We start from the raw sequence: 65917 nt of genomic DNA, 5'->3' as shown, positions 1-65917 counted from the left end.
ATTCGTCCCTTCCACATTTTTCTCGTCTTTAGTCGCGGGTCGAGTCACGCCTGCTGCGCGGTCCTGTCTGCGCAGTTTAGCACGCCTGTTCTGAAACCAGACCTGAAAAGAAAACCCATACGATGACTGAGAAACCTGGATGATGCCCTTAATTAACCAAAGTGTGGAATATTGAACACTTCATGCACGCGACACCTGCAGCTTTGTTTACGTAGAAGAAGAGGGGGGCGGGGCTACCAGGTGCTGATGCTGGATGATGGAAGACGACAGTCTGGTGAACAAAACTCCTGCAATTCTTACGATCTTACAAATGTCTTTTAACTGAGCCCACCTTGTGTGATTTATTTATCAACAGGCGGCATTGAATTAGGTGTGTTTGGCGTCATTTTCTGTTGACTGGTTAATGGCTACTTTATTTATTTATTTATTTATTTATTTATTTATTTATTACTTATTCATTCATTCATTCATTCATTTATTTATTTATTCATTCATTCATTCATTCATTTATTTATTTTCATTACATATAAGTACAAGACAAAAAGTACAGGGCAGATATAAAACAATGTCATACAGCTTAAATTAAGACAACAAAACATAAATATATAAATATGAAACAAAATCAAATAATAAATAAATAAATAAATAAATAAATAAATAAATAAATAAATAAATAAATAAATAAATAAATAAATAAATAAATAAATACCAGGACACAAAAACGTGCCATATAAGGGCAGTTATGGTTAATGGTTTATACTTCAAGTAAGTAAAAAAAAAAACCATTATTGAGAAAAACCTATTTGAGACCCTTGTAACCTTCATACACCGGACACTAAAGGGTATGTAGGGTGCAGTAAGTCATTTGGGACGCAGCTCTTGATATCATCTTCCTTCATACCACCACAAATGTAAGGGAGTTTGCTAAACAGAGCAGTTTTTTTTTATTAGGGGTCAATTTCATAATGGTCTGTACAGCATGTACAGAAATTCCAGTATCATATTAAATCAACCTGATGTAGAATCACGTCTCAAGTCACAACACCACACCAGAGATTACTGATATCTGAAATAAAGTCTAGTGTTACCTGGACCCGAGCCTCTGTCAGGTTGATCCTGTGAGCGAGTTCCTCACGTGTGCAGATATCAGGGTACTGAGTCTGAGCAAACACGTGTTCCAGTTCCAGAAGCTGCGTGTGCGTGAAGGTGGTGCGCGTGCGCCTGCACTTCGACTTCCTGCCAACGCCTGCAGCATCGAGGAGGAAGGACGAGAAGACGGGATAACATCACTTATAGAGACACGTCTGCTATGCAACCTCATGATACAGTCTATACACCGATCAGTGCTGACTGTAATCAGTTGTTATGAAAGGCAATATTTTAAAATAATGGAATAATTTCTGTATTTTATATGTGCAAATGAAAGAAAACATATTCTTCCAAAAAATAGAAGGTGCAAAAAAGTAACAGGGACGTAAAGTTTTTCTAAATTAAAACCTGCCATGTCAGCGTATATTTTTGGTGTCTTCATGAGCAGGTGGAAAAAGTACAAAGTAGAGGAGTGTGAGACAATGAAAGGCTGTTTAGATGTTTCACAAAATACACATCATACACATACACATCATACACATATTATATGGCTATATCAAAACTCGCTGCGATGCCCAGGCCTCTCCTAAAATGACCCTTAAATGTGGCAATAAGAGGGGCATTTCTGTGTGGAGTTTGCATGTTCTCTCTGTGCCTGCACAGGGGTACTCCAGGTACGCTGGTTTCCTCCCACAGTCCAAAAACATGTTTGATTGGTAATTCTAAATTGCCCATAGGAGTGAGTATGAGAGTGTGTGGTTGTCTGTCTATATATGTGTCCCTGTGATGGACTGGTGACCTGTCCAGGGTGTACCCCTGCCTTTCACCCAGTGTGTGCTGGGATAGGCTCCAGAAGATCCCTGTGACCCTGATTAGGAGTAAAGACAATAGATAGATGGATGTGGCGAATGGTGCGAAAAACAAAAAACATCCAGTGCGTGGCAGATCTGAGGTCAGAGGAAAATGACCAGATTGGTTCAAACTGTCAGAAAGTCTAGAGTGATCACTGTGTGAACGGAAAATCGTCTCAGAGTGTACAAACCTTGGACTTGGAGCTGAGTTAAACAAAATACAAACAAATCTCCAACACTGAGTAAATGCATAGAGTACTGAATGAACTCTAATAGCTATAATTTTTTGGTTATAGTTCTTATCATTCCAGATGTTCATTCAGCACTGGAAGTGTTTATTAACATATGTTTTTTTAAGTGTTCAGTGATTTTACCTATCACGCAGAGGGAGTTGGGTTGATCTGTCAGATTGTCCAGGATGCATGGTCGTGGAAGAATAGGAAAAGTTCTGCTCTGGATAAAATTCACAGGAACTCCGAAGGGATGACTGGATGAAGCAAAGTCCGAAGCGAAGCTGGCCATTCCCATCAGGTACTGCTGCTCGCAGGCCGCCGAGTCCAAGCAGGAGAAATCCATCAGGCAGTAGAAGGAAAGTCGCACACTTTCTGCTCCTGTGGTTCAGAGCTGAGCTTTTAAGTGTCACCTGCTTTGTGACCCCCCTCTTCCCTTTCAGCTGTGTTTGCATGACAAAAAAGCTCACAGCAGCAACCAGCGTTCTCCATCTCAGGCCTGCACTGAGGGGAAGCAGGCAAAAAAAAGAGCTCAGTCACAGGATCCCTTTTGTTACATCATATTACATTTTCCCACTTGATTCAAGATTCATAGCTCTGTCCATCTCCAGCTTTACGATAATATAACTATATTAATATTTATATGTATTGTGATGCCTTGAAAGGTTGATCAGATCGGCAGCTACAGAGACGGAGATGTTTAGGAGCAGCTGCATCATGTTCTTAGTATTTTTCTTCTTCTTCTTCTTCTTCTTCTTCTTCTTTTATTAATCTAATAACCAGCTTAACTACAGTTGGAATTTTCGTAGTCATCTTGAGTTTATTTATTACTTGCACAGTCTTAGGCAGATGCACTAAAATGCCATCCAACAATGATGCTTTTAATATAATACAATGATAATAAATACTACGAAAAAACGTAAATGTAAACGTAAACGTAGACAGCATTTGTCTTTGTACCTTGTTTAATCAGTCTTAGGTACAATTTGTTTTCATTTCGCAGGAACCTAGCTGGTAAGTTTTACTGAGTATGATGAACAATCTTTCTCTTATTCACCCCTTCCTTTAAAATTGTCAGTTAGATGCTGTATTTATTTGCTTCTTATATATCTTATAGTTTTTGTTCTTAGCATTGTACTAAATTCTGGTCAGTTATCACATTACCCTGGGTATACTGACTATTTGTAAGATATACAGTGTGCAATTTCCAACTATCTATCTATCTATCTATCTATCTATCTATCTATCTATCTATCTATCTATCTATCTATCTATCTATCTATCTATCCATCTATCTATCTATCCATCTATCTATCTATCTATCTATCTATCTATCTATCTATCTATCTATCTATCTATCTATCTGCCTCACAAGACTTTTATTTTGCATACAAAACCCAGACCCTTCATTGTGTTTCTACTGTGTCTGTAATGTGTTGCTTTCTTCACTGACATCCATTATTTTGTGTAACTTTTCAGGATTTTCTCTGTAGGATCTTATTTGATTTCTAGAATACTGTTAGAACTCAGCTTGTATTTTACTGGAAATAAAGTCTCATGGGAATGTTATTGGACATTAGACATACTGTCCGGTTGCACCGGTCATCCATGCTTAAATAATGACATTAAAAAAACAAACAACTTTTTTCTTTTTTTCTTCTTAATTGAATCATGTCCAGTTGTACTGTAAGGTTTGACATTTTTTATTTAAATTCTTATTTTATTAAAAATGCTATTTCTATGACTAATGAATTAAAAAATGTATTAATTTAATTAAATCATTTTATTTGTTTGTTTGTTTGTTTGTCTGTCTGTTTATTTATTTATTGTGAAATGCTTATGGTAAGCCACCTCAGGTAAATTGCTTAAGTGTAAAAGAATATACAATACAAACCAAACACACACACACACACGACATATTATATGTACCCAATATTTCAGGACTTCTCGTTTATTCCTTGTCATTTTGCATGTTATTATTATTATTATTATTATTATTATTATTATTTCTTCAGCTGTATGTGAGATGAATGACGCTAAACAGCGCATTAAGATGATTGATGACCGACCACGTGCGCTCCAGTGCAAAGAGGGGCGGGGTCACGTGACACCGCCCACAGCTCAAAGCGCCTGCATCCGGCCATGTCATCCATCATAACGCGCATATGAGAGGCTCGAGCGGCGTGTTATAAAGCTCACAATAACTACCATTGTGAGGTGTAACACCGGCGGCTGGTGTCTGGTTTAAAAGAAAAAGGACATCTGCCTAAATGTAAATTCTGCCCACGGACAAGCAGAGGTCATCAAACTACATGAATGAATAAAGGGATAATTTTGTGCCTTTGTATTCAGGTTAGGATTCGTGAACACAGTCTGCAGCCTGGTGATTAATGATGTCTGTTTGTCTCATTACAAACAATGAATGATACATAAATTTGATCCTATGCACACACAAAAACCTCTACATTGACAATAAGCACCTGTAGAAATATATATATATATATATATATATATATATATATATATATATATATATATATATATATATATATATATATATATTGTTTGCAGACGCTTCTTTATTTATTCATTCTGTGAATTAGTTCATATATTTAAATATTTAATGCGGCGAGTTTGCATTGACAACAAAAATATATTTTGTATAGGCCTATTTAATTCCTCCAACTTTTTCTGTCATGGATTAATCAAGATGGTGTTTAATCATACCATATTAGAAGGCTAAGTATTTAGCATTCTTTGTGCCAGATCAACCCTTTTTCTGATGTTTTCTGGTTTTCTTTTCAACCCTTTTCTGGTGATTTGGGACACTCGTGTCATTGGTTTAGGGAAGTCTGACGTATATCAGAGCTAGATTCAAACAATCTTGCAATTTTTTCATTATTTCTGCTGGCCAAAAAATATACAGGAAAATAAAAGATAATAAATTAAAATATATTTTAATAAGTGATATGTGGACATATGATTAACTTGAAAAAAAAACAATAAATAAAATAATAAAAAACAATAACAATAATAATAATAAGAAGAAGAACAATAATAATAACAACAATAATAACAGTAATACTACTACTATTAATAATAATGATTATTATTATAATATTAATATTAATAATAATAATAATAATAATAATAATAAACAGTTCAGCAGGTGCAGTGACGCAGAGATGTAATTCACATTCCCACCACATGTCACTGGTGGCGCTGTTTAACACACTTCGCAGCTCCAGCGTCTCTCAATCAATTAAATCATCTTATTAAAATTAAACACTCCTCTTGTTACATATCTAAGTGTGTAGCACGTCCATTATCACGTTTTAACAAATAGATATAAATCTATGGGCTCTTGGGTAATCCTTTTTATTATGAGGGATACTTTGACTACCAGATAGCGGACGCCGAGACTTCATCTATCGTCATTACTGTGCGCCATTGTTTTGCCCGCGCTGTCGTCACTAAATCGCGCAGGAGGCTGCTCATGCTTACAGGAGGAACGTGAGCCACTTGGTTTATAAACTATATCTAGATACGTTTGCCATATAAGAGCGGCAAATATGAGAGAAACACCTTTATCAAACTGCGAGAGAGACTTCCTGCTTAAAGGTATTCAGGAAAAGAAGGTAAAAATAAAGCGCACGGTGATAGAGAATGAACTGAATCGCCTCGCTAGCTCACCGGGTTTCCTTTCTATATAAATAATATAAACATTGTTTCAAATGACCTTCTGCTCCCTACATGAGCGCCCTACATAGGGCATGAAATAATAGCTTTAAACACTCAGTCTAGTGCACTAGGTCTTCAGATGGGTGCGAATTGAGATGCTGCTTGTAATAAACGCTACTCTTTCTGAAAGGGGTTTTTAATTCTTCGTCTTAAAAAGAAGTTGCATCTCAGGGTTTTCAAAGTTATTATTTTTATGAACATGTTCAAATGAACTCTATTTCAATTTGTTTAATTTTATTATAAAATGAAGAAATAACAAAACTTTGTAAATATTATTGTACGCCTTTATTGTTTATTTTGTTCATTAAAACTTTACTAGAGGGCCTGCTTGAAAATGTGTATTCATTAATTAATCAATCAATTAATCGACTTATGGAATTATTTAAATTACTAAAAAAAAATCAAACTAAATTATTACATTTAATAATTTATTAATTGCTTGATTCATTTACATTTAATTATTTTTTTTGTTGCAAAATTGACAAGAAATTGCAAGTGAATGAACGAGTCATTAAAATGTTTTTGTCTGGTTTTAGCGTTTGGATGGAAGACAAACCTACGACTACCGCAATATAAAAATCTCATTTGGTACAGATTATGGCTGCTGTACGGTCACCCTGGGGAAAACGAGGTAATGTGCAACGACAACATCTGTATACAACAGCCTACAGAATAGCTATACTCACAGTTCCTAACTGTGGATATGTACAAAGAGCACTGATGCATGATCCTGCATGTCTCTCCTCAGGGTGTTGGCTCAGGTGTCGTGCGAGTTGGTTCCTCCGAAAGATTCCCGTCCCACTGAAGGCATCATGTTTTTTAACCTGGAGCTTTCTCCCATGGCATCGCCTGGCTTTCAGTCCAACAGGTAGGTCACCACATGCTCACATACGTCTCCTAAACTGCGTTATTATTATAGACATATTCGCTCTTACCGAACGTGCCGTCTCTTGTAGACAGTCCGAGTTGTTAGTGACGCTGAACAGGCAGCTGGAGAGATGTCTGAGGAACTCCAGATGCATCGACACGGAGTCGTTGTGTGTGATCTCAGGAGAAAAGGTGACACCTTGTGTGATGCTGAATAATGTTATTTTAGTTGTGCCAGTTTGCATGTATTTCTTGTTTACAGTATGTTCTGTATTGTATTGAGTGATGCATATATCCAGTGATAAAGAAATCAGACTGTGAGCATGGAGACAGTTAAAACAAGTAGAATCCAGGCTTTTAATAATTTGAGTACAGGATTTTAGTTGAAAATAAAGTGTATACCGATCCTCCATGCAGAAAATCGAGATGGTCAGGGTTCAAGCCCCAGCAGCTCCTGTTGGGCTCTTGAGCAAGACACTTAACCCTCTTCGCACCAGGGTTGAAGTCATACTGACGCACATGAACACCACCCCAAAGTCGTAATTACGAGCGAGGAAACCTCAAATGTTCTTTGAGCTCCGAGTTTCTGAGTTGAGGTCGTGTCATTCAGAAAAATAGTGGAGTCGGTGGATGCAGCGTCTGTAGCTGACAGTAAATTAGTTGAAATTGAACGTTTATTCGACTCAGAAGCTGATTTCCGTTCATTTCGCTTTTAAAATACAAGCACAGTGGTTAACATTTAATCCCATCTCGCTTCAATTAAACACCTGAAGTTGTAATTATGACTTCCCGCCTCATGAATATGGGATTTGTGAAGTAAAGAATTTCACTGTGCTGTAATGAAGATGTGAGAAATTAAAGCTTTTTCTACTTCAGGTGTTAAAAGTGTGCTCCTTCATACCAGACGTTAGTTGGTCACGTTGTTTATTTTGATGGACAGGTCTGGCAGATCCGTGTGGACGTTCACGTTCTGAATCATGACGGGAATCTGATGGACGCAGCGAGCGTCGCAGCCATTTCGGCGCTCTGTCACTTCAAAAGGCCAGAGGTCGCCATCCAGGGCCGAGACGTCACTGTGGTGAGTGTGATCTTATTAACGCTTCATAAATACTCATTCCCGGTGTTTAAACACTATGTTCTCGACGCCCGTCTTGAGTCTAACTTGAAATCCAGATGTGAAGTCTTACTGCTGTTACACCGGATGGCTGAGATGTTGTTTTTCTGTGTTTGTTTGTTTAGTTCAGTCCAGAGGAAAGGGATCCGGTTCCGCTGAGTGTTTACCACATGCCGATTTGTGTCAGCTTCGCCTTCTTCCAGCAGGGGTAAAAATAAATAAATAAAGCTGCACTCAGGATGCGCTCACAGTTAGATTTTCTCAGTCTTGTTAAGTTGAAGCAGATCTGATGTTTCTGTATAGATTTTTCTGAACCATCAGCATTTTCGATTACTTTTTTTTTTTCATTATTAATTCTAGCTTTTATTTGTCTTTCATCACCCGTAAAAAGCCTGATCGATGTTCTGAATGTTTAGTAAACGTCTATATCGTGTAGCGTCTCTGATAAAAGATGTTCGTACGGTTAAGCGTCTCCTCGTGCTCACTCTCTCCTGCAGCTCGTATCTGCTGGTGGATCCGTGTGAGAAAGAGGAGCTGGTCATGGATGGACTCTTGGTCTTAGCCATGAACAAACACAGAGAGATCTGCTCCATCCAGTCCAGCGGAGGCATCATGTTACTCAAAGACCAGGTAGAGGGGTGTGTGTGTGTGTGTGTGTGTGTGTGCGTGCAAGAAAGAAAGAGGCAGAGAGAGAGAGAGAGATAAAGGAGCAGACAGATGTACAGCGAAAGATGGATGTATGGATAAATGAACAGATGTGGAGGGCTGAATAAACAGAGAAAGGAACTGATGAACAGAAAGACAGACTGAGGCAGAGGGAGAAGGAAAGGAAGTTGGACAGGCAGTGAAATAGATGGACAGAATGAGAGAAAATAGGATAAACAAGGTTAGATAGCTAGAGGGAGACAGAGATTGATGGAGAGAGATGAATAGAGGGACAGAGAGAGAGATTAGAAGGTTGTGAGTTCGAATCCCACGTCCATCAAGCTGACACCTCTGGGCCCCTGAGCAAGGCCCCTAACTCTCAATTGCTGAGTTGTATAAAATGAGATAAATTGTAAGTTGCTCTGGATAAGAGTGCATGCCAGAAATGTAAATGAATAAGAGAGAAAGATGGACCAAGAGAGAGAAAGAGAGAGAGAGAGATGTCTAGATAAGACCGAGAGGGAGATGGAGGAAGAAGAGAGAGAGAGAGACGTGTTTTTGTACTGATCTGTTCAGTGTGATGGAAATATTTGAGTGTCAGAAATCAAATTTTCATGCCTAGTTTTTTGCTTTGAAATAATTTGTGTGTGTGTGTGTGTAGGTTCTGAGGTGCAGCAAAATAGCCAGTGTGAAAGTGTCAGAAATCACAGAGCTCATCACTAAAGCCTTGGAAAATGACAGACGAGCCAGGTAAAGTAAAGACGTGTGTGTGTGTGTGTGTGTGTGTGTGTGTGTGTGAGAGAGGTTCACAGGCTGTTATATCCCGTGTTGTGAATACAGGAAACCAGCGCCTCATCTAATGAGTGTGTGGTTTTCACTTCGTGTTTTGTGTTCAGCTTGTTGTTCAGTGTTTTGCCACAAGCTGTGATTTTTATTATTAGCTTGAAGAGAGAGGAAAAAAGAAAAACTGTCAGTGTATTTCTGTTATTGATCAGAGGTGTCATTCTTTAATAAATAAAAAATATTCGAAATCTCTGGTATATGAGAAATAAAACACTTTGGGATTGTACTTCTGTGTGGCAACATCACCCCACCCTTTGTTGATGATGAACATCATGCCCCCAAAATGTTTTATATTTTACATCTTGCTTCAAATCAAATGAATTTTAATATTTACTTTACATCAAAAAACAACAGCAAAAATAATATTCATGATAATAATAACTCACGTGTATATATTCTGATATAATGGTGACGTTAATAACTTGCTGGTTAGCTCAGCTGGTTAGAACATATGCTTCTAAAAATCCCAAGGTTCTTGGTTCTATCCCTGTAGGGGTCATGCAACCATTTTATTTTTTATTTTAAGCAGCACTTTTCCCACATATTGCTCATTTTATAATGAACCATTCCGTCCCTTTGACATGAACCCAAAAGAATTTATATATTTATATATTTACATAACTTTATATATAAAATAAATGGTCAAAGGACATACTTTGAGCGTTCACCTGAACTTCACTGCTTGTTGTACTTGTGAAAGGTTAAAGCTTCGAACCGTTCGTCTTATTAACCCACAGGAAAGAAGGCGGCAAGTTCGGCTTCGCGGAGTCCATAGCCAAGGAGCGCATCACAGTCCTGACGAGAGAGGAAGCTCCACTGGACACCACAGATATCCAGGCGACGGCTGACGGCATCATCAGCAAAGCGGACGCTCCTCCTGAAGTGTATCTTTTTCAGAAAACGTTTCATTTGGTAATCAGAAAGACGAGCAGTTTATGGTGTTGATTAATTGACAGACTGAAATGTGGTCAAATGTGTCCTTGACCCTTTGATCAGTGTGCCCTCTCCTGTCATTGTTGCCACGGGAACCGGACAGGTAGGGGAGGGGCTAGAGAACACATGGGGTTTGGAAGAAGACGATGAGGAAGAGGAGATGGCGGACGTAACCGAGCGGAAGACGAAGGAAGGTAACGTGTCCGTTGTTCTGTCTGTACATCAACATCAAAACTCCAAAGCACAGTTATAGCATGGCTTTAGTGGTGCTAGAATGCTATGGCTAGTTGCCTAGCAACAGACACCCAATCAGAAACTGAACAGAGCTTCCGCTTCCCATCACAGGCTTTGTACAGTGACCGAAACCTGACATAGTGTGTGAACTTTTTCTTTTGTCTTTGTTTTCTTGCCTTTGTGAGTCTCAGGAGGCTTAACACAACCGAAGAGGATTGCATTTTTTGTCACTGATCTGAAAGCCATTATCTGTATTTATCCAGTCATGTCTGCTGGCCAAGAATATAAGAAGGTTAAGCCAGGGATTAGGAATGGACAGTGCAAAACGGCTAATTACGAAAAGCCAGGGTTAATTATCTCGTGCAAAGCTCTGTTCAGTACCATGTGATACTGTAAGGTTTAAGCTGAGTATGTACTGTATTACCTCTCTGATAGATAGATAGATAGATAGATAGATAGATAGATAGATAGATAGATAGATAGATAGATAGATAGATAGATAGATAGATAGATAGATAGATAGATAGATAGATAGATACTTACTTTATTCATCCCAAAGGGAAATTCACAGTTTCCAGCAGTATCCACAAACACAGGTAACATGAACAGATGATGGCAGCGAATCTCTTGATCTGCGATCAGAGCAAACAGTGTAGTGTGTAAATATCAAGATGAAGAACTACAGCGTTGTCCTACATTACAGCTCAAACCTCTCATGATGTTTAAACAGCATCTTTAATACATGGTTATTATTACTCACGAGCGTGTAGAGAAACCGGACCAGGTGAGAGCAGTGCAGTTCAACTCAGCAAGCACTGAGCATGAACTCACTACTACTTTTAAGATCAGTTTCACTTTGACATTATGGATGGAAGGATAGATGGATGGATGAATGGATGGATAGATGGATGGATAGATGGATGGATGGAAGGATGGGTGGATAGATGGATGGATGGATGGATGCATAGATAGATAGATAGATAGATAGATAGATAGATAGATAGATAGATAGACAGACTTTATTGATCCCATGAGGGAAGTTCTTGTTACAGCAGCTTAGTAACTTAATTAAGAGTATATTTACTGTATATACGTCTCCTGGAGTCTGATGTAATGTGTTGAATACTGATTTATTGTTTCAGTAAAACTAACAGTGATGCCTGAATGTCTGTACAGCTGAAAGATTTCCCAGACTGCAGTATGTGTGTGTGTTTCTACTGACCCACAGAAGACAGTCGTCCCTCAGCGTAGTGTTTTTGTTTAGTCTGTACACCTCAGTGTGTGTTTTGTCCTGCAGATGAAGTGATGGTTCTCTCAGACAGCGAGGAGGAAGAAGTTGTGATTTTGAATCAGGATGGCCGGTAAGTATGATCCAAAATCCTCCTCCGGTTTCTATTAAAAGAAACTGTGATGCACATTAAATGTTTTTCTTTGTGTTTATATTAAAAACATTTGTGATATGTTTTTAGTGATTCTGGTTAGACGCTGAGGAAAATATGAATTGCGCTCAGACGTGGAAGCTAGCCGGCTAACGAATAATTTCCTCAGAGCTGTGAACTGTTAAAGATTTAACCAACTAATGTGTTTATGTCCAATTGAGCTAAATGCTAGAAGTAAATATTGCTCTAAAGTCACGATGAAAATGTCTTTACTCTATGTGATGGTGTCGATCTCAGGTTTAAAGAAACCTTCCCATCTACACTATATTGTCAAAAGTATTGGGACACCCCTCCAATTCAGGGGTTGGGCTCGGCCCCTTATTTCCAGTGAAAGGAACTCTTCATGCTTCAGCTTCATACCAAGACATTTTGGACAATTTCATGCTCCCAACTTTGTGGGAACAGTTTGGGGATGACCGCTTCCTGTTCCAACATGACTGTACACCAGTGACCAAAGCAAGGTCCATAAAGACATGGATGAGTGAGTTTGGTGTGGAGGAACTGAACAGAGTCATGACCTCAACCTGATAGAACATCTTTGGGATGAATTAGAGTGGAGACTGTGAGACAGGTCTTCTTGTCCAACATCAGTGCCTGACCTCACTAGAGGAATGGTCAAAAATTCCCATAAACACACTCCTAAACCTTGTGGAAAGCCTTCCCAGAAGAATTGAAGCTGTTATAGCTGTAAAGGACAGGACAACTCCATATTACATTCATGTGCATGTAAAGGCAGACGTCCCAGTTTTGGCATTGCACGCAGTCTCCACTATAGTTGGAACAGGAAGCGGTCATCCCCAAACTGTTCCCACAAAGTTTGGAGCGTGAAATTGTCCAAAATGTCTTGGTATGAAGCTGAAGCATGAAGAGTTCCTTTCACTGGAGCTAAGGCGCCAAGCCCAACCCCTGAATCCAATGATTCGGAGGAGTGTCCCAAAACTTTCGACAATATAGTGTATCAGTTTGGAAATTCATTCTGCTTAAGTCTGAGCTAACAAATTTATTTTCTTTCACACGAAATCCAGAAGTAAACGCTCGCAACGCTGAAGAGGAAACCTGACTGAAAGTAGGAAGAGCTTTCCACTCAAAATAACAAGAAGAACATGTCCTGAAAGCTGCTTTTCTGCTCACTGCCTTTAGTTTGATCAAATTGATCGTTTCTGGGACATAAAAAGACGGCACAGAAGATAAATGTCTTCTCTTTTCTTACCATATATATTAAATAAATATAAAATGTTAAACAAATGTTTCTCTCTTTTGTTTTTTTTTTTACCTTATATATTAAAACAGATTGAGTCACAGTGGGACGATTTTCCTTCGGTGAAGACAAAACGTGGCTCAATACTGTCATAAATAATTACTAGGATGATAAAAATAATAATAAATATATCTGTGAGCGGCAGTTCAAGCACTTTAAGCCTGTGTGTAAAAGGATATCATGTATTATTTATCCGCTCTGTAAAACAAGATTCTATACCCATGCTCCTTCTTAACACAAAATGGCCGACGCAGTTAAACTCTGGTATCCTTCAACTCTGTGTGCTTGTACTGAACCTGAAGATGATTTTTAGGACAAGTTCTACAGAAGAAATTTTAGATATTATAACCAGGAAATGGTTGTTAGAAGTTTGGTGTAAATAAAGCAAAGCATCACAGAGATATAACCATGTTTAATGTGCTGGCTGTCATGGACGGTCCAGGAGAAATTCACAGTAGTAATTTTTCTGAAAATTCAAAATGGCGGATAATGTTTTAATGACTGAATTTGGAGAGATATACATTTTGTTCGGATTAAAAGGCAAAGATTCCTGTGATATAAGATACGCCTGTGACGAACGGGGCAAAAGTTACAGCCTTCTTTGTAGTTTGTTTTGTTTTGGTCCCTGTAGCGCCACCATGTGGCCGAATGGAGAGTGAGTGAGACCCGGAGATCTAACATATCACTCAAAGTCTTTTGGCCTTACGATTTGGTCTGCGTGATCAGTTCTAGGATAGAAAAATAATTTTTAAAAATAGCAATAATAATAAAACATCCAGACAAAAACAACAGGGTTTCAGTGCTTCATGCTTCAAAAAATTAATTAAGTAATCAATTAACTAATTAATTAATTAACCAATTTAATTATTATTATTATTATAATGGGATAGACTAGGGAAAAATACTGATAAAATATTATATTCGGCTTTTGAGTGAAATTTCAGGATGCACCTAAAATGCTAAGATGCACCTAAAATGCACTATACCCTTTACAGGTGAACTTAATTTGACCTTCTCTACACTTTTGAATGCACATGTCCAACTGTTCAGTGTTTCAGTACTTTTTGCAGAACTTGCTTAAACAGCAAAATTCACAACTGGTGTTTGATCCATGAATCGACCAATAAATTTTCTGGTTCAATTAGAATTGGTATTTAAACAGTCCTCTTCATCATGCTGTTCACATTTTGACATCATGAGACCAAGACCACACCTAACAACTGATCAACAGTACCTCGTCATTGCGAGGCTTCAAACAGGATGTTCTCAGAGGGAAGTGGACACTGAGCTTAGAGTGACTCAGACTGTCATCAGCAGGTTGCGACAGAGATACAGAGAGACTGGAAGAGTCACAGAAAGGCATAGAAGTGGACGTCCTTTGGCCACATCCCACGTTGATGACCGCTTCATTGTGAACAGTGCCCTGCGGAACCGGATGATGAATGCCACTCAACTCCAGGCACATTTAAGAAGAGATGAGAGGCACCCAAGTGTCCATTCGAAACTGTTTACATCAGCGTGGTCTGCGTGCTAGATGACCTGCAAGGGTACTTGACCACACCACCAGGCACAGGCGTCATCATCTTGCATGGGCCAGCTGGACGAGGGACCAGCGGGCCTCAGTGCTGTTCTCTGATGAAAGTCGATTCACGTTGAGCAGAAATGATGGCCGCCAACAATGTTGGAGACGTCAAGGAGAGCGCTATGCATCAGCCACTGTTGTGGTGGTGTTACAGTCTGGGTAGGTGTGTCTACTCAATACAGAACTGCCCTACATCTTGTGAATGGTACAGTGACAAGCCAAAACTACCTGAATAACATCATTAATCCAGTCATTGTGGCCCTGCATGAACATCACAGGCCATCAAGGTCGCATCGTTAGGAAACGGCTGCTGGAGGTTGGGGTACCTCAAATGGAGTGGCCTGCACTTTCTCCAGACCTGTATCCCATAGAAAACCTCTGGGATCAGCTGAGTCGGCGTGTAGAGGCTCGTAACCCTGCACCCCAGAACCTCAATGACCTGAGGGCCGCCCTTCAAGAAGAGTGTAATGCCATGCCTCAGCAGACAATAAGTCGACTCGTGAACAGCATGAGACGTCGTTGTCAAGCTGTAATTGATGGTCAAGGGCACATGGCAAATTATTGAGACATTGACATTTTTTGTTGTGGTATACCCACCACTGTTGTTGGCTTTTGTTTCAATAAATTGTTTGAGATGAGGAAATCACCATTGCATGCTTCTACTTAAATGCCCTACTTTCATGATATAATATCACTGTAGTGTGAACTTTTTACATTTTCCATAAATTTCACCCAAAAGCCAAATATCCTTAACTTTTTGTGAGTATTGTATATACACTACCAGTCAAAAGTTTGGACACATCTTCTAATTCCATGGTCTTTCCTGTTGTTTATTTCTTTCTACATTGTAAAACAATGCTGAAGGCGGCCGAAATACACAATAATGTCGTTTGAACAGTTGATATTGAGATATGTCTGCTACTGATGGTCTGTAAAGCCTTCATAACGGCTCTAATCTGAGGTGCTGTTAATTGGTGATTTCTGAGGCTGGTAACTCTAAATGAACTTCTCCTCTGCGGCAGAGGTAAGTTTTGGTCTTGCTTTCCTGGGATGGTCTTCATGTGAACCAGTTTCATCATGGTGCTTGATGGGTTTTGCAAATGCACTTGACAATACTGTTCCTGCAAGAACTATTCCAGAACACCTGACCTTCGTGTCTTAAAATAACAACTGACTGTTTTTTGTTGTTATTACATATGGATTACTTAAGTCCATGTGTGTTATTTCATAGTTTTGAAATCTCCAGTATTGTTCTAGAATGTAGAAAATAAATCCCTAAACAAAAAACAAAAAACATTGAATTAAAAGGTGTGGTAGTGTGTGTATGTATATATATATATATAAAAATTGAATTGAAATAATAATAATAATAATAATAATAATAATAATAATAATAATAATAATAATTGTTGTTATTATTATTATAAACAAAAACTGCTCATATTATATTAAAAAATATAAAAATCATTTCAAAATGTGTAAGAAAAAAAGAAGATAAAAAGCACAATAGAGTAACATGGTGTCCATAAACATAAAGCAAATATTCAAATCTACTTAAATAATAGTAAGTGAATTCTATACCATTCAGAAAATAGTAATGAAATTTTATAGAAAATTCTATAGAAATCAAACGACTAATGAGATCTCATTTTTTCGTATGTGTAAGTGTTCTCTCTGCTGTGTTTTGTGCAGGTTTTGTGAGCGATGCGTTAAAAGGTGATCGAGAACAAAAGGAACAAAAAAAATAATCATTACTGTTTAGTAGATAGTGTATTGTAAGTAGTATTTGTGACTAATGCAGAAAGTTACAGGATCCCCTGCACATTGCTTTCTTTTTTCATAGACAATTCTGGCATTTTTTATTAAATATTAAATCTCTGCAGAATTTTTATATCCACAGCCAAATGGCAGCCAAAAATAACCATTTTGTAGGACATCCTTAATTCAAGTGGTCTGAGAGCTCAGGAAGGAAGGGAGCTGGGTATGTGGAGTTATATCATCAATTTGCATCACCATCTGAAGCTGCATTTAACACGGAATTGGAGTTATTTAACGTTGACATGTGACACACCGTCATAATACTATAGCAAACATTTCCTTATGAGTCTTACGTTGATTTATTTAATCAACATTTTTACTGAAATATAAGACTGAGTGCTCAAATCAGATCCATGGATTAAAACATCTGCAGCATCGTCCATCTCTGATCCTGCCTTTCCTACTCAGCAGCTGAATCTCTTATTCATGCTTTCATTTCCAATCACATAGATTACTGCATCTCCCTCCTCATCTTGCATCAGCTCTTCATCTCTCCAGCAGCTCCAGACGGTTCACTGACACCCGGTCCAGACACCACATTACATTACACATTCTCCAGAACCAGAACCTCGTATCACCTCGCAATCCTTCTTCTCACTTACGAAGCTCCCAGTATCCTTTCTCTCACCTGCTTGTCTAAACTTCTTCCACCTTTCTCGTAGACTTACTTCCTGAACCTGATTCTGAACCTACCTGTCTCTAAATAACAGACAATCCCACTCACTGTCCAGGTTTAAAACCCACATGTTCTCCAAAGCTTTTAATATTACTTAATTCCCTTCTTTTTTTTTTGTTTAGATTTATTGTTTTTCCTTTCTTCTGTGTTTCTCGTCTACTGTTACAGATCTCCATGTCTCTCCTTAGCTTATGTTTACTCTTTGTGTTGCCTATCATGAGCATCTTTGGATGGGTCACTGAAAACGACGTGATTACGTAAAATCTCTCTTCATTATTGATTTTGAATTGGAACCATTCGTTTGTACAGCCTGAAGCATGTGTTTTGCTTTCAGGTTCCTTTTTGCAAACCATGAAATTCAGTTCCTTTTTAAGAAGCCACCTCTGAGTCTATATTAAAAAGGTACTGGGTGAGGTTAATGTAGAAACCTGGAAAAAGCTTTTTTTTAAAAAAAAAAAAAGGAAGTCACCGTGGCCCGTACGGGGATCGAACCCGCGACCTTGGCGTTATTAGCACCACGCTCTAACCAACTGAGCTAACCGGCCAGCTTGATGACGCGTGTCATTATATCACAATATAAATAGATACACCACAAAACTGTTCATTATTACCTTTGCCTTAAATCGTTTTGATTTTATTACTCTGAATTAAAAGTTAAAAAAAATGCCTCAACTAATAGTTACATTATAACAATAATTAGTTATATTATCTCCGACTCTAGATATAATATTTTATAAAGCTCCAGCGCAGAAACAGTGTTTAGTTCGGCTCGTCACTCATCAGTGTCTATTTCTAGTAATTTTCGTGCCCTTAAGGCGCGCTCCTTTTTTTTAAGTCTCGTGAATGAGCGGCGCGTTCATTCCACCGCACTCGAGGGCGGCGCGTTCACGACACTCGAGGGCGCGCCCGTAAACGTTGCTCAGGCTTCAAGATGGCGGAAGCCCTGACAACCCAAGAAGAGGTGGTAAGACACCTTCACGTTTTTTTTTTTTTTTTCTTCCTCCCCTTCATGCACGGTTTATCGCGTTCGTCGTGTTCCGCGGTTACGGTTTATCGGCGTGTTTAAGGCGTACTGTAACTCGTGAGAATGAAGACTGACTGCTTCCTTCGCAGGGTTTATAGTTTGCAGGGCCCAGCTGCTGTTTTCTAGCCGTTAGCGTGTAGCCTAGCTACCCGTGTTCGGCAGCTCGCGTGCTAAGAGGCTAACTACTCTCCCGGGAATAGTGCGCTTACATTTGATAGTTAAGCTGCTAATTAATGGCTGACACGCATGAATAACATCCCTCTAATTAAGACCTTATCAAAGGTGAAACAAATGAACGTATGTTTTAAACAATCCCGGACCACCAGCTAGTAAGCCTCGTTAGCGTGTCTGCTAAAAGGCTGGTTTAGGAAGGCTGAATGACCAAATGCCACTCTAGTCCCTGTCTAGGTTTACTAAACTGGGTGTACAGTAACGCTAGTCTAGTACACTAGACGGTGAACAGAAGCTTATTTAGGATTGAACCTGAGACAGGGATGGAGATGGAGACAGTCATGCACATTCCTGCTAAAGATTATAAATATTCTACTCAAATATTCCTCGTGTCTCGTCTGTACAGCGCATAAGCCAGCTATAACGCTTCATAACGAGTAGGATATCGCTTTAGAAATGCCTCATTGAACATGTTTATTTGATGGTGTGTTATTGCTCTGCTCAGTGGACCGGGATTTAATGTGACTCCCTGTAATAACGATACTCGGTTAAACGATACATCACGATATTCAAGGAAGAACTGTCCTCGTGTTCAAATTTGGAGTATTGGTACTAAATACAGAAAGCTGAATTAGAGATGGACGCAAATGATCCTGACCAGAACTCGGTATTAAATTGGATTGGGCGTATGAGATTGGAGTGGACAAATCGCAGAATTATTAGCGAGTCTTGTTGCTTGCCCTACTGATGATGATGATGATGATGATAACAGCATAGAGTAAGCTGGTTCAGCGTTTATGATCATTCGGTGTCTTGTAGACGTGGTGGTGTATGCTGTTCTCCCATTGCACTTCAAAGATTCGTCGTTGTTTTCTCTCGATCTTCCTTTCCTGATTCAGAAAGAATCGTGTATAGACCATTCTGGAGTAGTTCAGCATTGAGGAGACGGACACAAACCTATGCGCCGAACGAAAGCTTCTTTCATCAGAAAATCAGAAAGAGCTGCATCAGCTCTGGTAACAAGCAGCAAGCAGTCAGAAATCCATCCATCCATCCAGACTGTTATCGGAGTGATGAGACCGACTGGAGACTCGCTCCATAAATGTTAAATAAGCGTCTCCTCATATCAGTGATGAAGTATTTTCTGGTTGGCTGGTGATGTGTGGGAAATACTGTTTATAACAAAGATGCAAATGAAATCCAAGAGTCTCGCTCTTTTCCATCCATCCTTATTGTGGACAGATTTGAATGCGGCGTGGCGTGTAAACTTTCCCCAAAATTATCCCCAAATTCTCCTAACGAGACTTTGTGCAAGAAAACGCACTCGATGATTTTAATCTTCATACTCCTTTAAAGTATGGAAACTCTTTCCCGCTGGCCTCGGGACTTACGCGAGTTGTTTTCAAGAGTCACATTTCAGTTTCTGATCATTTGATGTGGGAATGTGAGAAACAGAAAGCGCAGTGTTCCTGTTCGAACATGCTTATTACCTGATGTGTTTTCATCTTCCTTGAATGATTTGGATGAAGATTCTCCGCTTTGTTTGTGTGACGAGTTGAAAACGATCATCTCTCCATGTCTCGATCGATTTATTGATGTTACACAAGGTCTTTCTCAGTGAATCTGGACACTCGTTAAGCGCTGGGACTCATGAGATTATGCAGGACTTTAGTGGCGCCTGTTTTGGAATAAACAATGCAAAACACAATAATGAAGGTTTCATTAAATTCAGCATCACCATAAGTTTAATATATCGTGTGTGGCAAATCTTCAAGGTTCAGATCGTGAAAAGAGTCGATTCACTGATTCAAGAAAACGGTTCACCTCATGCACATAAACACACACACACACAAATACAGCAAGCCAAATGAATCCTGTATTAATTTTGCCCTTGTTTAGAATTCCTCTGGTAGAGTTGAATGAATCAGGGGGCTTGAAATGCAGTTGCGCAGAACCAGCCGAAAAAGTACAGACTAGCGTCGCCTTGCGTTACGTCGGGCGTCTCGTTAGTTGATCTAAACCCTTGATAATGTTCTTGGAGTTTAGAAATGAAACATTCTGTAATAAGTGCTACTGGGAAAAATGCACCGGGATTTACAAGTGACACATTTCCCAAAACAAACTGTGCAGCTTCTTTACGCACTGATCCATTTTGCTTGGTGAACCGTTTTCTGTAGGTGGAGTTGACTCTGAATCAGTGAATCGGCTCTTTTACGGTCTGTTGTCATTTTTCATGACGTTAAAAATGCAGCCTTTTATAATAAAGAATGATTTCTGGCCTCCTGAAATGCTGCACATACACACTGTTATCTCGCTGTGTTGCTCACACTTGTGCATCATGGACATTAACACTGCTGGTCATGAATGCATCACAGTACATAGTTGAATATTGTGTGTGTGTGTGTCAGGCGGTGGAGGAGTTCCTGGCTGAGTTAAGATGTCGGGAACAGTCACAGAACGCCACCCTCGTCAGTCAGATCACCGCCGTCAAGTTTCTCATGGCACGGAAGTTTGACGTCTCACGAGCCATAGATCTCTTCCAGGCTTACAAGGTAAAGTCACAGTCACAGAGTCAGTCTACAAGTAAAGTCACAGTCACAGAGTCAGTCTACAAGTACAGTCACAGAGTCAGTCTACAAGTAAAGTCACAGTCACAGAGTCAGTCTACAAGTAAAGTCACAGTCACAGAGTCAGTCTACAGGTAAAGTCACAGTCACAGAGTCAGTCTACAAGTAAAGTCACAGTCACAGAGTCAGTCTACAAGTACAGTCACAGAGTCAGTCTACAGGTAAAGTCACAGTCACAGAGTCAGTCTACAAGTAAAGTCACAGTCACAGAGTCAGTCTACAAGTAAAGTCACAGTCACAGAGTCAGTCTACAAGTAAAGTCACAGTCACAGAGTCAGTCTACAAGTAAAGTCACAGTCACAGAGTCAGTCTACAAGTAAAGTCACAGTCACAGAGTCAGTCTACAAGTAAAGTCACAGTCACAGAGTCAGTCTACAAGTAAAGTCACAGTCACAGAGTCAGTCTACAAGTAAAGTCACAGTCACAGAGTCAGTCTACAAGTAAAGTCACAGTCACAGAGTCAGTCTACAAGTAAAGTCACAGTCACAGAGTCAGTCTACAAGTAAAGTCACAGTCACAGAGTCAGTCTACAAGTAAAGTCACAGTCACAGAGTCAGTCTACAAGTAAAGTCACAGTCACAGAGTCAGTCTACAAGTAAAGTCACAGTCACAGAGTCAGTCTACAAGTAAAGTCACAGTCACAGAGTCAGTCTACAAGTACAGTCACAGAGTCAGTCTACAAGTACAGTCACAGAGTCAGTCTACAAGTAAAGTCACAGTCACATAGTCAGTCTACAAGTAAAGTCACAGTCACAGAGTCAGTCTACAAGTAAAGTCACAGTCACAGAGTCAGTCTACAGGTAAAGTCACAGTCACAGAGTCAGTCTACAAGTACAGTCACAGAGTCAGTCTACAAGTAAAGTCACAGTCACAGAGTCAGTCTACAAGTAAAGTCACAGTCACAGAGTCAGTCTACAAGTAAAGTCACAGTCACAGAGTCAGTCTACAAGTAAAGTCACAGTCACAGAGTCAGTCTACAAGTAAAGTCACAGTCACAGAGTCAGTCTACAAGTAAAGTCACAGTCACAGAGTCAGTCTACAAGTAAAGTCACAGTCACAGAGTCAGTCTACAAGTAAAGTCACAGTCACAGAGTCAGTCTACAAGTACAGTCACAGAGTCAGTCTACAAGTACAGTCACAGAGTCAGTCTACAAGTAAAGTCACAGTCACATAGTCAGTCTACAAGTAAAGTCACAGTCACAGAGTCAGTCTACAAGTAAAGTCACAGTCACAGAGTCAGTCTACAGGTAAAGTCACAGTCACAGAGTCAGTCTACAAGTACAGTCACAGAGTCAGTCTACAAGTAAAGTCACAGTCACAGAGTCAGTCTACAAGTAAAGTCACAGTCACAGAGTCAGTCTACAAGTAAAGTCACAGTCACAGAGTCAGTCTACAAGTAAAGTCACAGTCACAGAGTCAGTCTACAGGTAAAGTCACAGTCACAGAGTCAGTCTACAAGTAAAGTCACAGTCACAGAGTCAGTCTACAAGTAAAGTCACAGTCACAGAGTCAGTCTACAAGTAAAGTCACAGTCACAGAGTCAGTCTACAGGTAAAGTCAGTCACAGAGTCAGTCTACAAGTAAAGTCACAGTCACAGAGTCAGTCTACAAGTAAAGTCACAGTCACAGAGTCAGTCTACAAGTAAAGTCACAGTCACAGAGTCAGTCTACAGGTAAAGTCACAGTCACAGAGTCAGTCTACAGGTAAAGTCACAGTCACAGAGTCAGTCTACAAGTACAGTCACAGAGTCAGTCTACAAGTAAAGTCACAGTCACAGAGTCAGTCTACAAGTAAAGTCACAGTCACAGAGTCAGTCTACAGATAAAGTCACAGTCACAGAGTCAGTCTACAGGTAAAGTCACAGTCACAGAGTCAGTCTACAGGTAAAGTCACAGTCACAGAGTCAGTCTACAGGTAAAGTCACAGTCACAGAGTCAGTCTACAGGTAAAGTCACAGTCACAGAGTCAGTCTACAGGTAAAGTCACAGTCACAGAGTCAGTCTACAAGTAAAGTCACACTCACAGAGTCAGTCTACAGGTAAAGTCACAGAGTCAGTCTACAAGTAAAGTCACACTCACAGAGTCAGTCTACAGGTAAAGTCACAGAGTCAGTCTACAGGTAAAGTCACACTCACAGAGTCAGTCTACAAGTAAAGTCACAGTCACAGAGTCAGTCTACAAGTAAAGTCACACTCACAGAGTCAGTCTACAGGTAAAGTCACAGTCACAGAGTCAGTCTACAAGTACAGTCACAGAGTCAGTCTACAAGTAAAGTCACAGTCACAGAGTCAGTCTACAAGTAAAGTCACAGTCACAGAGTCAGTCTACAGTTAAAGTCACACTCAGAGAGTCAGTCTACAGTTAAAGTCACACTCAGAGAGTCAGTCTACAGTTAAAGTCACACTCAGAGAGTCAGTCTACAGTTAAAATCACACTCAGAGAGTCAGTCTACAGTTAAAGTCACACTCACAGAGTCAGTCTACAGTTAAAGTCACACTCACAGAGTCAGTCTACAGTTAAAGTCACACTCACAGAGTCAGTCTACAGTTAAAGTCACACTCACAGAGTCAGTCTACAGTTAAAGTCACACTCAGAGTCAGTCTACAGTTAAAGTCACACTCAGAGTCAGTCTACAGTTAAAGTCACACTCAGAGTCAGTCTACAGTTAAAGTCACACTCACAGAGTCAGTCTACAGTTAAAGTCACACTCACAGAGTCAGTCTACAGTTAAAGTCACACTCACAGAGTCAGTCTACAGTTAAAGTCACACTCACAGAGTCAGTCTACAGTTAAAGTCACACTCACAGAGTCAGTCTACAGTTAAAGTCACACTCACAGAGTCAGTCTACAGTTAAAGTCACACTCACAGAGTCAGTCTACAGTTAAAGTCACACTCACAGAGTCAGTCTACAGTTAAAGTCACACTCACAGAGTCAGTCTACAGTTAAAGTCACACTCACAGAGTCAGTCTACAGTTAAAGTCACACTCACAGAGTCAGTCTACAGTTAAAGTCACACTCACAGAGTCAGTCTACAGTTAAAGTCACACTCACAGAGTCAGTCTACAGTTAAAGTCACACTCACAGAGTCAGTCTACAGTTAAAGTCACACTCACAGAGTCAGTCTACAGTTAAAGTCACACTCACAGAGTCAGTCTACAGTTAAAGTCACACTCACAGAGTCAGTCTACAGTTAAAGTCACACTCACAGAGTCAGTCTACAGTTAAAGTCACACTCACAGAGTCAGTCTACAGTTAAAGTCACACTCACAGAGTCAGTCTACAGGTAAAGTCACACTCACAGTCAGTCTACAGGTAAAGTCACACTCACAGAGTCAGTCTACAGGTAAAGTCACACTCACAGAGTCAGTCTACAGGTAAAGTCACACTCACAGAGTCAGTCTACAGGTAAAGTCTCAGGTCTCAGTCTACTGGAGGTAAAGTCTCAGGTCTCAGTCTACTGGAGGTAAAGTCTCAGGTCTACAGGTTAAGTCTCAGTCTGCAGGTTAAGTCTCAGGTCTACAGGTTAAGTCTCAGGTCTACAGGTTAAGTCTCAGGTCTACAGGTTAAGTCTCGGGTCTACAGGACAGGTCTCAGGTCTACAGGTTAAGTCTCAGGTCTACAGGTCAGGTCTCAGGTCTACAGGTTAAGTCTCAGGTTTTACAAAGCCAGAATTAGTTGCTCTCTCTGTACAAATGTTGGTTAAGTAGCTGTTTTTTTTTCGATGTTCACTTCTCTTTCTTTGAGGTAATAAACCAGCACAGTGCCTTTTCACACGCTCCCCATGAAAGCCTCACATTGTTGGTTTGATTTCGGTTTCAAACAAGTATCCACAGCTATTCTCTGATCTGCTGTTCTCGAAAATCCATCCAATCAGAACTGAGAGTTCAGCTGCTCTGTGGTATAATGACATGTAAAGTTAAAGGTAAACACACACACACCGTTTAGCGCTGCTCTTCTGTCGATCGTTTCATGTTTGCTATCACGGTCCCATTCTTCATTCTGACAGGTAAACTGCTCATTGTACAGTTTTGTATAAACAGGTGTTTTTTTTGTTAAATAAAGAAGCAGATGGACCTAGGTGTACCATTTTCATTTGTTGTTTATTCAGGAGAAACCATTTGGCGAAAATACCCATCAGTGTTGTAGGGCTGCGACGGAAGGAAAGAAAATCAATGGCCATCATGGGGATAGGCTTCTTCCTCACGGCATCGTGGGTAATGCGTCTAGTCCCCGGGATGCTGAGACAACAGATTATGAAAATACCATTAAGAATCATTCCACCGCGATCCGCAGCCAGGGACGCTTCCCGAAATGGCCGACGTTCTGCTAGTAACACTAACTAAACATGAGTTCTGTGAATCGCAGCGTTCACGAGCGAGCTTCGTCAGCTTGGAGTAATTTAATCCCACAGTTTATTTTGGGCCAAACAATGAACTGCCAGCTGTACTAAAATTGGATATTAAAAAATTCCAAGACGGAAAATACTGCTCCAACACGCGTATAATTGTTCCAGACGTTATTTACAGTTGTACTTGAGTATAAATAGACCAGAGCAGATTATACACAACAGATCCGATCATATATTTTTTAAAGGTTGAGATCATATTTTAAAGTATAGATAAACATTAGCTTTGGCTTTGATCTTGGTGTGTGTGTGTGTTGTCTCTTCAGAATACTAGAATAAAGGAAGGGATCTACAATATTAACCCAAACGAAGAACCTTTGAGGACTGAGTTACTGAGTGGCAAATTTACAGTCCTGGTAAGTCAGAGCTTAAAAATAAAAGTCTTTCTGCTTTCATACATGGTCAATAAGTGAAAGTGTAAAAGTCATAATGTGTTATTAGTGACGTTGAGTCGTGATTTTTGTATGGAAGAGTGTTTCTAGTGCTGTACAGCAGATGTGCTCAGGTCATGCTCTGTGTTTGTGTCCATCTGTCCAGTTCATGTGCATTATGAGTAAATAGCTGCAGCTTGTTCCTGTGTTTATAAGTGTGTGTGTGTGTGTGTGCGCACAGCCAGGGCGTGACGCTAAGGGTGCAGCCTTGGCACTCTTCACTGCCCGTCTCCACCGCCCTGACGTCACTACCCATAAGGCTGTTCTTCAAGCCATCATCTATCAACTGGACAAAGCCATAGAGAGGTAGAGTCTGAGACTGAAACTGTTTTCAGTTCACTGGAAATAAATCATTGTTGAAATTGCACCCTGATGTTTCAGAACTCTTTTTTTTTTTGTCCCCTCAGTAAACAACCAACTCAGCTGGTGTACAGACGTGTTTTAGTGTTTTAAGGAAGAATAAACAGCTGAATGTATGAAATGGAAGGGCATTAGTTGATAATCGGTCAGTTTTGTTTTCATTGAAAAGGTGTTCATGCGTCTCTCGGTGAGGACTGGCGGGATTGTGCTGTAGCAAGAAATCAGCTACTTATCAGTATTTATCAGAAGTGAAACAGGAAATCTGATTAAGTATTAAAGCTGGGTGTGAATTGTGAACTGCTTTCAGATCCGCTTCCTCACTGCTTTTGTCCGAATCCTAAATAAATGTGGATTTATTAAGCAGATCACCAGACAGTTCATTAAACTGGTTATGTTAAAGCTCTGAAATTATTCTTATAATTACTTTTAGTTTTCCTCCCTCTATTTTTGCTGAACTAATATATTTTTTGTAATGGTTTATCACGTCTTTTTTATTAACCCCTCCTGCATCTGTATTTCTGCCCTCTTTAGCATTCAGACACAAAGAGATGGTCTTATATTCATCTACGACATGACCAACTCCACCTACAGCAACTTCGACTACGAGCTCTGTGTCAAAATTTTAAACCTGCTCAAAGTAAGTGTCCCAGTGTTTTCTGTCCAGTGAAGAAGAGAATGCCGTCTATCTTAGCATCAAAGCTAACGTCCGTTATGTCTGTCTGATCCAGGGAGCGTTTCCTGCCAGGTTAAAGTGCGTGTTCATCGTGTCGTCGCCACTCTGGTTTCGAGCGCCGTTTGCTGTGCTGCGTCTTTTCGTGCGAGAGAAACTCAGAGAGAGAGTAAGTATTCACACCCTACTTAAATAATACCCATTAGAGGAAGCTATAGTTTCAGCTGAAAGACCTGACAAATCACTAAATGTTATTTGAATCACTGTTGTAAGTTAAATTGTCACTTATGCTAATATTCTGTGCTAATATTAATTAAATGGCTCTTCATTGTAGGTGTGTACAGTAAAAGCTCATGAACTGGCCAATCACATCCCAGTCAGCTCGCTCCCGGAGCACCTGGGGGGCTCATCACAGTACAGCCACATGGCCTGGATCCAGTCATGTGTTAATTCCACCCTGAACAACTCCACTGATGGTAACACAGACTGTTTGGACGGCCTGCTGCACTCCTACTGCCAGGATCAAAACCAGACGGCCAACGCCAACCCGGGTGCCACGTTGCTTGGGAACAACCTTGACGACGGCAACGCTAATCCTCAGAACCACCGGCACACTCATTGGAATGGCCTAACACCACTGGGCTCAAATGCCAACATCGCCAACGGTCGTCAGGCTCCACCCCCTCAATCAGATACACCCCCAGACACGCCCCTACACCACAAACATAACACGGATTCAATGTCAGCGTCAACGGGAGGCATGAACGACTGCCGACGAGATGGCAACGGCGCTGAGCAGGAAGCTGACTTTCTTGGTGAGGAAGCGGAAGCCCGAGACGGAGTTCCGCCCCTTCCTCAGAAGTCGTCGAGGCCAACACCCCTGTCACGTAGCCCAGCCCACGAGACAAGTTGGCCACTTGGAACGGCATCGATACATACAGCTGAGCCCGGGGGGATGACTGTGCAGGAGCTGGTACAGCACGTCAAAACCAAGAAGAAGAAAGGCATCTACCAGGAGTACGAGGAGATCCGGAAAGAGCTGCCTGCTGGAGCATTTGATTACTCAAAGTGAGAGTGATGAGTATGAATAAATTAAGTTGATGATTAGGTCAGTGGTGGTGATGAGTATTAAGTCAGTGATGAATACATTAATGTTATAATGAGGATGACTGGGCCTACAGTAGATTATGACGAGTGGATTGATATAAATTACGTTCAATTAATATTCTAAGGAAAAATGAATAGTGGATACAGGAAGCAGCTTTTATGCTTAATTCCATTAATGTGGTAGTGATGAGTGTATTACGATGTGATGAGTGCATTAAGATGGTGAAGAGTGTTTTACAATTGTAGTGATGAGTGTATTAGGGTAGTGATGAGTGTATTAGGGTAGTGATGAGTGTATTAGGGATAGTGATGAGTGTGTTAGGGATAGTGATGAGTGTATTAGGGTAGTGATGAGTGTATTAGGGTAGTGATGAGTGTATTAAGATGGTGATGAGTGTATTAGGGTAGTGATTGTGTTAGGGATAGTGATGAGTGTATTAGGGATAGTGATGAGTGTATTAGGGATAGTGATGAGTGTATTAGGCTAGTGATGAGTATTAGGGTAGTGATGAGTGTATTAGGGTAGTGATGAGTGTATTAAGATAGTGATGAGTGTATTAGGCTAGTGATGAGTGTATTAGGCTAGTGATGAGTGTATTAGGCTAGTGATAAGTATTAATATAGTGATGAGTGTATTAGGGTAGTGATGAGTGTATTAGGGTAGTGATGAGTGTATTAGGGTAGTGATGAGTGTATTAGGGTAGTGATGAGTGTATTAGGGTAGTGATGAGTGTGTTAAGATGGTGATGAGTGTATTAGGGTAGTGATGAGTGTATTAGGGTAGTGATGAGTGTATTAGGGTAGTGATGAGTGTATTAGGGTGGTGATGAGTGTATTAGGGTAATGATGAGTGTATTAAGATGGTGATGAGTGTATTAGGGTGGTGATGAGTGTGTTAGGGATAGTGATGAGTGTATTAGGGTAATGATGAGTGTATTAAGATGGTGATGAGTGTATTAGGGTAGTGATGAGTGTGTTAGGGATAGTGATGAGTGTATTAGGCTAGTGATGAGTGTATTAGGGTAGTGATGAGTGTATTAGGGTAGTGATAAGTATTAATATAGTGATGAGTGTATTAGGGTAGTGATGAGTGTATTAAGGTAGTGATGAGTGTATTAGGGTAGTGATGAGTGTATTAGGGTAGTGATGAGTGTGTTAAGATGGTGATGAGTGTATTAGGGTAGTGATGAGTGTATTAGGGTAGTGATGAGTGTATTAGGGTAGTGATGAGTGTATTAGGGTAGTGATGAGTGTATTAGGGTAGTGATGAGTGTATTAGGGTAGTGATGAGTGTATTAGGGTAGTGATGAGTGTGTTAAGATGGTGATGAGTGTATTAGGGTGGTGATGAGTGTATTAGGGTGGTGATGAGTGTATTAGGGATAGTGATGAGTGTATTAGGGATAGTGATGAGTGTATTAGGGATAGTGATGAGTGTATTAGGGATAGTGATGAGTGTATTAGGGATAGTGATGAGTGTATTAAGATAGTGATGAGTGTATTAGGGTGGTGATGAGTGTATTAGGGTGGTGATGAGTGTATTAGGGATAGTGATGAGTGTATTAGGGATAGTGATGAGTGTATTAAGATAGTGATGAGTGTATTAGGGTGGTGATGAGTGTATTAGGGTAGTGATGAGTGTATTAGGGTAGTGATGAGTGTATTAGGGATAGTGATGAGTGTATTAGGGATAGTGATGAGTGTATTAGGGATAGTGATGAGTGTATTAAGATAGTGATGAGTGTATTAGGGATAGTGATGAGTGTATTAAGATAGTGATGAGTGTATTAGGGTAGTGATGAGTGTATTAGGGTAGTGATGAGTGTATTAGGGTAGTGATGAGTGTATTAGGGTAGTGATGAGTGTATTAGGGTAGTGATGAGTGTATTAGGGTAGTGATGAGTGTATTAGGGATAGTGATGAGTGTATTAGGGTAGTGATGAGTGTATTAAGATAGTGATGAGTATTAAGGTAGTGATGAGTGTATTAGGGTAGTGATGAGTGTATTAGGGTAGTGATGAGTGTATTAGGGTAGTGATGAGTGTATTAGGATAGTGATGAGTGTATTAGGGTAGTGATGAGTGTATTAATATAGTGATGAGTATTAATATAGTGATGAGTGTATTAGGGATAGTGATAAGTGTGTTAATATGGTGATGAGTGTATTAGGGTAGTGATGAGTGTGTTAGGGATAGTGATGAGTGTATTAGGGATAGTGATGAGTGTATTAGGGATAGTGATAAGTGTGTTAATATGGTGATGAGTGTATTAGGGTAGTGATGAGTGTGTTAGGGATAGTGATGAGTGTATTAGGGATAGTGATGAGTGTATTAGGGATAGTGATGAGTGTATTAGGGATAGTGATGAGTGTATTAGGGATAGTGATAAGTGTGTTAAGATGGTGATGAGTGTGTTATGGAGTAAGAGTTTTGGAAGTGAGAGTTTTCTTCCTAAAACCACTGTAGCAGGCTATTCTGTGTTTTGTGTCCAGACCCGCGGTTGGATCCATGTGAACAGCTCGCATAACCTTGTTGATGTTTGTTTGTCTCAACAGGAGACCAGCTAATCAGGTCAAAAACCGCTACAGTGACGTGCTCTGCTTGGACGAGTCCCGTGTCCGACTTTGCCCACTCAATGACGACGACGACGAGGTCAGCAGCATCTTCAACATTCAGCATATTAGAATTTAATATTTTATTTTCTCAGTAAGTATATTTCAGTAAGAAGAATGTTAAGTCTGTAAGCGTAAGATGCCGAGTCCGGGACACACATTAAGACAGGCTGTGTCCCTGTGATCTGTTGTCAGTCGGCACTCGCATGCTCTCACCATAACTACATCAGGTTCTGAGAAACATATCAGATTTTATGCAATGCTGATATATGCCTACAGGTTGGTAAACTGGACACAATACTGCTGGACCATGATCTGCCTCTGCTACAGAACATCATGGCAGTGCTAAACCAGACCAAATCTATTTTTGGATTCGATTATGATGATTATTAAATTAAACAATGCTGGCTTAGTTATTAACCTGAGTGTGTGTGTGTGTGTGTATATATATTTAGATTTTTTTTTTTTTTTACATTGTTTTAACATTTGTTTAAAATCATTTGTTTTGAACATCCATAAAGGTGTCCAGAATAATATACTTTCTTTTAGCTAGCTCATGAAAAGAAAAAGAATTCAGCTAATGTATACAGTGCACTTGTGTTTATATGATCCTGGTATTCTTTGACTGCTCTTTCTATTAGACTGTAAGCTCTGAGATGGAAAGATACATTAGAGTCTGACTTTTTCCTGCTTTTCCTTTCAGACTTCAGACTACATTAACGCAAGCTTCATGGACGGCTACAAGATGAAGAATGCGTACATTGCCACTCAGGGTAAGAAACTGGGGAAAATGCGCTAAATTCAGCTACCACTTTCTAATATCTCGATTGTTTTGGAAATGTTTTTCGCTTCGCATTTTGCCTCTCGTCAGGCTGGAACAGAACATTTCCATCCAATTTTATTTCTATAGCGCTTTTAACAAAGGACGCAATCACAAAGCAGCTTTATATATTTAGATCTGTATTAAACGTGTCCCTAATGAGCAAGCCAGAGGAAAATGTGCCGAAGAAATACTCCCAGAGACGATATGAGGAAGAAACCTTGAGAGGAACCAGACTGGGCTTCAAGCTTGTTTTCCTGATATTCACATTATGGCTTACAAAAGTGGACACGGATATTAAAATGCTGTAGATATTGTGCTTGGTGTCAGCCAGTGATGAGCATTATAGTGTTTGTGTTTGTGCCATAATAATGAGTTTTCTGTTTGTGATTTTAGGGCCTTTGCCAAAAACATATGGTGACTTTTGGCGAATGGTTTGGGAGCAAGTGGTGTTAATCATCGTCATGACAACAAGGTAGACAGGGCTGAAACACCTTTCCACCTTTCACACACTACTGGATATACTGTTCACATATTTACAACACTTCTCTCTGAGGAATATCTCTGCTTAAATTGAAAGAAGTATTTGTTCTCTCTCTCTCAGAGTTGTGGAGCGAGGCCGAGTGAAGTGCGGACAGTACTGGCCCCTGGAAGCCGGCCGCACAGAGGAGTATGGGTACTTCCTGGTGAGAAACGTCCACATTGAGATGTTTCAGGATTTTAAACTGTCGCATCTGGAGCTGTATAACAGTCAGGTACATTACTTCCTCTTTTCTAAACCTCCCTTTTATGTCTTGCTGCATCATAACATGACAACAAAATCTTCTGCAGGCCATGACAGAGCAGAACCACTCGTTACTAATCAGAACATTATTAAAAAATACAGTGTGTATATATATATATATATATATATATATATATATATATATATTAGGGCTGTCAACGTTAATGCATGCAAAATCCTTTACGCGGTAAAATAATTTAACACAAATTACTTAAACACACAAAGGTGGGTCATTGACGTAATTTGCATCGCGCAGATGATATTGGGGGTCGGGAGTTTATCACTCTTAGCATCTACAATAGCTATCTGTTTGTCTGTCTATCTATACTATACTATATTGCCAAAAGTTTTGGTATTCCTTCTTTCCTTCCTTCTATACTTCCTTCCTTTCTGCTACTTACTTACTTAATGGATAAATTGTATAACATACCAGTTGTAAACATTAATCTAAATGTTTAGCTTATGCTATTTGCTCTGGTTCAGGTGGAATAAAGCATTTGTGGATGCTCTGTTATTGGAAAATAATCATCTTTGGGCTGCTAACTAGCATCTTGGCTTGGTGTCTGGCTTTATTGCATCACCCTGTGTGCACCAGCTCTTGATGTATTTGCCTATAACAGCACCTTAAACTCCCTGAGTTTTATTCATTCTATAACATTTTTGTTGGTGTATTTTATTTGTCCTGTCTCTCCCACACACAGACCGGCGAGTGTAGAGAGGTGTCTCATTATCTCTACATGAGCTGGCCGGATTTTGGGGTTCCAAAATCTGCATCGGCCATGTTGGATTTCCGGGCCGAGGTGAAGCAAAGGCAAGAGCTGGCGCTGCGAACGATATTTCCCGATTGGACGGGACCTCCCGGGGGTCCTCCCATAGTCGTACACTGCAGTGCTGGAATTGGAAGGACAGGTGGGTTCATATACTGCTGTTTCTTTCCAAAGCAACATGCACACATGCTACTTAAACGTCTTTTAGTATCATATTAAGTTCTGATCATCCATCTGCACCTCTCTCTCTCTCTCTCTCTCTCTCTCTCTCCCTCAGGTACATTCTGCACGCTGGACATTTGTCTCTCGCGTCTTGAGGACATTGCCACGGTGGATGTGAAGCAGACGGTGCGGCGCATGCGCACCCAGCGCGCCTTCAGCATTCAGACGTGGGACCAGTATTACTTCTGCTACCGAGCCGTGATCGAGTACGCACAGCAAACCGGACGCCTCGCACCCGTCGAGTGGTCCGACACAGAGCTGGAGACGGACAGCGAGTGACCGAGAGCGAGGGAGGGAGTAAGAATCGAGGTGCCAAAAGAATAAAAAGAGATCTCATGCTCTTTTTTTTTTCATCCAGAAGGCACATGTCTGCAGGTGAAGCACCACTTTCCTGCTCGGCTTTTTTGTCCCCTCGCTGGGAAGAAGGAAGAAAAAGCAGGAAGGAGTAAAAGAAAAGGAAGTGGAGGAGAGGAGAGGATTTTCTTCTCGCAGCCTGCCACTTTGCAATCCCCTTCAGCGAGTCGTGGCTTGGTGTACGAGTTGTAGCAGTTTATAAAATGACTTGCACACAGTTGAATGAGAAACTCGAACTAATACCCAGCTTGCCCCCTTCCCCCCCCCCCTCCTTTTTCTCAGTCCACATGTGAGAAATATTCTGATATCAGTGTCGTGCAGCTCGGGGTTTGTGTCACACTTGTGAAAGTGTTCAAACTTGAATTGTTTTGTTTTTTTTCTCTCTCTCCATCATAGCGAGGTTTGCGCGCAAACCGGTTGCCGCAAACCCATCTCTATATTCTCTTTATCGTCATTCTTACGTTCATCGTAAACTAACCTTCAAACCAAAGGTAACGCGTCGAGTGCTTGGATGTATCTGTAATTCATTGTGACTTAAAAACCTTGTATAGTCTTGTAAGATACATTTATATATTGTGCATAATAACCTTTTTTTGGGGGGGGCGGGGAGAAAGTCTTGTTTTAATATAATACTCGATGTTATTCAGAAATCTATATATAAATGAATCTATGTATAAATATATGTTGGGGTAGAACAATAAGATGAAGAGAGATCACAGAAGAGGAAAAAATAACAATATCACGCTACTTCCAGTCCTGCATCCTATTTTCACCCCTTTTCTTTTCTCTAGTCGATGACTATCAATCGATCGGCCTTAAATCCAGGGCTCGTGACCAGGAAGTTTTTTTTTTTTTAAACAGGTTCTCTCGGGTTAACCCCGAATCTCGGGTCGATACGGAAGGGGCAGTATGAGTGTATTCCCCAGAAAGGTCTAAAATGGAAGTTTCGTCAGTTCAGGATGTGAAATGTGTGGACATCAGCCCATACCCCCCCAAAAAAGAAAAGAATTAGAACCCCTTTAAGTGATATTGTTTCGGATGAGGGGGCGTGGCTTGTTTTCCGGGGGCCAAAAGCAGCTAGCCAGTCCTTTTTAAAAATGACAGATGACACGTTTCTCGCTTGTGAATTTATTATTTCGTCCTTGCGAAATAGTGGCCTTTAAACTTCGCATCACTGCCTGTATTAAAAAAAAGAAAAAAGAAAAAAAGTAATAACGTAATTCGACTCTTATTTCCGCTCGTCTCCTCCTCCCTCAACCGCTGCCTCGTCTCAGTCCCGGATCTCAGTGGAAGTTGACTGACACTTCTTTAACCACCTGCCCCGTGTCAGTGGTGCTGTGTGTGTGTGTGCGCGAGGTGCAGGCAGATTGGGACGGAGCCAGCGGCGGTGCAGTGTGAAGTCCCGGGTGAAGCGAATCCTCGGGGTTTATTTGTGCCTTCAAGCTTTCAGTAGCGCAAAAGCGAAATCCCGTTCCGAGAGCAGAAAGCTGCGTCTTGCGTCTGTACGAGGATTATTATATCGGATCATCTCAGGGGTATATTTGCTGTCGTCCTGGTGTCAATATATTATTTTTTTTTTTTCTCGCTTTGTTTTGGCAGTTCATCATTTTAAAAATGATGCATAGCAATTTCTTTGTATCATACCATAGCCTGTATTATAGTCTGTTTTGTTTTTGTTTTTTTTGTAATGTGTCTGTACAACTTCAGCAGTATTTGAAGTTTGGAGTGTCGGTACGGCCGAGGACGGAAACGTAAAAAAGGTTTTTGATTTGATAAGCTAAAAAAAAAAAAGAAAGGAAAATTCGACTGACTTTGATTTCATGCCACTTCTGGACCCACGTTACTTGCTGCTGTGCTTTTTGGGAGTTTCGTGTTTAAAGAAGAATGTTCCATCAACAGCAGTGTTGATGTCTTTTACCCAGAATGTCTGTTGCTTTACTGTTTTTTTTTTTTTTTTTTCCCTCCCAATAATCAGAGCGCAGGAATTAAGGGTTGTACACAAAACCCTGCTCATTTGTATTGGTATATAGTTATAATAACGACCATTTGTTATAGTATTCGTTATGCTGGCTTCTTTACTCAGAAGAGGCTGTGTTCCAATAACGCTTCCTTAACACCCCCTTGTCCACTTCACCCTAGTGGCAATCCTTTCATTCCGTCTTTCATCCTTTTTTTTAAGAAAAAAAAAAAAAAAATACAGCGTGTTTATATATAACGCGTTTAGAATGATCCTGTCATCACTTATACTATAGCAGCTATAAACATTCACAAGCCACTCATTTGTAGTTTATAGATGACAGATGTTATAACTAAAGGCTTTCCCGTGTCGGAAAACTTACTGACTGTTACAAAGCCCCGACACTGGAGACTCCTTCCAGACATTTAACCCAGTTACTAAAGTAACAAGAGCACCTTCAGTGCTACAGAACATGAATCAACACTTTCTGACCAATCAGAAGCGAGGATTGCAGCAGCACCGTGGTGTGAAACGTTCGTTTGTTACGAGAAGTCGACTAGGGCGTGTTAAAAGCTGTTTTGGAACACACAAAAAAAGAAAAAGAAAAAGTGAAAGAGTACAATTGGGAGCTAAACCGAAAAAGTGGTTTTTGTTCGTCATGTGATTTTCCTCAGCAGATCCTCACAATGCCTTCTCTTTACTCGTGTAGTGACAACACGTGGGAGGAAAAGATCGAAAGACTTCAGAGCAACTGCTATTACGAATATCACACTGTAAAAGCAGCGTCTGTGTCTCTTACGTTCGTTTCCAAAATGAAACACTTGCATGGACGGATGGCGTGAGGTTAAACGAGCGGCGCCGAGAAAAGAGAAGAGCGAGCATGGGAAGGACGAGCTGTCGACTTTCTATAATAATTATTATATAAGAAAGATGGGAATGCAGCTGTATTTCATATATATATATATATATATATATATATATATATATATATATATATATATATATATATATATATATATATATATAAATATTTTTTTTTGTATCTCATCTGTGCCTGATGTTTTTTGTGATTCAGTAATGGTCTTTACCTGCCGCCTGCATTAGTGTCATAGTAAACATGACTATTATTCTGAAACCGCTGCTGTGTGTGTGTTTTGGGGAAAAGGGGGTGATGACAAAGTATTTTAAATGCAAACAAAAAGGTAAGAAGCTTTGTATTTTTATAAAAATTCAAAAAAAATTTTTTTTATTATTATTAAGATGTGAAAAGGGGCGTGTCCTATTACTAATGGATGAATTACGTCTATTTGGTTTCTGTTTGTCTTCAGGAGTTTAGAGCAAAAGAAGAATCGAATACAATCCAGTACTTACTGATCATCCTGCGCTGAAAGCTTTCTGTCCTGACAGCATGAATGTAAATCGTACCTTATGCCCTTCACAGTCACCAGATCTCTACACCTATGGGAGATTTTGGAGTGGTTGTGTTAGACTCTCCACCCATGCCAAGTGAGGGTTTGCATCAATTAATCTGCTTACAATAGCATTAAAATGTATGGCTGGGGGCTGCAGCTTGTAATGCAACTAGAATATAGTAGTAGTATAAATAATGAAGCTACTGATGTGATGTAATGCTCCATATATAGATGAGGAAATGTATGATGACGGTCCCCCCTGAAAACACTGGAACTTTTTTGTTTCTTGCTGGACAATGAAAACATCTGGGTTTGAAATCCAGAGATCGATCAGCTTTTATTTTCTCAGAACATGGCTCCTTTTTGCTGAATGCCTACTCTTGGGTTTCACTTGTGAAGGGTGCAGTGCTTTATATTAGGTTTTCGAGGTCATGGTCAACAACCATTAACAATTCTGAAAAAGAAAGAAACCACCAACAGGACATATCTGAGGAACGTATCCGAGGCAGGTGATGACAGAAACATTGTGAGCTGTGAAGAAAAACTCAAGAACAACAAAACAACAGACCATGGCCTCAACATCCTCCAAGGGGCAGGAGCGAAGGTATTACAATTTAATATCTGAAGAAGAGCAGAAATAAACCATCAGGCATAACATTATGACCACTGACTGGTGACTGATGATCTCCTCATCATGGCACCTGTTAGTGGGTGGGATATATTAGAGGCAGCAAGTCAACATTTTGTCCTCAAAGTTGATGATGAAGCAGGAAAAATGGACAAGTGTAAGGATTTGAGAGTTTGATGAAGGGCCGAATTGTGATGGCTAGACCACTGGATCAGAGCTTCTCCAAAACTGCAGCTCTTGTGGGGTGTTCCCGGTCTGCAGTGGTCAGTATCTATCAAAAGTGTCCTTTAAGTCACGTTGAGAGCTTTCTAACTTGTGGTATGGACGCTATACACCGATCAGTTGGTCATAACATTATGACCAACCTTAATCCTAACCGAAGTCCGATCCATGGAGACCCCCACCTGGCAACTTACAGGACTTAAAGGATCTGCTGCTAACATCTAGGTGCCAGATACCACAGCACACCTTCAGGTATCTAGTGGAGTCCATGCCTCAACAGGTCAGAGCTGTTTTGGCAGCAAAAGGGGGACCAACACAATATTAAGCAGGTGGTCATAATGTTATGCCTGTAATACAAACAAAGCTCTCATCAGCAATAAGAATCAGAAGGACAGAGATGCTGCTGTGGAGAGATCTGTGTGGACAGCTTGTGACCCAGGGGACTGCTGTGGATAGAACCACCTGGAGACCATCACGCTGTCTTTTTAACTGCTATCAGCTTTCGGCAGGAAGGAATTAGTGACTAATGAACTCAGAAACTACACTGACCTTTAAGTTCCACAAGACTCTTGGCTGCTGTTGTAGAAAGGACATTATCAACATTTATATTATTTACTGTCCAGTGTTAAGTTAAGTAGTCTTTATTGGTCACATAGACATTACAGCACAGCGAAATTCTTTCTTCGCATATCCCATCCTTGGGGGGTTGGGGTCAGAGCGCAGGGTCAGCCATGATACAGCGCCCCTGGAACAGGGGCCCTTGCTCAAGGGCCCATCAGTGGCAGCTTGGCATCTTCTGGTCATTGACACAGAGCCTTAAACCACTTGAGCCACCACCAGCGTCACCCAAATGATGATGAGGTTCTCTTCTAAACCTCAAGGTTTCTTCCTCACATCAAACTCGGGAGTTTTTCCTCACCACCATCGCCTCAGGTTTACTCATTCGGGATAAAATAGTAACCATAAGTAATCATGTTTCTATACTTCTGTACAGCTGCTTTGAGACAATGTTCATTGTTAAAAAATTGAATTGAGATGAGCCACAAAAACTCTAGAACCATGATGACCTTCTACCAAAGGTGCTGGACAGTGTGGAGAAAGAAAAGATGAGCTCATGATCCACAACATGCTAGCTCAGTGAAACATGGTGGTGGTAGTGTCATGGCTTGGGTTTGCACGGCTGCTTCTGGAACAGCAGAAATGCATCCGATCTATCGGGAAGAGCTTCATCAGTGAAGCGAGACAGTGACCAAGAACACGACAAAGGACTTCATCAGGGAAGAGAAATGAAAGGTCTTAGACTGACCACGTCAATCAGCAGACCTTCACTAAACTGAGCAGCATTTTGAGGAGACTGAAAGGAAAAACGACTGGAAAAGATTTTTGTTTTATTTATTAGTTGTTTACTTCTGTACTAAATTCTTTCGCTCACCTAAAGAATTGTCAGGTCTGCCACTAAAGGTGCCATGTTCTAAGTTGTATTCTGCCGGTTCTCTCCGTGTCTGTCTGTGTGTGTGTGTGTTGTATTCCTGTGTTTCCAGGATAAGCCTTCACCTGAAAGTGCTGAATGAAGAAGACAGACTGAACCACTTCTCCCTGCTTGTATGTACAAAGACAAAAACAAAACACTCGCTTACATTTGTTGCCAGTTTTATTTGTAACAAAACGAAACAAACAAACAAACAAAAAAAAAGTTCCACAAACACCCCTGTAATTGACACGACTTTTTTTTTTTTTTTTTTTTCCCCCTCACAACAAAAGTAGGAAAATAAAAAAGCATAAGATTATCATTTCTCTAAAATATTTACATTTACTACAAAATAAGAGGTAAATAACAGAAGACAGGCCTCACTTGTGCTCACGTCGACTGGATGGGTCAAATCGCAGAAACTCTCACATCAACGGTCTTACGGAGTGAAGAGAAAAGAGCGGTGGAATGGGTATTTGGTCATATCAACATGATGAAACGAACAGTGCGGATTTATTCAGGGGGGGTGGGGCTGACTTTGCAGAGGGGCGAAATATGGAAATGTAGAGTTAGGCTGATGTTTAGAGTTTTTGCAATTTAATTATTATATATATATATATATATATTTTTTTTTTTTTAATGCAGAGAATCACACCTAACATCCGTTTAAGTCGTAAATGTTCTAGCGGAGCCGAAACTGTTCAGAGCTTCGGGTGAAAAGTTTCTGGCGTCCTTCGAGAAAACTCGGTTCCTGTCCGCTCCTTCGGGGCGTAGTCTTTAACGCGGAGAGAACTACAATCACACACCGTCTGGTCTTCTGGAAAACATCGAACACTAAAACACTACAAAAGTGTATATTCTCCTTAAGCTGGAACACCAAAAGATATTCGTTGTATAGCGTAACATGCACACTGTGGTCACCATGGTGATAATGGGGCGGGATTTAAAAAAAAAACAAAAAAAAAACCACGCTCCGTATTCGAAGAGCGATGAACGGTCAGTGCATAGAGCGAGAGTGTGTATTGTTCCCTCATCGACCGACACACACACACACACACCTGATTACGGTCCTTGGATGACGCAGTGCTTTCATGTCCCCCCCCCCCCCCCCATAAAGCAGTACGCTAGTTGTAAAATGTTTTTGTGGCTCGAGTGTTCACCTGGTGTGTGTTTCTTCTACTTTTCTTGACGTGTACAGTGCGAATTCTAGTATAGTAGAATACAATAATCATATGATTTATAAAATAACTTACATATATCCAGGAACCCTGCATGAAACTCCTCGACTGGTGAAGTTGTCAATACGGACACCTCGCTAGCTAAAACACTGCATGCTCTCCAAGAAGCAAGATAAGATCATTTACAATAATAATAAAAAAAAAAAAAGAGAGAGAGAGAGATTTAGTGTCATATAATTTCCTTTTGATGACTAATAATATAAAAGATGAATGTTTTCAAAATTCGTGATTTTTTTTTAGGTCAAATATAGTATATCCATCCCAAAAAAAAAAATTTGCATGCATACACTTTTTATGTAGTAACAATTCCTAAAGGCCTTGGCAGCATCGATGTTTTATCAATATGGCTTCATAAAAATCATGAACGTGTTTCGTGAGAGAGAGACACATATATACACTGTACTGGTAAACAGGTTTCGGACACCCCTCCGTCCAAATCACTGAATTCAGGTGTTGTGTTTCAGGGGTTGGGCTCGGCCCCTTAGTTCCAGTGAAAGAAACTCTTAATGCTTCAGCTTCATACCGAGAATGTTGGACAATTTCATGCTTTGTGGGAACAGTTTGGGGATGACCCCTTCCTGTTCCAACATGACTGTACACCAACTCTTCTGGGAAGGCTTTCCACAAGGTTTAGGAGTGTGTTTATTGGAATTTCTGACCATTTCTCTAGTGTGAGGTCAGACAATGATGTTGGACGAGAAGGTCTGGCTCACAGTCTCCACTCTAATTCAAAGTTGGGAGCATGAAATTGTCCAAAATGTCTTGGTATGAAGCTGAAGCGTTAAGAGTTCCTTTCACTGGAACTAAGAGGCCGAGCCCAACCCCTGAATTCAGTGATTTGGAGCGGTGTTCCAATACTTTTGGCAATATAGTGTATATAAGCTTAAGTGATATTAAAATTTTGGTGTGGCACGTGTGTAATCCTAGTTTATCAAAACCGTCTACAACCTAAAGCACAGGTACGTACACAGAAGTGGAACGAAAGCAAACGATCGAAAACTATGATAAGGCACTACTACTGTCGAAACGATCATCTGTGTTACTGTAACGTCACCGTGGAGATTTATTTTTTGTTTATTTATTTATTTTTTCTTAAGGTGAACTTTAGGTCACTGCTCAACTTTTTGTAACTCTCATGTGCTCTCAGGTTATTATTATTATTTAGTTGTGCTCACTCACGATTCATAGTTAAACACCACCCACACTGTAACTGTGCTAATATCTTTGTGGCGGCCTGGGAAATCCCTTTTATTTACTAGCGTTAGCTCAGACGTGAAGTAACATGTATTAGTACAGTGGAACCTCACCATATGAATGCACTGGTTTATGAATTTTCACCTGAAATTTTGCAAGATATTTGCATCGGCGTATATGAAGCATTTTCGACATACGAGCCAAACGCCGTACGTCCAGGAGCCGTTCAAATCTTGTTAGCGCCAGTGGAAAGCCAAGCAAAGCTAACTGAAGGATTTTCTTTGTCAGTGAAAGCTATTTGGAACGAGTCAACCCACGATACCAACCAACGTTGCCTTCATCACGTATTCAAAAGCTGGGTGATTTTTCCGGGCGTTTTTTTTGTTGACAGATTGGTGGAGTGGGCGGTCTGTTCTATTTTTAGCCCAAGCTTGGTGGCATGACTTCCTGTGAGGAGCCTTGACATGGAATGCTTGGCTTGGGTCAGTTCTTTGTAAGCAGCCATACGGTTCGTATTGGGAATATTGGTCGTATTTTTGGATGGATGGAACGGATTATCTGCATTTACATTATTTCTTATTCCTTCCGCAATACAAAGAACTCGCCTCAGGAACGGATTAGATTCATACGCCGAGGTTCCACTGTATTATAGAATTTGACAGCACAGGCTTGTTGAATTCTTGAACGCGATCGCTCGGAGGGTGTTGATTCATTTCCAATAGCAGCAGCTCAGCCAGGTTTATTTAACATGCATCGATCATTGCTCTCACACAGTGGTGTGAATCGGTTCAGGCGGTGAGGAGACATCGAGCTGATTTAGAAGGAGTCTCTGGGGTTAGTGCTTTGTAACAGTCAGAGGTAAAGCGGTTTCTTCACACGGGGGGGGGGGGACATGACAAGATGTGGAGGGGGTTTTTTTTTTTGGCATCGTAACTAAATCATTAGTGAGGGAACATGAACTATGTCAAAAATGTCATTTAAAAGAAAAGAACACTGTGAGGTAAGAGGAATAAAACACTGTCGTTGCCGTGTAGTGTGATTAACGTGCGTTCACGTGTTTTGTGAGGGAATCGCAAGGTTTTAGGTTTATCTGGCTGACCGCATTCACTGCTGTTTCTCCGGAAGATACCACGTCGAATTCAGAAGACAGAGACGGAATGTTGTCCAGAATTCGGCTATAGCATCTGACGGATTTTTTAATTTTTATTTTTCCCAGACCATCACATACATATATGAATACTGTTTGTAGATAGTACTATTTATTATTATTATTATTATTTATACTTAAACAATTCAACAGGCCATAAAATTACTGTGTGTGCTTTAAATCCGAAGTGCGGTCCTATTCAGTATTGCACAGCCTTTTGAGAAAAGTCACGGCTGCCAGTGGTCCACTCTGTGTGTGTGTGTGTGTGTGTGTGTGTGTGCAATTGGACGTTGCAGGAGCTCAAAATATTTTCAGTATTAGCCCCAGTGTCTAAATCAGTGGTACAGTCGAATCAAAAACACAATCCAAATGATGGACCGCTCGTCTCCCAGACGCTGGATTTCTGTTGGTGGTGGTGATTATTTTAAGATAGCCCTGAATTGAACGGAACTAAATATGACCTTTGAATCAATTCAGTGCTAGCTTACGTTCTCCGGAGCCAAGAACAGGCGGCTCGACAGACAGCACACTCGGTGTAAAGACAGCTGTGCTGGGAGACGGAAGATTACACGGGAGGAAATGTCCTGCTGGTCCAGAGAAAGTGGGAGGAGAAACCAGAGACGCTTTATGTTGCATAGTGATCGAAACTGCCGAGGTACTCCAGTGCTGCATGGTAGCAAAACTGGTATTGTTCCTGTGGAGCAGAAACACACACACACACACATATATATATATATATATTGTGTGTATTTTCTGACTCCTGATCTGTCGGTTGTGTATGAGTGTGTGAAAATACACACCTCTGTCTGCACCATGGCTGGTCTCTGAGTTCGCAGCATTTTGACCGTTTGGAAGATGTCCACCACTCCTTCATAACGCATCCTCTCCAGCACTATGCTCAACGTGATAAAGACACCTGTCCTGCCGACACCAGCGCTGCAACACACACACACTGCAATTATACAGCGATAACACACAAAATATTCTAATGATCAAAACACAGACACTTAGTCGTTAACATTTAGTTAGTCATGGCTGAAAATGTCTACCCACACACCTGGCACAATCAATACAAAACCTCATTAGCTAAACTAGCGCTTTGGAGTGTGTGTACACGCTCTTTATCACTGGGTCCAGCAAACAACTTGCTGAACTTTTTGAACAGTTCAGTTTTATATGTAGCCATAAAGAATAGGGCTTTGTGACACATACGTTCGAATATGACGTGATAAATTCTTATTCGAACTATAATTTGCCCAAACAAATATAAATGTGCAGCCCAAGCGCATTAAATGATGTTATTTAGCATCTGAGCCAGCAGTGGGTGCCCTAAAAGTTTTACTGATCAGTAAATGAAGCTAATGATACGAAAATGGAAGCTAACAGCACGTAGCGGAGGTGCCTTGAGCGGACCCAAAATCATGCGTGTGGAAATGTTTTGGGTTCTGCGTCGTAGATGGCACAGGTACGGTCAAAGATAAAGCCGTTTATCGACTTAGTTATCTTAGACAACAACTCTCCTGGCTCACGTATTGACTTGCCGTCGCGACGAGGCAGCAGAAAGGCACCTGGAGGCACAGACGAGCGGAGCAGTGCCTCGAATGACTGCATATTATTCTGTGTAGGGGGTGTTAATAAAAAAACTGATAAGAAGGTTCGTGTCACGGTGACTTCTTTTAAGGTCTATATTCGAAGGAATTGTGTGACGGTAGAAATTAGGAGAAAAGGAGGCAGCTCTACGAAGCAGCTTCGCAGATATCTGGCAAGAAATCTGGCAGCGATTGTGATTACAGCCGATTGAATCTACAGGATCCAGGCCAGGATCCAGTATTAATATTCACTGGACCCTCTCGCACGTGTCAGCTCGGACCCTCACCTGCAGTGCACTGTGATTGGTCCGTCTTGACCGAACTGCTCTTTTGTCTTGTGTACTTGGCCGATGAAATCTATGAAGCCTTCACCAGACTTTGGCACGCCCTGTTCCGGCCAGTCGGTGAACTGGAACTGGCGAATAGTGCGGGACTGGCCGTCCTGCAAAACACAAACACATTAGGATCTGTGTGTGTGTGTGTTAGTGTAAACAGCCAGACCATTCCAGATTGTTCCAGGAAAAACAGGTACATGGTGAGCTGGCAGCATGACTCATTGTATGGGTGTGTGTGTGTGTGTGTGTGTGTGTGGGAAAACAGAATTCTGTTGCTTCAAGGGACATTTAGCTGGTTCCCATTATAAAAATTGCAGCATAATTTGGTTAGTTGGGCTTAAAGTTGTGTATCGGAAAAAAAAAACAGTTTTTAGCTACTGTAATTCGATTCTATTCAATTTTATTTGTATAGTGTAAGGCATTTAATACTGGACACTGCCACAAAGCAGCTTCAGTAATAGACTTCTGTGGAAAACCAACAAAAGGGCACTGTAGTGTGTGTGTGTGTGTGTGCGAGTGAGTGAGTGAGTGAGCAAGCAACACACCCTGGCATCCGTCACTTTAAATTCTCGCAGGATGTACTGCGGCATGTTGTACTCAGCCATGGGGTCCACCACAAAGTACTGATAGCGTGCTGATCTCTCGGATGGCCAGTACTGGTGGCACTTTTCCTGAAACACACACACAATTATAATTCTTCAAGCTAGAATCATATCATATGTATATATAAAACAGTGTGATAAGCTCTGTGTGTGTGTGTGTGTGTGTGTGTGTGTAACTAACCCTTCCCATCTCTCTAAGTTTAGTGAGCATCACTACAATAGTAGAGTTGTGTTCCCACAACATTCTCCAGTAATCTTCGGCTGTCTCAGCCAGAGGACCCTGCGTGGCGATGTAAGCCCTCTGCTGCCTGCGAGGAAAAGCAGAACGAGCGAATGAGAGCAGAGGAGCTTCTACAACTAACGAACAGACGGGACAAGAGGATATGTCTAGCAGCCCTTCTGAAAACTATAGACACACAGAAGCATCAAGGAGGAAAATCACTAAGACTCCACTGACAGGAAGCACCGCAGTGAAAGCAATTGTTCTCCACCGTCCTCAGGAAACAGAGTTTCGTATTTAATATTTATCCAATTGTGAAGTTGCTGCATTGCCTGGACACCACATGTATTACTGCTTTGTATTATTTGCTTTTTACTGTTATATGAAAAAGTTCTGCTCCTGAAATCATACTTGCTCAAGAGGTCATGTAACGTCTGAGTTAATACATTATTTTTAAGACAGAGATGGGGGGGGGGGGCACGGTGAATAAGGTAAATGCTTTTAGATTAAAAAGTCACCGCTTGTGATAAAGAATCCGTACCTGTAACCGTCTATAAAGCTGGCGTTGACGTAGTCCGAGCCCTCCACGCCTCGGATCGGCTGCAGGCCCACGCGTGTGCTCTCGTACGGCATGATGTTCACCAGCCTGTTTTTAAACTTGTTGCAGGGCAGGTTGGCGCTCACGAAGCGGGAGTTGTGTGCCCTGGCGTTGGCTAATCTCTGAATGACAACACAGGAGAACCTTCCTGATATCCTTGGGGTTCGATTAAAATGTTTAACGTCTCAGAATACACGATGGACATAAAGTGGTTGCTGTTATAGAAAGGACATTATCAACAGTTACATTATTTACTGTCCCTTCTGAGGCTGGTTCCTCTCAAGGTTTCTTCCTCATATCATCACAGGGGGTTTTTCCTTGCTCATTGGGGATAGAAACTTTATCATTATTTAATGAAGCTGCTTTGAGACAATGACCGTTGTTAAATGCGCTATACAAATAAACTGAATTGAACTCGGATACATAGGGATCATGGGAGATCCGGGCTATTGGTCATGTTGGTCTACTAAAATTTCAGACTAAATGCGCAAGACAATTCTATAAAAAGAGGAAACACTTGGGGGTGTGCTGTTATAGGAAAATAATCAACAATGGAGTTACGGTTACCATCTTAAACTTTTACCATTCCATTAAATGACAACCTTCCTTCATATGATTCTACACAGGGTTGCAGAGAAGCTGAGGTCTGTCCCTGGATATTCTTGGCACGTGGTCGGGGACACCCTGGACACACGGCACACACACTCCTCCTCACACAACAGCTGTCACTCAGATTACAACAGGAAACTGGTGTACCTGGAGGAAACTACCAGAGCAGGGGAAGAACATGCAAAGGCTGAGGCAGAAAGAGGTGCCTAACCCCAGAGGTGAGAGACTAACATGCTGACCACTACACCACCAGTGTTTACAGTTTATAGTAATGTTATGAAACAAAATAGTTCCTGTTATCACTATAAACAGACTCAGAATTAGTTGTGCGGCTTGAGAGAAAGCACTTCTCTGTGTTGGAAAACATAAGACTGTTACTGAAAACTTCATCACGTCAACTACTGCATACATTTTCCCCCTTTATTTATCTTGAAACTCCCTTCACGTTGTTACCGTAGAAACAAGCCCTAGTAGCCAGAACCACGGTGTGAGCTCCTTCTGACCGGTGCTGTGGTGTGGAAGTGAATAAGTTAATTTAATGATGATTAGATTAATAAACACCAGCTTAGCACTTAGCCTTCAGATCTCCAGCCCTGAGCTATAAAAAGAGCAGAGAGTATAGAGCTCATTAGCACTTAAGGAGCCGAGCTGACACACTCACTTTAAACTCGTGCTCCATGGCGCTGATGTTGTCGGGCGGCTCGGCCTGTTTCAGTCTCTGGATGTAAGCGTAGAGGTTGCGCGCCGGCACCTCGGTGTTGCCGCAGGTGACGGCTTCCAGCAGCGCGTCGTAGATGAAGACGTACTGCTCCACCGTCTGCACCATGTAGTTCCTCTGGGAGCGCATCAGCGTCACGTGACCGTACACGTCCACTGTCTTCTCCTGCTTCACGCGCTCCAGCATGGCGTCGATCACGACGAAGCAGCCGGTGCGCCCCACACCCGCACTGCGACAGACGAGACAGAGTAAGACACGAGCATCTCCATTATCATAAAAGGACCCATTTTACACCGTTAATAAAAAGTGGAGCATTATGTTTTCTGGATTAATAAAGTGTGTTATATAACAACAGAGCGCTGCAGGAACGAGTCTTAAAAGCCAGAATTAAGCACATTTTTGCTCTTTCTATTCCATTGTCCAGAAATCAGTGGGTTTTGGGTTAAATGCATAAAATAAAGTCTTGATGAAGTGTCTTGAAAAGATGGTTTCTAACAAACAGGATTACAGAGGACATTGTAATGTCATCATGCAGGACAGGGAATTTCAGCTACTACAAGTCGTCTTGTGTTTATACTTACACCGATCTGGCATAACATTATGACCACTTACAGGCGCCGTGAATAAGACTGATGATCTCCTCATCATGGCACCTGTTAGTGGGCGGGATATATTAAAGGCAGCAAGTGAACATTTTGTCCTCAAAGTTGACGTGTTAGAAGCAGGAGAAATGGACAAGCGTAAGGATTTGAGCGGGTTTGATGAAGGGCCAAATTGTGATGGCGGATAGATGACTGGATCAGAGCATCTCCAAAACTGCAGCTCTTGTGGGGTGTTCCTGGTCTGCAGTGGTCAGTATCTATCAAAAGTATCCTTTAAGTCCTGTATGTTACATGGGGATACATGGAGGCCCCACCTCGCAACCTACAGAATCTGCTGCTAACATCTTGGTGCCAGATACCACAGCAGGGATCTAGTGGAGTCCATGCCTCAACGGGTTTTGGCAGCAAACGGGGGACCAACACAATATTAGGCAGGTGGTCATAATGTTATGCCTGATCGGTGTATAAATCTCTCTAACAAACATTCAACTATAATTTTTCCTCATCCCCATATAGAGTGCAGTTAAATAAAGAATGACGCTTGGTGGTGGTGATGTTGATGTCATGTGACCGTGGTGTAGTTCGTTTAAAACTTTTTACTAGCTTTTTACCTCTGCTGATTATATTTAGGCTTCAAAATACATAAAAGTTGTGTTTTTATTTGTGAACGGTGACGAAAACATGTAAGGATTCGGATTATTTTCTGCAGTAATCCCAAAGCCAATGCAAAAAAAATCCTACTGGCTTTTTGTCGAGGGAACCAGAGTGACGCCGATTTCCTTAAATATTGTTTCGATTTCTACAAGCTAAGCTTCGGATAAGAGACGTTTATGATTCTCGACGTGGTTATTTTATAATCAATTCTGTTTGTATTCCATCTATATAACCCAGTTAATAGGATTTTCTTCCCAGACAAATAATATAGGAATATGTTGTATCTTTGCTCTGTTGCTGCTTTAATGATTCCTAGTGCTGGTGTGAGAGTCAGGACCTGCAGTGTACTACGATCGGCCCGGCGTCCGGAGGATTACAGGCTTTGACTCGGCGCAGGAAGGCCAAAAACGGAGTAGGGTGTTCAGGTACACCGTGATCGGGCCACGCCGTGAACTGGAACTGACGGACCTCCCGCTTCTCGCTGCTGCCACGCTGCTCAGTGCACACAACACACACATCAACAGGAACATCAATGAGGAACCAAACAATCAATATGATTATATGTGTGTGTGTGTGTGTGTGTTCACCTTAAAGAGTGCGAAGGTCCTGACGCAGTAAGCTGCGAGCTCTACGGTATCTAGAACGGAGACCTGCATGACTCCGTAGGTCTCTGTGCCTCGGCTGGGCCAGTACTGGTCACACTTATTCTGCACACAGAGTAACCACAGAGTCCTCCTTTAAACCCTCACACACACATCAGCAGTCACATCTCACCTCCTCAAGTTTGAGCCAACTACCAAGAACTGTTCCTGGACGATTCAGGAATGCATAATTGAAAGCAGTATTTGCTGCTGGAGAAATTCTGGGATGGTGTGAAAGAGAAAAATCCTGATATTTGTGCAGTTCTTGGAAGTACAGCTTCGTAGCAGCTCATGTCTCATGTTATTTACATTTAGGTAATACGGGTTATACTGTGGGTTAATCTTAGTGTTTATGGATATAAACAAACCATTCTGATCTGTTCACAGAGTTTCTACCGCTAACATGCAGTGATCAGGTGACTACCAGATCAACTCGATTACAGCATCAATCCCAGGCTTCGTGGAGAAAGAAAAGACTCAAAGGAGAGTGAAGAGGTGAAAAATAAACGTGGATCAAGGAAAAAAAAAACGTGAGAGAGTGATAGAAGGAGCAGTAATCTTGCCTTGGAGTAGAAATATGAAGGCATCTGGAGAGCAACAGACAGACATATCAAGCTACTGAGTCATGAGTGACCGGATCGCACTTTTTAACAAGGTTCTTACATTACTTTAGGTTTTTCCTTAAAAGGAATAGCAGCTAGGCGTCCGTTTAATAACAAGATACATGTACTCTCACCTCAATCTAAGATCTAAGATCTAAGAGCAAGAAAAACACACATTTTTGCTTCACAGAACTACAGGCTATTACATGTTAGCTGCATTAACCTGTTAAAAAACATTTTCTGACACTTCAGTGCAAAATATCTTGAATATAGAGTGAAACATGCCTATTAGTATTTCCTATTAGAAGACAAAATATATGATTATTTAACACATTTCTAGCCTTTAATTTCAATTCTTGGTCCATTGACAGATGTTTTCTAATTTTAAGCATTTTTCTAAGAAGGAAAAAAAACAAGAAATATAATCAAAGATATTAAAAAAAAAACAGCTCAAAAAGGTAAAAAATAATCTTATATTAATATATAAAATATTAAATAAATATTCTGCTTAAAAAAAATTGTAACTTGGCTAAGTTTTGGGTAAAAGAGAAAAAAAAATGCTTGCGGTTTATTTGAAATAATTGTGAGACTGCTACGTATTTTACTTAATGTTGTGCTTTCTGTCTTTTATTGCTGTTTCTGTAACTCGTATAAAGCTTTAACGTGTTGTTTTCCAGCTCCATGGCCACCATGCACGATGAGTTTATTTTACAACAAACCCTTAATTCAAAAGACTAGCGCTGGCTTGATTAGTTTGCTCCGTGTGTGTGTGCGCGCCCTCACCCTTGATTTCTCCTCCAGCTTGGTGATCATGATGATGTTAGCCGTGTGCTGCTCCCACACCATCCTCCAGAAGTCACTGATGGTATCAGGCATGGGTCCTTGTGTGGCGATGTAGGCGCCTTGTCGCCGATACCCGTCGATAAAATTGGCATTGATGTAGTCTCCGCCCGGCTGACCTGAACATCAGCGGAGAGTGAGAGGACAGATTTCATTCTACGAGCAAGCCGTTATAACATTAAATAGCGTCGAATGTTCCTCTCAGGAATTCGCGACAATATAAACAAGATTTATTAAAGAAGAAAAAAAAGGTACTGTGATCTTTGTACAGAGCGTAAGAATGAAATTATAACTATTTTACATGATGTACCATGGATAGTTTAATTAACTAATAAATAGTTAATTTAAGTTTATTAAAAAGTCATACACAGCCTTGGATCTGTATTAAACAGCACACACATATATATATATGTGTGTGTGTATATAAAAGGCCATTACAAGTTGGTCACACCCACACATGATGCACACACTCACCATCGCTGTTAGACAGCGCCACTCTGGTGTGATCGTAGGCGATGACATTTGCATAACGGTTCTTTGGTTTATTAATGTCCAGGTTGGAGTGCTCCCAAGAGAACTGCTGCCCAGGGTCAATAGACTTAAACATGGAAAAGAGCCACATGACAATTCGTTACTCTCTTGAACATTGGCTTGCATAAGGATTCAGCTGTAAAATAAAAAAAGAACAAGAAGGGGTTTGGTTACAAGAAATATATAACAAACTTATTCCTACAGAGCACCGTGGGATTAGTCAGAGAGGCAACCGAGAGGCCAAGAGTAACTTTGAAGGCGGTGAAGAGCGTCGATCAGACACTCCGGGCGCCGAGGAAGAGGAAAAAACAGCTTAGTGCTAGTTTGCTAAAAGGCATGTTAATGACGCCTGCGGTTCTCCACTGTGAGGAAACCAAAACTGAACTTTTTGCCCTTGGCACGGAGTGATGCGCTTGGCAGAATTCCAACACACCCCATTGTTCTTTTGAACACCATCCCCACAGTGAAGCATGGTGGCAGTAGCATCAAGTTATAGGAATGTTTTTCCTCAGCAGAGACTCCGGACCCGAAGGATGGAGCTAAATTTAGGGCGATGCTAGAAGAAAGCTGGTTGTAGTCGGTGGAGGTTGACCTTCCAGGAGGAAGCACACTGCCAAAGAGGTTTAGAGTCGAGTATCTGAATGTTTATCATTTGACCTCACCTCGTACTCCTGAGTGAACTTCAGGCTCTCGTTGGCTTTTTTTCTCTCTATGTAACTGGGCAGTTCTGAGATGGGAACTGGAGGATGATCGGTCATACCTGCCGGTCAGGAAGCACAAAAAAAGGTGAACCTACAACACAGAGACTAGGCAGCGGTTGATTTTAGTGGCGATTCCTGATGCATGAATGAAAAGGGATTAGTTTTCAGCAGCATCATAATTGAGTAAGCAGAGAGAGAGAAAGAAAGATAGAGAGAGAGAGAGAGAGAGAGAGAGAGAGAGATTTGGCACACATAACCCGCTAAATCCATTTTTGTGTTTTGGCAGCTGTCGGGTTTATTAGCTTTCCAAGCCCCATTGCATTATGGATGACATTAGGATGACGGTTATTTTTTGTGTTTGTTGTGTCTGCTTATCTTTGGCTCTTAATTAATCAGAATGGGTTAGTCATGTCTGATCTCATAGATGGAAGTTAAAAGGTAGATAAAATATAAAAAAAACGAACAACGACGACTAACTTTGTAAACGACGATAACCGGAGGAACGCAAACCTAGAGAAAGAGAGCATTGATAATTGTGATAGTGTTTTCCCAGCATCGCCTTATGCAAAAGTGTGTGTTGGGCAGCCGGTGTGTATTACCGGGTGTTGGGAAGTTGATTCTGCGGAGCTCCACGGGATCTGATGGATGCTGGGAGCTCATCGCTTTGCCGCTACTTGGGAAGCTGCACTTTCTGCCCTCTAATTCCGCTCGCTTCCTGTACGGGGAAATCACAAGGGCGCTATTTCTCCCTGCCGATATTCTGTATTTTTTATTTGCGAATCCATTTGGAGTTTACTGACCTGTCCGGCTTGCTGGTTTTGCATTTAGGTCAGAGGGAGAGAGAAAATCATGTTAAAAAGGATACACACAGACATCCATAGCATACTCAATAAGCCATTCAGTTCAATAAGCTCCCTCTTTGTTCTTCGCCATAATTGCTCCTCCCACATGCTTTTGTAATCCCTCTACTCATATTTCCGTCCTTCGTTTCACCTCTTAAACAGAAGGATGAGGATGACTATGCTGATGATGAAGATGACAGCCAGTACGGGTCCCACCACCCAAAGCAGCCCCTCCTCCTCGTCCACGATCGGCTGAGGCTCCATGTCCGAGAATGCCACAGGGTCCGAAAATGGGCTGGTTGAGTACACGGTCTACAAAAAAAATACAGAGGATGAGAGCAAGACAGAGAGGCAAAATGAGAGAAAGGAGAAAGAAAGAAAGAGAGAGAGAGACTCACATTGTGTCCAAGCTCTAAAATGGCCAGCACGAAGCAGACGTATTCCTGTCCATTGAGAAGCTGTCGGTTCAGAAACACTCCGTACACGCGGCCGTCTCCCAGCTTAAACTCGGACGGAAGATTCTGGAAGTAGGCGCTGATGTACGGCTTCGGCTCCGCCTGCCTCCGCAAACGTACCGATCGACTGGAACCGTTGATCATCCTTAGAAGCTGAAACGAACGTGAAGTAATATGAAAGGAACTGATACAAGATGCAACGGAAGACGATCTATGAAATCTTTTGTAAAAGTACCTCATCTAAATTCATTTCATCTGGATCACTCCACGGATTCTGGAAGTTTCCTCCTCTCTGCCTCTTCAGCGGGATGACGACGATATAGAAACCCCTACACGGGTTAAAAAATAAAGAACTACAAGACACAGAATCTACCTGATGGCTGCTTTAAGGAGATGTTCCACGAAAAACTCTATTGATCGTCTATTGATGCCTGTTTATCTTTGAACATCCTTGATGACGAAAATAACTGGCCAAATAATACAATAAGCGATGCTCAGATTCCACTGAATTTCTGAATAAGCATAAACACTACATTAACTTCCCATTAGCTGTGTGCTAATGACAGGAGAAAGACAGAAAGCTAATGAATGTGCTATTTTTATTTCATTCAGCTGTAAAATGTTGGTGGTTAAGCGACCATGATAATAATCATGATGCCATCGTGTATGAGGCAGTACCATTATTAGCATCGTGTGAGGCTGACCTGACAGGGGTGTGTGTGTGCACCGAGGGCAGCTGGAGCGTAGCCGTACTGTCAGAGCTGCTCTTCTCCACTAGCTGAGGTTTTCTAGGCAGCAGGTTCGGAGAGGTCATGGCGTCGGCGCGGTGCTGCAGGCCCTCGCTGCCGTCCGCTTTATTACTCAGCAGGAACGTGTAGAGCGACTGCGGCTTCAGCTCTGTGACACGCTGCAGCCCGAGACGCCCGTCCACCTCCAGTTTGCGTCCATCGCCGTACGAGATCTGATGCAGAAACGGACGTTACGTTAGATAGCTATACATGAAGCAACGTTCAGTTCTAAATCCATCATGTTGTACTTACGATAAAGGTCGAAGGTTTGTTCTGTGAGGTTCGCGGCTCCCAGGAAAGCCATACTGAACTCTTCATAGCAGCTTTCACGTGGAAGTTCACCGCAAATACTAGAGAAAATAAATAAATAACTAAAATAAATCACAGCTGTGAACGTAGTGTGATTAAGAAGTGCAGGAACAACCCGGAACAGCTGACAAATATTCTCCAGATGTTTACTGACCCTGTGACATCATCAGAGTTATATTAATACCTGTTTGTGTTAATAATATATACAGATTTGGGCAGGTCACCTTAGAACGTGACTTTGGTGGAATTCACCCCAATAAATAAATACACACAAACACACACACAAACACACACACTGTATGAGTATTTTCTATCTGCTTTGACGGACAGATGTTTCCTGGCTCCTGTCACTTGTTCCTGTACTGAACTCAACAGCGCATGATGAACGGGTTCTATTTTCCGTCTCTTGAGGAAAGTTGAGTCCAGTCTGCTTTTTGTCAGTTCTGGACGTGTTGAGCTTCTGAGGTCGCTGGTATGGTGACAGGCGTGACCTCGGGGCATGGGCCGCACGAATGGCGATGAGCCGGGATTGTAGGCACTGGGGAGAAGACACAGGAGACTTTTATTATGGATTTTAAACACGCGAATAACAGAATGCAGTGAATGTTACAGCGTGTGGGAGTCTGCCGTATAAATAACTGCAACTGGCAGCGTCATAAATCACACTTGCGCTTTATTGCACAACAATATCTTCTAGCCTGAACTCATTTATCATATATTTTGATGGATGGTGATTGATTTATAAACTACAGAGTTCACAGGGGGTTGAAGAGATTTGTTCAATGATGGGGGGGTCTTGTAAACCTTGGTGTGTGTGTGGTCTCGTACCTGTGACTCTCTCAGCAGGAACGCTTGGATATCCCACTCTTTCTCCAGACGTCTTGTCACCTGCTGACCCCCGATCCTTCCATGTGGTCACTCAGCAACGAGGGGTTTCCATGACATGCTTGCGGATGTAGAAATCTGAAAGACCACAGTGTAGATCCGCAGAGGAGCTCCGGGCGACACAGGGGCATTGTGGGATACAGGACATCTCACCCAGCAAGGTTAATGTTTCAGGAAATGTTTCATCTCGTTCCTCAGAACAAAAAACAGTTCCGGACGATGGAGGAGAGAATAAAAGTTCCAGATTATATCTGTCTATGTAATAAACCAAGGCTAAAAATGCTGAGACATTTTTTTCTAGTGTATTATGGGGCAGAGAAAATTGTGGTCAACAAAGGTAGGAGTACAGAGTCAAGTGGTCGGAGTGTCAGAGATTGTTTAGTCACACGGACTTGAGCACTTTGCCCTCCTTGATGCAGATCGGTGATTCCTGGCTCTGCCTCTGTTAGAGCAGTGAACATTATTTCTCAGTGTAACGGTGGAGTGTCCATGAGTCACACCTCGTCTTTATCGTCTTCTTCCTGTGACAGTGATGCCTCCCATCCAGATGCGCTGAACGACTTCTACGCTCGGTTTGAGGCACAGAACAACACAACAGCGAGGAAGACCATCCCTCCTCCTAATGACCCAGTGCTCTGTCTCACCACGGCTGACGTGAGGAGAACTCTATGCAGAGTTAACCCACGGAAGTCTGCTGGACCAGACAACATTCCTGGCAGAGTTCTCAGGGAGTGTGCAGAGCAGCTAGCAGATGTCTTCACTGACATCTTCAACATCTCGCTGAGCAGCTCCATCATCCCTACGTGCCTCAAGACAACGACCATCGTCCCTGTGCCAAAGAAGTCCACGGTTTCCTGCCTCAATGACTACCGTCCCGTTGCACTCACACCAATCGTGATGAAATGCTTCGAGAGGCTTGTCATGAGGCACATCAAGTCACAGCTACCACCTTCGCTGGACCCCTTGCAGTTTGCGTATCGTCCTAACCGTTCCACGGACGACGCCATCACCACAACCCTCCATCTGGCCCTCACACACCTGGACTGCAAAGACTCCTACGTTCGAATGCTGTTCATAGATTTCAGTTCAGCATTCAACACAATCATCCCTCAGCAGCTGATTAAGAAGCTGAGTCTCCTGGGCCTGAACACCTCTCTCTGCAACTGGATCCTGGATTTCCTGATTGGGAGACCTCAGTCAGTCCGGATCGGGAGCAGTATCTCCAGCACCACCACACTGAACACTGGAGCTCCTCAGGGCTGTGTGCTCAGTCCATTGCTGTTCACTCTGCTGACTCACGACTGTGCGGAAATGCACAGCTCCAACCACATCGTCAAGTTCGCTGATGACACGACCGTGGTGGGTCTCATCAGCAAGAACGACGAGTCAGCATACAGAGAGGAGGTGCAACATCTAACAGCCTGGTGCAGAGCCAACAACCTCTCCCTGAACGTCGACAAGACCAAAGAGATGGTGGTTGACTTCAGGAGAGCACAGAGTGACCATTCTCCGCTGTCCATCGATGGCTCCTCTGTGGAGATCGTCAAGAGCATCAAATTCCTTGGTGTCCATCTGGCGGAGAACTTCACCTGGTCACTCAACACCAGCTCCATCACCAAGAAAGCCCAGCAGCGCCTCTACTTCCTGAGGAGGCTGAGGAAAGCCCATCTCCCTTCCCCCATCCTGACACATCCTGACTGTGTTCTACAGAGGGACCATCGAGAGCGTCCTGAGCAGCTGCATCACTGCCTGGTTTGGGAACTGCACCGTCTCGGATCGCAAGACCCTTCAGCGGATAGTGAGGACAGCTGAGAAGATCATCGGAGTCTCTCTCCCCTCTATCACAGACATTTACACCGCACGCTGCATCCGCAAAGCCAACAGCATTGTGGCTGACCCCACACACCCCTCACACACACTCTTCACCCTCCTGCCATCTGGAAAGAGGTACCGGAGCATTCGGTCCCTCACAACCAGACTGTGTAACAGTTTCTTTCCTCAGGCCATCAGGATCCTCAACACCCGGGACTGAACTGTTCTACACTCTCTCACACACACACACACACACACACTCACTCAGGACTGAACTGTTCTACACTCTCTCACACACACACACACTCTCACTCAGGACTGAACTGTTCTACACTCTCTCACACACACACACACTCACTCAGGACTGAACTGTTCTACACTCACACACTCACTCAGGACTGAACTGTATACTAACTCTCTGTCTCTCTCACACACAGATACACACACTCTCTTGACTGTGTGGACACACACACACACACACACACATAATTTATATTGTTCATTACTTACTGCACTACCTCTACCTGTCATCCGCTGCTATAGTTATACTTATGTTTATTCTATTTGCACTACCTCAACTGCTGCTGTGTATTTTTGCACAATATTTTTGCACAATACTTTTTTTTTATTTTTTACATCATTTCACTTTATCTATTTTATTTCACTTACATTCCAGTACACGTTCTTTTATTTCCTTTCAGCGCTAAGTGTCCTGTGTTCTTTTGTGTTGTCTTTATTGTATTTATTGTCTTTTTTGCACTGTCTTGTCTATGCTCTGTTTGCACCTAGCTGCACACTGTGCACTTTATGTGGCTAAGACAAACTTCTGTCCTAGCTCTGTGGTGTTGTTTGTTGTTTTGTGTTGAACTTGTTGTTGTATGTTTATGTAGCACCAGGTCCTGGAGAAACGTTGTTTCATTTCACTATGTACTGCACCAGCTATATGTGGTTGAAATGACAATAAAGCTTCTTGAATCTTGAATCTTCTGTGGCAGTGTAGTGAATGGAATAATGCAACATTTCCATTTTCCCCAGGATGAGAGGTGGAGCCGAGCGTATCAGCAAATGGAGCTTGCGCATGTCACTTCCTGGTGAGGAGCAATCGGTGCTTATGGGATGGTTACGGTTCAATTTGGAAGATTATAGATAGATAGACAGACAGACAGACAGACAGACAGATATATAGATAGATGGATGGATGGACAAATAGACAGACAGATAAATTGATAGATGGATGGACGGACGAACGGATAGATAGATAGATAGATAGATAGATAGATAGATAGATAGATAGATTCTTTACTGATCCCGAAGGAAATTCCAGTATATAATGACAATAATATCGATCAGCCATAACATTATGACCACTGACAGGTGAAGTGAAGAACACTGATGATCTCATCATGGCACCTGTTAGTGGGTGGGCAGCAAGTCAACATTTTGTCCTCAAAGTTGATGTGTTAGAAGCAGGAAAAATGGACAAGTGTAAGGATTTGAGCGAGTTTGATGAAGGGCCAAATTGTGATGACTAGACCACTGGATCAGAGCATCTCCAAAACTGCAGCTCTTGTGGGGTGTTCCCGGTCTGCAGTGGTCAGTATCTATCAAAAGTGGTCTAAGGAAGGAACAGTGGTGAACCGGTGACAGGGTCATGGATGGCCAAGGCTCATTGATGCACGTGGGGAGTGAAGGCTGGCCCATGTGATCCGATCCAACAGACCAGCTACTGTTGCTCAGATTGCTGAAGAAGTTAATGCTGGTTCTGATAGAAAGGTATCAGAATACACAGTGCATGATGGGTCAGGGCTGTTTTGGGAGCAAAAGGGGGACCAACACAATATTACGCAAGTGGTTATAAACAAGAAAACATGAAGACAGAGACTACAAAGAGTGTGTACGGTGTTATTACATCATAAAATATTATATTTCACACAAATATGTCAAGACTATCTCTAGATTCATGTCTGTGCATGAAAACAAAAAGACACGGTGAGACAAAGAAATATTCCACAATAATCTCACCTTTATCTGCTTCAATCATACTTTCCTATTCTGCCTCCTTTCCCTTTCTCTATATATCTATTAGATATATATATATTTTTTACACTATATTTTACCTGACTAACCCGAAATGAGCTCGGCATCGTGTGCCATTGCCTGGAGCCTTTTCTTGTTTTCTTTTAATTCAGGGCGTCAAACAGACACGCCATTAGGAAGACGAAATACCCACTGTGGAAATTTTCCTCGGTTTCTGACTCAGCTGCACGGTATGTAACTGCTCTAACACTCATCACCCGGCTCATGAAGGCCTTAATAATTCACCAGTGAGTTTAATCAGGTGTGTAAAAGCAGAACACAAGGTCTGGGCATCCACACTGTAGCTCATTCAGCCCATACAGATCAGGTACGAGGTCATTAGCAAAGTAAATGTGTTTCTTAAGTTGTAATGGTCATTATATGGTGAGAGGTTACAATAAGTCCAAACGCGTTCAAAGCATTTATCAATCTTAAGCATCTCTCATTTCATCACCTACCAAATATAACAAAGAATGATGAAACATTTTTGACAGTGCTTATGCAATGCGATTAAACTACATAAAACTTTAATGGAAGTATAATGGATTTTCACATAACTGGCTTTAAACGTTCATCTAGAGACTTACAGCTTAACCTTGAAGGGTCAGTGGTGTCTGGTCATAATTCATGTAAATATGCTTCAATTAACCATCAGAAATGACGAACTACCGAAGCCGAATTAAACTCTGACGCCTGTAACCTCTTTGCCATAAAAATCCTGCCATAATTTTTTAACATAAAAATAAATAAATAAATAAATAAATAAATGTAAATAAAAATAAATAAAAAATGTATTAACATAAAAATAAATACATAGAAATGCTTGGATTGTAACCTGCCGTAATTTATTAACATAAAAATAAATAAATAAATAAATTTATTAACATAACAATAAATAAATAAAAGTCCTTGGATTGTACCCTGCCGTAATTCATTAACATAAAAATAAATAAATTTAAATAAAAATAAATAAATAGAAATCCTTGGATTATAACCTGCCATAATTTATTAACATAAAAATAGATAAATAAATAAGTAAATAAATGTAAATAAAAATTAATAAATACATTTATTAACATAAAAATAAATAAATAAAAATCCTAGGATTGTAACCTGCCATAATGTATTAACATAAAAAGAAAAAATGTAAATAAAAATAAATAAATAAATGTAAATAAAAATAAATAAATAAATAAATAAATTTATTAATTTATTTATTAACATAATAAATAAAAATAAATTCTTGGATTGTAACCTGCTGTACTTTATTAACATAAAAATAAATAAATAAATTTAAATAAAATTAAATAAATAAATCTATTAACATAAAAATAAATAAAAAACCTTGGATTGTAACCTGCTATCATTGATTAACATAAAAATAAATAAATAAATTTGAATGAAAATAAATAAATGCAAATAAAAATAAATATAAATAAATTTATTAACATAAAAATAAGCAAATAAATAAAAATCCTTGGATTGTAACCTGCCGTAATTTAAATTAAATCAAGCTTTCTTTTTCTACAAAAAAATGATAAATAAGTTTTCGGTAATCTTTGTTTGCATATGATCAAATGTATAAAGAAACTTTTTCATTGTAATTTCATTTATACCTTTGCGGATTAAATGTACACTCTAATAATTAAGCTTAAATAAAAAGCACAATGGGGCTGTTACAGAAAGACTATGGCTGTCTTTCCTGAATTCATTTCCCATCAGAATTCCTTCTGATTTATTTTTGCTTTTGTTCATATTTTATTTATTCCTTCATAATTACATTTCAACGTTGATGTATATCTATAAGCCTACTCACATTGTCTAATAAAAATCTCCTGTTAAAACTGCAGGTTTTTGAGATATAAATTCATCAAACCAAGAAAGATCATGTTGGAAAAACTTGGGGGACGTGTTGACCTTCCGTCACTTACAGCATCTACAAACAAGCCGACTTTTAAGCTTCCAAGACAATAAGACACAGCTTGTCATGTTACTAAGAAACTGGAATCTGGAAAGTCCTCATTCACTGCACTTAATACTCGCGGAGCATCCGCCAGGCAAGTCCTTATGAATTAGCTGTTACTATAGAAACAGTAATGTTAGAAACGGCTGCATTAAGTAGTGTGGTCGGAGCTGCTATTATAGAACATGATCCCCACCTTCTGACTAATCATACTGAAGTATTCAACTGCGCTGCGGTATAAATATATATCATATTTAAAAAAATTTAAAAAAGCAAGTAAGACGTTTTTAACAGAGTGTACTTTCCTTCACCATCCTAACAGCTTCACTGTTATTTTCTTCTCAACCCTGAAGTGCTGAAATGATACTGTACAGATTCGGACTCAACATGTTCTGCTCATTACTGAACCTCTCTCTGTGTGTGTGTGTGTGTGCGCGTGTGTGTGTGGTGAGTGTACATACGCGTTTGAGGAGTCTGTATGCTGAGCTCGCTGGTGAAGGCCCCCACGCCGTGTTTACTACGTGCCGCTAACTGAAAGGCGTAGGTAGAGAAGGGCTTCAGGTTCTTCAGCACGTAGCTGGAGCTCGGGTCGAACACGATCTTCTGCAGGAGACAGGGTTTAAAATAATTCAGCAGTGCAGTATGTGTCTCTACACGTGTATGTGCGGGTGTCGGTCTAAATAGAAGCATCAGCGCCTGTGTGCTTCCTCGTATGTTTGTCTGTAAAGCCGGTCTGTACTTCAGCACTGGACAGCGCCATCAATCCTCTGATCAATATCGTATAAAGATTCATGTCATTCAGGAGGAGTTTAGCAGAAACAGCTGTACAGCTGTGATCCTGACGTGCCTCAGTCAGCCGACTCTATCTGCAAGCATCCGCTTTATTGACTTCACTACATTCCCAAGATTTATAATTATTTATATTTTATTAATTCTGCACATATAGGATCTTGTGTCTCTAATTAATTGTGTGCATGATATATATATATATATATAAAGAAAATGTAAACTAATAGAATGCACAAACCGCTCAAAGCTATATCGCTGAAATAAAGCAAATTTGCACAGATTATGATGATAACCACTAGGATTAGCAATATATTTGCTCAGACTTCAGTTAGATGTTATGCTACATTGCATCACAGTCTTTTGGTTCTTCTTAAGAAAACTTGAGCTACCTCAGATGTATGAACTACACACTGCTGCTTGTAATGAAAAAAAGGAATACTTTCCACTTCAGTCAGGAACTGAATAAAGCCCTTAGTGTGAGGAATACTTCTACACAAGCAGTATGTTTTTCCAGTGTGTGGTGATTACAGTATCAGCCCACAATCAAATGAGCCACATATTTAGTGATTTCCTTTCAGCAGGTACACAGGCTCACCTGCTCGGGCTGATCTCCGAGCCTGTATATGAGCTCGTATCCGATGATGGCGTCGGTGCCACTGTGAGCTGGAGGAAGCCAGGAGAGCAGTACGCTTGTCTCTGACTTCACCTCAGCTTTCAGCTCAGTGGGCTGAGAAGGAACTGGAAAAAAAAAATAAGGAGACAGAGAAATATCACAGACTGAAAATACTGCAGTGAGTCTGGGAGTAATCAGAGTGACACGTTTTTCTGTATGTGATAGAATGGCAGCGTTCATCGGAACCATCTGTGTTAGGTGATGTAAAGGTGTTTCTGTACACAAGTCTGGGAAAAGTGAAAAGATCTTGCTGCATCTGCAATTGTGACTCACTTTCTGCTGCTATTTTGTTCCACATGGATGAAAAAAGAATAAAAAACTGCACTGCCCGAAAAGTTTCCTAACAAACAACTGCAAAAAAAAAATCCTTGGTATCTAACAGCTACTTGTGTTGAAAAGTGACACAGCTAGACCAAGGTGGTCGAGAAACCAGCACACGTTATATATAAATAACATTAATTAATACTGTCTGTTACATATAGATGTATTCATGTACTCACTACATGTGAAAAATCAAGACTACTAAAGGGAACATCTTGCAGTGTGTGCTGGATTTTTAGACCCACCTCCAGTTTTGGCAATGATGTGCAGGTCGCTGGAGAGAGGACCGTCTCCTACTGCAGTAAAAGCCAGGACTCTAATGTAATAGGTCTTGTTTGGTGTCAGATCCTGTATTGTGAGGAAGTTTGCTCCACGAACAATCTCCTTCTCCCACTGGTTGACCTGCAGCGACGGATCGGATGTGTAGTACACCCGGTAGCCGACCACCTGTCCGTTTGCCTCCTCTGGCTCCTCCCACTGCACCATTGCAGTGGACACACTGAGCATGCGTCCTCTGACCCTGCGTGGCGCCGAGCTCGGGGCCTGCTCCGCTGTTCGAGCTTCCACCGTAGGACTGGGAGGACTGCGGCCGATCGAGTTCACCGCTATGACCCGGAAGTGATAGTGCGAGTAGGGGCTGAGGCCGCCGACGCTGTACCGCGTTGTCGCCACGGCGTCAATCTCTTTAAAAGGGTCGTTGGAGGAGGCGGGTCGGTGCTGGATGACATAATAGGAAACAGGAAGCGGGTTCCCGCTGTCCCACATCAAGGTTATGCTGGTGGCTGAACGCTCCATGACAACTGGAGCTCCTGGAGGATTTGGGAGGGCTGGAAAAGAGAGTAAAGGAGCTTGCTATTACCTTTTATCAATAAGGTTTGACTGAACACATAGAGAGTTTTTCTTCCATAAAAAGCTCATAAAGCTTTCTTAATTGTTGGTCTCTGTATAAACATATCAGGGATAATCTTGCCTTTGACTGTGATCTGAGCAACGGTTTCTATAACACCCAGAGTGGACATGGCCACGCAGGTGTAATTGGCTGACTGTCGCACGTCTGTGAGCTCGAGCACGTTCTTTCCGATGGGCATGTCATCCTCTGGGGTCAGGTCCTCCGTTCCAAGCATCCACTTCACGTAAGGCATGGGGACGCCCACCGCCACGCACGTGATGTTCACCCCTCCTCCGGGCATGACTTCATAATCCATAGGCGGCACGGAGAAGCGTGGAGGGATCCGGCGCACTGGCAGAGTGGGAACAGATCGGTCGTTAGCTGTACTGAAGACTGTCATATTGAGAAGCCTTATATTAATCAGGCATAACATTATGACCAGTGAGAGATGAAGTGAATAACTCTGATGATCTCCTCATCATGGCACCTGTTAGTGGGTGGGATATATTAGGCAGCAAGTGAACATATGGTCCTCAAAGTTGATGTGTTAGAAGCAGGAAAAATGGACAAGCGTAAGGATTTGGGCAAATTTGACGAAGGGCCAAATTGTGATGGCTAGACCACTGGATCAGACCATCTCCAAAACTGCAGCTCTTGTGGGGTGTTCCCGGTCTGCAGTGGACAGTATCTATCAAAAGGAAGGAACAGTGGTGAACCAGAGACAGGGTCATGGGTGGCCAAGCCTCACTGATGCAGGCTGGCCCATGTGGTCCGATCCAACAGACGAGCTACTGTTGCTGAAGAAGTTAATGCTAGTTCTGATAGAAAGGGGTCAGAATACACAGTGCAGGACGGGTCAAGGCTGTTTTGTCAGCAAAAGAGGGGAACCAAACACAATATTAAACAGGTGGTCATAATGTTATGCCTGATCGGTGCATGAACAACTATGACAAACTAGAATTAGAGTTGTGTAGAGCGGTATAATGACGATATAATGGTTGTACATAATAAGCATATATAAGCATATCATGCACGGTAATGAGCTTAGACGTAAGCGGGAGTAAGTTCTAGATAAGAGTGACTGTGGTCATACATAGGATTAGGATTAAAAAACTTGTTTACAGGACTTACCATCTCGCAGCTCTGAAGAGAGAGGAAGAGAGAGCAGAAGAGAGAGAATTAATAACAGCATCGGGAAGAGAAAATAACAACGCTCATCTCAGAATAGAAAGCACTAGCTCCAGGTGGTGAGCAGTTAAAAAGGAGGAGGAGAAGTGAAAGGCGTTGAGACACAGATACTAATTGTGTTTTTCCTAATTAAACTGGTTTTAGTCGTCACAACTGGTTTCGTTTCGAGCAGGAGAAAGCTGATGGGAGCATTTCAGGTGGAAAAAACATGCATGTTGGTGATCCTGTATCTGATTAGGAAATGGTTTGGCTTTAAAACTGGTGGAAGTTTGAGCTGGTTCTCCAGGCCAGTGCTTCGGTCAGTCTATCTGTCCAGATTATTCATATATTCGTGATCTGTCTATCAAACACGATAATGCAATAACTTAATTTCTCTGTGATGCTACATTGATGACCATCACTAATCCATAGCGTCCATCAAGAGAAGATCAGGAACGTGTTTAGAGTTTATTTCCAAATCAGCTTGTTTCTGAACCCACCTCTGACGTAGAGATTAGCCGGTGTTGAGTAACGAGTCCCTTCGCTATTTGTAGCCACGCACTCGTATTTCCCTTGATCGGTTTCTTCGCTCCGGTCAATCTGCAGTGCACCTGAACACACACACACACACACACACATACATAGGCAAACACACATACACAGGATAGGAGAATTTTTTTTTCTTCTTCTTCAAAAATACACATTCATCCAGTCTGGTCTATTGCCTAGAGTGCAAGTGTGTGATGTTTCCTCACATACTCAAAC

The 65917-nt window shown here is 41.3% G+C and overlaps 3 protein-coding genes and 1 non-coding gene across 13 annotated transcripts in view; 2 read left to right on the top strand and 2 right to left on the bottom strand.

Annotated features, from left to right (window-relative positions):
• The first annotated feature begins 5628 nt into the window (after positions 1 to 5628).
• On the top strand, positions 5629 to 13231 carry exosc9 (exosome component 9). Its single transcript, XM_058384018.1, has 12 exons — positions 5629 to 5808; positions 6448 to 6542; positions 6660 to 6779; positions 6868 to 6970; positions 7719 to 7856; positions 8018 to 8100; positions 8390 to 8522; positions 9199 to 9287; positions 10118 to 10264; positions 10377 to 10507; positions 11845 to 11908; positions 13012 to 13231. The coding sequence occupies exons 1-12, from the start codon at positions 5743 to 5745 to the stop codon at positions 13031 to 13033; spliced, it is 1191 nt and encodes a 396-aa protein (XP_058240001.1). The 5' UTR covers positions 5629 to 5742; the 3' UTR covers positions 13034 to 13231.
• A 4560-nt stretch (positions 13232 to 17791) lies between these two features.
• Positions 17792 to 17865, bottom strand: trnai-aau (transfer RNA isoleucine (anticodon AAU)). Its single transcript has one exon. It is a non-coding gene; the product is annotated as a tRNA-Ile (tRNA).
• Positions 17866 to 18172: 307 nt separating this feature from the next.
• Positions 18173 to 36246, top strand: ptpn9b (protein tyrosine phosphatase non-receptor type 9b). Of its 2 annotated transcripts, none has more exons than XM_058384819.1 (13): positions 18173 to 18284; positions 20924 to 21067; positions 25817 to 25906; positions 26163 to 26287; positions 26873 to 26978; positions 27070 to 27180; positions 27346 to 28079; positions 30672 to 30768; positions 31432 to 31501; positions 31945 to 32023; positions 32153 to 32303; positions 33034 to 33241; positions 33377 to 36246. In XM_058384819.1, exons 1-13 carry the CDS (start codon positions 18252 to 18254, stop codon positions 33598 to 33600), a joined length of 2172 nt encoding a protein of 723 aa, XP_058240802.1. In that variant the 5' UTR covers positions 18173 to 18251; the 3' UTR covers positions 33601 to 36246. The 2 variants fall into 2 exon arrangements, with proteins under 2 accessions (XP_058240802.1, XP_058240804.1); XM_058384821.1 differs by having other exon boundaries at positions 18196 to 18281.
• A 3281-nt stretch (positions 36247 to 39527) lies between these two features.
• ptprdb (protein tyrosine phosphatase receptor type Db) overlaps positions 39528 to 65917 on the bottom strand; it is a 75835-nt gene continuing 49445 nt past the window's right edge. For 4 of the 9 annotated variants that reach the window (XM_058384655.1, XM_058384659.1, XM_058384657.1 and 1 more), the window contains 26 exons: positions 65653 to 65763; positions 65117 to 65128; positions 64067 to 64336; positions 63342 to 63923; positions 62698 to 62840; positions 61775 to 61916; positions 54521 to 54618; positions 54185 to 54441; positions 53716 to 53809; positions 53424 to 53633; positions 53177 to 53337; positions 52984 to 52995; positions 52783 to 52898; positions 52661 to 52693; positions 52145 to 52242; positions 51426 to 51549; positions 50895 to 51070; positions 49456 to 49575; positions 49206 to 49360; positions 47556 to 47841; positions 46229 to 46407; positions 45649 to 45775; positions 45411 to 45536; positions 44818 to 44972; positions 43742 to 43877; positions 39528 to 43635 (listed from right to left, as the gene is read on the bottom strand). In XM_058384655.1, coding sequence (XP_058240638.1) covers positions 43567 to 43635; positions 43742 to 43877; positions 44818 to 44972; positions 45411 to 45536; positions 45649 to 45775; positions 46229 to 46407; positions 47556 to 47841; positions 49206 to 49360; positions 49456 to 49575; positions 50895 to 51070; positions 51426 to 51549; positions 52145 to 52242; positions 52661 to 52693; positions 52783 to 52898; positions 52984 to 52995; positions 53177 to 53337; positions 53424 to 53633; positions 53716 to 53809; positions 54185 to 54441; positions 54521 to 54618; positions 61775 to 61916; positions 62698 to 62840; positions 63342 to 63923; positions 64067 to 64336; positions 65117 to 65128; positions 65653 to 65763 — 3992 coding nt within the window. In that variant the 3' untranslated portion in view covers positions 39528 to 43566. The remainder of the gene's footprint in view (positions 43636 to 43741; positions 43878 to 44817; positions 44973 to 45410; positions 45537 to 45648; positions 45776 to 46228; positions 46408 to 47555; positions 47842 to 49205; positions 49361 to 49455; positions 49576 to 50894; positions 51071 to 51425; positions 51550 to 52144; positions 52243 to 52660; positions 52694 to 52782; positions 52899 to 52983; positions 52996 to 53176; positions 53338 to 53423; positions 53634 to 53715; positions 53810 to 54184; positions 54442 to 54520; positions 54619 to 61774; positions 61917 to 62697; positions 62841 to 63341; positions 63924 to 64066; positions 64337 to 65116; positions 65129 to 65652; positions 65764 to 65917) is intronic. The other 5 variants (XM_058384660.1, XM_058384661.1, XM_058384663.1 and 2 more) reach the window with 3 other exon arrangements.

The sequence above is a fragment of the Hemibagrus wyckioides genome, linkage group LG29 (genome assembly GCF_019097595.1).
Source record: "Hemibagrus wyckioides isolate EC202008001 linkage group LG29, SWU_Hwy_1.0, whole genome shotgun sequence".
NCBI lineage: Eukaryota > Metazoa > Chordata > Actinopteri > Siluriformes > Bagridae > Hemibagrus > Hemibagrus wyckioides.
Note: the sequence above shows the minus strand (reverse complement) of the source record. Positions and strands in the feature narration are given on the sequence as shown.

Excerpts from the sequence above, each read along its gene's own strand:
- exosc9 (XM_058384018.1), top strand. The coding sequence starts at position 5,743 with ATGAGAGAAACACCTTTATCAAACTGCGAGAGAGACTTCCTGCTTAAA. Across the intron at positions 7,857-8,017 it reads AGGGCCGAGACGTCACTGTG|TTCAGTCCAGAGGAAAGGGA; the intron begins GTGAGTGTGATC and ends TTGTTTGTTTAG. Across the intron at positions 10,508-11,844 it reads CGAGCGGAAGACGAAGGAAG|ATGAAGTGATGGTTCTCTCA; the intron begins GTAACGTGTCCG and ends TTTGTCCTGCAG.
- ptpn9b (XM_058384819.1), top strand. The coding sequence starts at position 18,252 with ATGGCGGAAGCCCTGACAACCCAAGAAGAGGTG. Across the intron at positions 27,181-27,345 it reads GAGAGAAACTCAGAGAGAGA|GTGTGTACAGTAAAAGCTCA; the intron begins GTAAGTATTCAC and ends TCTTCATTGTAG. Across the intron at positions 31,502-31,944 it reads TGCGTACATTGCCACTCAGG|GGCCTTTGCCAAAAACATAT; the intron begins GTAAGAAACTGG and ends TTGTGATTTTAG.